At 40.4% G+C, this 72,089-nt stretch overlaps 6 protein-coding genes across 6 annotated transcripts; 1 reads left to right on the top strand and 5 right to left on the bottom strand.

Moving 5' to 3' along the window:
* Nucleotides 1-883: 883 nt before the first annotated feature.
* On the bottom strand, nt 884-1,849 carry LOC308371769 (odorant receptor 131-2-like; the record flags this gene model as incomplete). Its single annotated transcript, XM_080846757.1, has 1 exon — nt 884-1,849. One exon carries the CDS (start codon nt 1,847-1,849, stop codon nt 884-886), a length of 966 nt encoding a protein of 321 aa, XP_080702883.1.
* Nucleotides 1,850-11,950: 10,101 nt separating this feature from the next.
* On the bottom strand, nt 11,951-21,279 carry LOC308371767 (uncharacterized protein; the record flags this gene model as incomplete). The annotated part of the gene is made up of 3 exons (XM_080846754.1): nt 11,951-12,109; nt 15,299-16,271; nt 20,378-21,279. The coding sequence occupies 3 exons, from the start codon at nt 21,277-21,279 to the stop codon at nt 11,951-11,953; spliced, it is 2,034 nt and encodes a 677-aa protein (XP_080702880.1).
* Nucleotides 21,280-24,803: 3,524 nt separating this feature from the next.
* On the bottom strand, nt 24,804-32,687 carry LOC308371766 (uncharacterized protein; the record flags this gene model as incomplete). The annotated part of the gene is made up of 2 exons (XM_080846753.1): nt 24,804-25,762; nt 31,793-32,687. The coding sequence occupies 2 exons, from the start codon at nt 32,685-32,687 to the stop codon at nt 24,804-24,806; spliced, it is 1,854 nt and encodes a 617-aa protein (XP_080702879.1).
* Nucleotides 32,688-36,105: 3,418 nt separating this feature from the next.
* or90a1 (odorant receptor, family 90, subfamily A, member 1) lies at nt 36,106-37,077 on the bottom strand (the record flags this gene model as incomplete). Its single annotated transcript, XM_080846752.1, has 1 exon — nt 36,106-37,077. The coding sequence occupies one exon, from the start codon at nt 37,075-37,077 to the stop codon at nt 36,106-36,108; it is 972 nt and encodes a 323-aa protein (XP_080702878.1).
* Nucleotides 37,078-41,884: 4,807 nt separating this feature from the next.
* matn4 (matrilin 4) lies at nt 41,885-60,025 on the bottom strand (the record flags this gene model as incomplete). The annotated part of the gene is made up of 20 exons (XM_080846751.1): nt 59,786-60,025; nt 56,019-56,140; nt 55,132-55,698; nt 54,796-54,918; nt 54,225-54,347; nt 51,172-51,294; nt 50,660-50,782; nt 50,023-50,145; nt 49,382-49,504; nt 48,781-48,903; nt 48,166-48,288; nt 47,574-47,696; nt 46,486-46,608; nt 45,866-45,988; nt 45,312-45,434; nt 44,849-44,971; nt 43,750-43,872; nt 42,842-43,255; nt 42,490-42,642; nt 41,885-42,063 (listed from the first exon to the last, which is right to left on the bottom strand). The coding sequence occupies exons 2-20, from the start codon at nt 56,089-56,091 to the stop codon at nt 41,885-41,887; spliced, it is 3,108 nt and encodes a 1,035-aa protein (XP_080702877.1). The 5' UTR covers nt 56,092-56,140; nt 59,786-60,025.
* rbpjl (recombination signal binding protein for immunoglobulin kappa J region-like) lies at nt 58,308-71,413 on the top strand (the record flags this gene model as incomplete). Its single annotated transcript, XM_080846750.1, has 12 exons — nt 58,308-58,353; nt 59,721-59,835; nt 62,517-62,663; nt 63,373-63,443; nt 63,566-63,681; nt 63,934-64,108; nt 64,662-64,799; nt 64,923-65,035; nt 66,695-66,835; nt 68,683-68,838; nt 69,782-69,885; nt 71,137-71,413. The coding sequence occupies 12 exons, from the start codon at nt 58,308-58,310 to the stop codon at nt 71,411-71,413; spliced, it is 1,599 nt and encodes a 532-aa protein (XP_080702876.1).
* Between the last annotated feature and the right edge of the window lie 676 nt (nt 71,414-72,089).

Below are 72,089 nucleotides of genomic sequence, written 5' to 3'. Positions count from 1 at the left end.
CGCTTTGGACAAAAGCGTCTGCTAAATGACTAAATGTAAATATGTACCTATGTTTGAATTTAAGTCTCCATTAATATACAAATCTCATTCATATGTTATATCCCAGTAATGAAGCCACGCAAATCTACAAAATACTAGATGGGTATTCTTAGACATATGGCTCTGTACTAGCCTTCTGTCTGCTCTAAGGTGGATCTAATGTCTATGTTCTCTGACTGATTTGTTTCTTTAAATGGACCATTTCCCCACTTGCTGCTGCCGAACTAGAGGGCTCAAATATTGTTTCGACTCAAGTCTATGTGTTGCAAATAATGGTGGCATCAACTGCTGCACTGGTTAATGAACCAGCGAAACCATGTGATCATTCTCTGCCCTTCTAATGAAATGAGATGTAAGATATCAGTGATTGTAAGTTTAATAGTTGTAAGAATCAACAACACTAATCATATTAATAATTATATAAACAATAATCAGAAGCAACTTGCAAATCTTTTTGTGAACCAACACTATAGGGTCACTGCAACACAGACCACAGAAGAATCATTCCTGCATTGCTCTACATTATGTGTGTTCTTATTCACCTTAATTTTCATGTGAGTAGTTGCAAGACCAAGAATACACACAGCTGTCACTTCATCAAACTTTATGTGCCAATCTCCACCAATATTGGCTATGATCAAACTAGGCATTCATATAAGCCACATGTTTCTTGGAGCGTATTCACATCAAAACACATTTTAACATCATCCAAAAAAGCTGCAATATCTAAACATAAATATAGCCTTCTTCATGTTCATGTGGATAGTCTCAGGATAATTTTAAATACGCATTTTGTTACAGATATCTCTCTAGAGACTGTTTCATGATATAATTCAAAGCCAATTTAATCCTTTAAAGAACAAACCCTCATCTTGCTAGAATGCTTCAGCTTCCCCCTCTTCACTCTGCCTTTAAAAGGGATGACTTTGCAGGAGTAGTACTGCGACATGTGTTTGGCAAATTTCTGATCCCTAATACTATAAATAAGAGGACTGAGCAACCTTGGAATAATGTTTGTAATTAGGTAACCTGTGAATGTTATTTTTGAGCGATAGATTGGGAAAAAAGTGATTAAAACAATATCAAGAAAAGGAGTGAGATAGGACAACATACAGAGAAGCAGCTGAGCTCCGTGTAATAAAACGGTGTTCTGTGCCTTTTTGGCTGAAGCAGTGTCCCCTTTCGCTGCTTTGGCAGTTCGTACTATCATAAAGTAGGTATAGATCAGCGTCAGCCACACAAATGACATATAAAGGGCTTGAACCGCTTTTGCCTTTTCTTCATGGTATCGAGTGTTGTATAAGATGAGGTAATAACAAAAGATTACTGATGAGAAAAAGCCTATAGGCTGAGTGGCAATGACAATGATAACATCAGCTAGTGCAGGTACAAAGCCGACTCCCCAGGTGAGAGCAATGATACCGTAAGTCCTGCGTACTGTGCAGATCTGAGCATGATGGAGAGGTTTGCAGATGGCAATATAACGCTCCAGAGCCATACCTGCCAAGATTATTGGTGTGTTCATGTGTACGGTTGAACCAATCACAACCAAAATGCAACACATGGAGGCATTAAAAATTGGATAGGCATAAGACAAAACATAATGTATCACAGAAACATAAATCATGATCATATCGTTCACTACTAGATTCATGTACAGAATATATCTTGAGTCACTGTGAAAAACAGAGTTCCTGCAGAAAGTCAAAACTATGATCCCGTTGATGCAGTTGATGACAATACCCAGGAAAACAATGATAAGGTTTTTCACTAAAGCCTCCTGAAAGTCATCTCTGTTGGTGAGATTCATCACCGGGTGCCTCTCCTGTAGTACAGAAAATAACAACAACACCAGTTCCTGGAAAATACTTTAGAAATACCATATGAACAAGACACGTATTTGCATTTCTTGGACTTGGAATAATAATATACAGAGGTAGGCTTACCTTGTCAAACAAGGAAAAACTGGGCTTCTTTCTGGTAGATTAATTCAGACCGTGTGTGTGTGTGTGTGTGTGAGCGCCCTGTGGTTGGATGAAGACAACAGAACTAATGTGGGCGCTGCCATAACATTTGTATGCTTCAAGAACAGCGCCATGGGAAAATATGTCTATTGAGAATATCAAATCACCAAGTTCATTTGTTTGATACTTAGTGCTGAACATCTCAATTTCCCTTGAGAGGCAATACCAATAACGTTGTATGAATAGCATCCTCTATGACATCAACATCTAGGGTTAATATTAATTCTAGTTGATTCATGACTCATCTCCTAGATTTACTGAGCAGAAGGTAACACATTTTATGGCTTGGAGCCGCATGAAATTGCCCTAATCCATCCCATTTGTTATCTATTTCTGTAGTCTGAGACCACATTTACACATAGCCGGGTATTTACAGAAACTAATATTTCTGCCCCTCTGTTTTCAAAAATAACGTCGTACACACAAGGTCGTTTTCAAAAAAGTTTCGGTTGTCATGAACCCGCATATATATGGAATCAGATCAATGCCATAAATATTTTGTAATCTGTAATATAGATTTTGTATCTGTGAAACCATCTACACTTTCAAAACCTATCTACAGATACGGATTTAAAATACGAAATGTATCTACACTTTCAAAAACTATCTTCACTTTCAAAATCTATTTACAGATACGGATTTCAAATACGAAATGTATCTACACTTACAAAAACTATCTTCACTTTCAAAATCTATCTGCAGATATGGATTTCAGTTACGGATTTCAGTTACGCATTACGGAGACGGATACGGATTTGAAGTACGAGTTACGGATTTCTGTTACGAATTACAAAATCTTTTTGGCACTGTCTTTATTTCCTTTCTAAAGAGCCAATCAGCGCTTTTGGCAGATTTTCTAAAGCGCCAATCAACACATTGTATCCTGTACTGACTAGCCAATCAGCGGCGCTAGCTTGCTGGTAACTGGGAAAGTTGAGTGAAACGGTGTATGCAGCAGTCATGGATCAGAGACCGAGAAATGGCACAAGTAAGAAGTCCTATATTGGGAGTTGTTAATAAAGTCATTGTAAAACGCACAATCATAGTCAGTGGTTTTCACTCCACACTTCGTTACACCTGTCGTTGTATGGAAGATATTAGGATCTGCTTTGGTAGCTAACGAAAGCTACCGTTAGCATTTTCATGACCGATCTCCTATTCACATTTAATTAAGTTAACAATGAACAGTATTCATATGACCCATTATCACGATGAGAACATTTAGCAGACAGACTGCTATTGTCTTGTTCTCCAGACACATGCAAAGTGATGGTGGGGGTATACCATTAAGTGCATATGCATCCTCAACAGCTGGATAATGACCAGCCTGATTTCAAAACCACCTTGTAATGTCATTTTCGTTTCTTTTCATGGCACTTTGGGGTAGGCTATTTGTAACCCTTTTCTGAAGTCCTTGAAAACGTTTTATTGTGTATTTTGTGTGGAAGCGAGTTTTCTAGCGTCTCAGTGGAAGAGATATATGAGACCAATTTCTTAGTTACAATGCGTTCTGCAGCCAAGCGATCTCTGAATCGCCAGAGCCTAAGATTAACTAAATAGTACAGGTGTTCATCAGCCCTTTGGGCCAGACATAAGGCATGCTTGTTTAACTTCCCCCACGGTGTTCGTACACCGAATTGTATTCAAACCGTGCGGGGGAGACCCCAGATCTCTCCCTAGGCAGAGCGGTGGCAGATTTAGATTATAACTATTGAATAATGAGCGGGCCAGCAGCAGTTGCCAGCAAGCTAGCGCTGATTGGCTAGTCAGTAGAGGATACAATGTGTTGATTGGCGCTTTAGAAAATCTGGCAAAAGCGCTGATTGGCTATTTAGAAAGGCAGTAAGGACAGTGCCAAAAAGATTTTGTAATTCGTAACAGAAATCCGTATCCCTATCCGTAATGCGTAACTGAAATCCGTATCTGCAAATAGATTTTGAAAGTGAAGATAGTTTTTGAAAGTGTAAATAGTTTTTGAAAGTGTAGATACATTTCGTATTTGAAATCTGTATCTGTAAATACATTTTGAAAGTGAAGATAGGTTTTGAAAGTGTAGATGGTTTCACAGATACTAAATCTATGTTACATATACAAAATCTATATTACAGATTACAAAATATTTATGGCATTGATCTGATTCCATACATATATGCCCCCAAGAGCAATCATAACTATGCCAAATCTGTAGGTTTGCATAAGTAGGCTAATCCATTACATTGGCTATGAGTCCTAGATATTTAAGTATATCCTTTACGTTTATCTGGGCTACTACAACAGATAGACAAGATGGAATGTAAAGGGGGTGGCCAGGGGAATCTTGAGCCTCTGTGCAAGGTTGCCATCGATAAAGTTACCAGCCGCACCGGAGTCCACCCGAGCCTGGCAAGAATGCTTGTTCTCCCCCAGGAGATGGTGATGAGAATGTACACCGCTTGATCAAGAGACTCGGAAGATAGGGATGCGCCCGTCACAACCATCCCCTGGTTGGACGGACCTGGTAGCTCCAAGGGCTTTCCTCATGTGGTCTCTGGAAGTACCCCTGAACCCGACGGTGCTCCCTCATCGGATTGTCCACCCTAGTGAGGTCAACCCGTCCTTCAGGGAGTCCGAAAGGTCATGGTGAAAAGCCTAGACTAGAGCCTTCTCATTCCACCCACTCTCTGCTGCGGAACGTAATGGCATAGGCAGTGACACTTCTCTTGTCCTCTTTGAGAGAAATTAGCTGTTTTGCTACATTTGGCCCGGCAGCAGCCTGGTCGAAGATCTGCAGCATCTCTGCCCGAAAAAAACCCAAAACTGGACAGTCAACAGTTGCATATCCTGCTGGTGAGCCAAATTCTCCTGCTGGTGAACCAGGGCCGGTTTGTGTTGATCTAGGCGATACTGGGTGAGCACCATCTTCTCCATCATCTTCTCCAACCTCTCTGAAGAGGCAACATCTGCTGAAGTAAACAAGCGGTGCTGTGCTGCAAAATTAACCCTACCTGCTACAAATCGCATGACACAGTTGTTGCGTGAGAGGGCAGCCTTCACCTACCTTCCTACATGAGCCCCTGACAGCCCCTGACAGCCCCTGGGCCCCGGCTGTGTTGGTGATAGTTAAGCATGTGACTCTGGCCTTACATTTCCATCACAGTATTGTCATGCAGGCTGTTGTATTGGTGTTAAATAGTATTCCACTCTGTGCTGTAAGATGGGAGATTGTGGCCAGTTTTTTTTTTTTAAATGCAGTATTTCTCTGAAGCCTTCTCCATTTACTGCAGCTAAGTTCTCATATCTTTGACAAAGAAGTTGGTGATTTGCAGTGTTGGTGGAGTCCAACAAAAGACTTCATTACCCACAATTCCCTTATCACTCTGACTTTCTTATCTGACATTTCACAGAGACAGTATTGGCTGAAAACAAGGTGTTAAAATCGTGACGCACCTTTTCCCTTATAAGCTGCGTTAAACATACATTCTATCTCTTTGCTACACCTCTCTCTACTCTGGCGTTGGCCAGCTCACATCTCTCTACCTCCTGGCGTCGGCCAAGGAGCGTCTCAGTCCTTCCACCGTCACCTGGTGAAGGCCTACTCTCTTTGTTCTCAACGGAAGAGAACAGACAAAGACTCTAAGAACAGACAAAGACTCTAAGACTTGTCGTTAGCCAAACACTGCCCGCTAACTGAGACCAAGTAAGATTAGCAAAGCAGCTAACAATAAGACCTGCTAACTATCTCTGCAACGGGAACAACGAAGCACAAGAGACCTCGCGTTTCTGCAAACATTCCGAGCGATCAAATCCTCCGATCTAAACTGCAGTGTAATACCGACGATATCACAGCAAGGACAACTTTCTCCATCTCCGGACAGCATCATCCCTCTGCCTCCTCAGCGTCGGATACGCCAGCACAACACTTTTCCAAAGGACTGGTAAAAACATCGACTGGGCAGCTAGCTATCATTTAGCTAATCACAACCTGGCTAAGCATAGGACTGTTTACATATGCCATTGTTCATGTATTGTATCTGTTTTGTTTACCGAACATAACTGTTATATACTTTCATTGTTAGTTGGTAGTTGGCTTCGCCACACCATCTAAGGGTTAACGTTATGATTGCTTCTCATATACATCGGGACCTGCATGCGTTACTAACGATTTCCCTCTTCTAACATGGCATCTTAAATCACATACGATTACAAATACATTGGCCTTCATATAGCCACACACGCGAAGCTCACAAACTCGAACTTCCCGGTGCATACATAGGCTCGTACTCTTTCACCACACATTTATGTTCACGAACGTGCACGCGGAACTGCGGTGGTCAGACAAAGGGACACACACGCACACATATTTTCAGGCGCACTCCTAACAGCGCAACTCAGAGCATACACGCTCGCAAACACACACACACACTCTCTCCCTTACACATACATATACTTCTTCAATTAATTAGTTAGATACATTTAGCTAGATTACATATTGTCTGTTATTTCTTTATCATTGTGTAATAAATACTTTGATTTATATACGCTGGTTTATTTAATGCTACACAAGAATGGACGTTGTCAACCTCTTCTATTCAGAACTCCAATGACCTTCAACCATACTATTAATAAGGTAACTTTGTTTGTAGTTATTAAATTAATTATTAATCAGAGTTCCAAATTGATAGTATAATATATTTTATGAGACTGATATATTTAATGAGACTGATTTGTGGATTATCAACTTAATTGATCTGCCTTTGTGTTGAATGGTTGATCCCTGTCCAATCGGGTGAGATTACCAACATATTGTTGCTGTTGCAAGGACAGCACCAGTGTGTCTTGGTGGCCCTCGTTAAGACAATATCACAATTCATACACAATTGCACCCACATTCACCCGGCGCCTGCTCACTGGGTAAGATACCTACATAATCTGGTACTCCCAAATGAGAATGGTACCCATTACACCTACAGCAGACGTCTTTTCTCTGTTACAGTTGGGTGTTTTGGTGAAATCGCTAATTCTCCGCTGAAGACAGGATTTGGATGAGTGTTTGTTGCATTTCAGGATAGACTTGCATATTTTGCAAGTGACAGCAGAGGGCAGGGTTCATCTTTAGTAAAGTATATTTCCACACACTGGATGCACTGCTGCCGGTTTGCTGCAGTGATCCAACAGGCTCCCCTCCTGTTGTCTTCTCTGAGGCGTCCATGTTGCTTGAGTCAGTATGTGTTGTTATTAATCAGCATGGGAACACTAAATATTATCTAATATTTATCTGACATTTATGGTTGAATAAGGTGCTGCATTCTTATTTATTATGATTATGTTTAGTACTTGGTTTACCTGAGCTGTACGGAGGTGCACAAAGATGCCCATTTCTTGAGACAGGTGACTGCAGCACCTGCTCTGTTAGGCCTTTTAGAATGGATCTTGTGTCTCTAGTCAGGAACGTAGCCATACAGTTTTTCATACCAGCAAGCAATTTATAACTTGGAAAACACATGCACCTCCACACTGTAAAACCTAACAGTGTATTTTACTAATTATATTAAGTTAACAGCAATTAAAAACCGCAGAAAGTTGAAATGACTTAAATGGTGAACGTTTATTTAACTCGTTAGAGATTGGTTGTGAGAATAACTCAAACAAATAGAGTTTACATGTTTGTTTCATTCATGTTTGAGTAGGATGTAATTAAATGCAATGAGTGAAGTCACGGCTTCAGCCTACGCAAACGTCAGCCATGGGTCAACCAATCAAATGGCCTATTCTCCCAAAGCTTTCGACATCGAAAAATATTCCAACATGGCGGCCGTCTAGAAAAACGCTAGACTTTAAAGGTACCGGATGTAACAATTGTACCTTAAAATAACAGCTTGAAAAAAATTGTGCCGCTACAATGACTTTTAATAGGGCGATTTCCGCCTCCTTCACTGCCTTCGGGGGTCTGTACTCAAATTACTACGCTATGTAACTTTCTTGGCGATGCCCGCCGCTCGTGCGGAAGTAGTTCGACCTGCTTTCTGGCAGTGATTACGCAATGACATATAGATCCCCGGCCTCCACGCCCTTTATAATCGAAGCTTGCGTAGTCTGATCATCATTCATCACCATGTCTTTGACGTTAGCTATTGTGATCTGTCCTATGTCGATAAAACAACGAAAATGTATGTATTGTGATGTAAATCCCTGCCGATGTAATTTATGAAAGAATAGGCTGTATCTTCAGACTCATCAGTTTCAGTGTCATCCCTGTCTCACGGAGATGTGTAAAGTAAGTAGTCGTAGTAATTTACAACCATGGGAACCTAACTTGGCTAGCTTATAATAAATTACACGTTCCAATGTCATTACACTTTCTAATGTAAATTCTGAATTTGTAGCTTTTTGGTGTTACAATATTGTAATAGATCGCACGTAGGCGACTCCACATTCAAACACTTAGAAAACATTGTAGGCTCAAAACACGATCGGTATTTCTTCTAAACTAAATGTTGTCATTCTTTTGGTTGAATTAGCATTCATCTCCGATATCACAATGAATAAAACTATGCAGTCACTCACTGACTCCACTCACCGGTATACAAGTGAATGCAGCGCGACTTCGAACATGCACCTATCGTTAATGTGTTTTTACGACACTGGAGTAAACGTTAATACTAGTAAAAACCTTTAGGGGGAGCTCCAAGGGAATCCTGCATATTATGCCTTTAACGTCTGTCGTTCGTTATTTTAAGTCTAGATTTTATTTATGAGACGAGAAAGTACTATTGTTTAGTCAATACATCCAGTTAGTAATACAAAAAAATTCGCAGGAGGTGAGTTGTAAGATGTGTGTCACAGCTCAGTGGATAGCCAGCATGTTGGCGTAGCAATTGGTTGTTCAACTGTCAATCTTAAACATTTTGCTCAATGGACTGCCCTGATTGGAGCCTAGTCTTTCGGCGAAGAAGAGACCCTCCCTACCTCTGCAACTCAACGGACATACTCGTGGAAGCCAGAGAGACTTTCCTGCAAAGGTGAGCTTCACAATTATGTCCCTTTCTCGCAGCAAAAAACCCCCCAAAAAACAAACTTCCATTCTGTTCTTAACATAAGCAACCCTGTCATTTCTGACTAGTGGAGGTAGTTGCATACTTGTGTATTTAGTCCAGCTAATTATTGATTCAACACGTGTTGCTAACAACCAAAGGCTAGCTCGCTACCAACTAGTGCTTGAGGTAGCAGCTACTGGCAATATAGACTATCGTATTCTCACGTTTCAAAATGAATTGTGGGCATATTTTATTCCACAGAAAGTTAGTCTCAATAATAATGTAATAAGTGGAAATGTAAAGTATATGAGTTTTCTACTGTACTACTTATGTGTATTTAGTCCAGCTAATTATTGATTCAACACTAGGGATGCAAATGATTAATCGACTTTAGATTAATTGTCGATTAAGAGGTTGCTCGATCAAAATGTATTAATCACGATTAATCGCTAGAGGGCGCTAGCGCGAGAGACCGGTTGAAAACAAAATGAAGCGAGCGAAAAGAAGTGCGGTGTGGGACCACTTCAACATTGTTAATTCAGGCAAAGAAGTCAAATGTTCTCTGTTTAATGCGGTATTGAAATACAATAGTTCCACTAGCTCACTCAGTTATCATTTGAACACCGTGCATGCTGCTGTCCTGCATGGCACCACCAGTTCACCTGATCAACCTAAAATCACAACTACACTGTATTATACCTTCTCTCGCTTACTGCCGCTTGGTTAGCTATTAGTTCGTTAGCGGGCTAGCTCACTGAGACTTCATAGAGTTAGCTACCTAGCTCGTTAGCGGGCTAGCTCACCTTGCTATGAATATGAATATCTCTGTCTACTCCCGTGCTAACGTGTGCCCGCGAGTTTGGCTCATGAGAGTAAGTAAGTAAGAGTTGAGTTGGCTATTTAGCTTGATAGCGGACTAGCTCACTCAGGCTTAATGATATTATATACCTAGCTCGTTAGCGGGCTAGCTTACCTTTGCCTGATGGCTTGCCATTAAGAATGTAACTACTCTATCCCTCACTACCGTGAGCGCGAGTTAAACTTCAGAGAGTTGTGTTGGCTAGTTAGCTTGTAATAGCCTAGATGCAGTTTCTTCATAATCTATAGGCTCAATAATATTCTGTTTGGCTCTCTATTTAATTTCTTCTATTCTTTTTTTTTTATGTCTGTTTCAAATGCAAGAACTGAGCCAGTCCATCATTTATTTCTTTGTTTTAAATTAAAGAATGTATTTTGTTATACCATAAAAAAAACTTTTCTGCTTTCTTTTCCTAATGCATAATTACTTGAGGAATGTATAATAGAATAGAATAGAATAGAATTATCAGAATGTAATGTAATATAATAACTCAACTATTTAGCTGATATTTGTAAAGGCCCTATTGAAACACTGAAACTCAGGTGAAAAACGCCGCTTATCAATTAATCGAAAGTCGGTCGATAAGATTATCAACTAATGATTAATGAATTAATCGATAATTTGCATCCCTATTCAACACGTGTTCCTATCAACCAAAGGCTAGCTCGCTACCAACTAGTGCTTGAGGTAGCAGCTACTGGCAATATAGAGTTGATATCACTATCATATTCTCACGTTTCAAAATTATTTGTGGGCATATTTTATTCCACAGAAAGTTAGTCCCACTAATAATTTAATAATTGGAAATGTAAAGTATGTGAGTTTTCTACTGTACTTATGTGTATTTAGTCCAGCTAATTATTAATTATTGTGTCAACACGTGTTGCTAACAACTAACCGCTAGCTCACCACCAACACGTAAGTGAAAAGCTGAAATTGTATTCTAATTTGTGTGAATTTGTGTTGCTTTTACACAGCTGTACAAAGAATTTCACCGCATCACCAACCAGAACCTACCATTCTCATTTTTTGCGGCATTGGATAGACACACACCACAGCTTCTACACCTGTTCAAGCAGAAGCGGTCTGGCAGTTTTGGCAACAAAATGGCTGATCTCATGTCTGACTACAGTAGGCAGGTAAACATCATACATCATACTGTATGTATCAATACCTCTAATACAGAAATGTTTTAACCCATTGCCCCGTGATGGAGGATACAGAGTGCTGTCAGTAGGAAAAATTATGAGAAAATTTGGCACAACATTAACTAAGTATCATAATGGCAGCTAAAGCCACCCTATGGGGTAGCCAACCTCAACTTTCACTTTCACTGCCCTTATAGGTTCGCTTTAGTTACCGTGCTGATATTCAGTCAATGTTGTGCCAAATGTTCTTGTTATTTTTCCCATACTGACGGCACTCTGTGTCCTCAATCAACAGGGCTATGGGTTAAAAACTACCCACATTTTTCATTAATTGTACTAGGAACATTTATGCATTAAACTACGTTGTCCATGGACATCTGCATTTAATGGTCTTTCCCTTCATGGAATAATTTTCTTTTGTAATTTTTCATTTGTCCAATATATGTCCAACAGGATAAGAATGACATTCAGGCTGCAAGAACAACAGTCCTATTTGGTTTGCCGCTCTACCTGAAAGAAGATTCTTCCCAGATATTCAGAAGTTGCAAGGTTTGACCTATATCCTTCACCTCTGATTAACAAAGGCCTTGCTATCCTCTTATCAGTCTCTCACCTGTACTTTCTCCCACAGCCACATAACACTCCCACACATACAGTATTTCATAAATTCATACACACATAAACACTTATACAGACACTTCCTCCTCTCACACAAATTAATTCTCTGTCATACACGGATTCACATTTATTAGATATTTCTTTTTACATGCCAATGTATTACAGTTTATTTAATAACTCCTGGTAATCATGTACAATATCGGTTTATAACATTTTCAGGAAGAAGACTTTGATGACAGCCAAAGAGGATCAGTTGCGCTGTTGGCAGTCACAGACGAGGATACACCAGCTCTGGTTCCTTTCCACACTCAACAGGTTGCGATTATCCTTGAGGATAAGGTTGTTCAAACCCATAGGTCTTGGACTGATGCCCTTGTCAATTTGTTTGCCCTTATCTATGCTCTCCATCTGCAGTACCCAGCAAATTTAAAGGGATACTAGAACTAATTAGAACTCAGTGATTAGACGTCAGCTGTCTGTTGAATGAGTGTTTTGGAGCAACTCCCTCAAGCTCTTCTTTATACAGGTCTGCTTTACCTGCATTCAAAATCAGAGTTTGAGGTCAAAAACTGGTTTGGCCTCTCAGCACTAATCTAGGCTTGCCTCATCTGTCCTCAATTTCTAGCTTTACACTTGGAGCTAAATTTAGAATCACCGTAGAATACAGTTTTGCAGCTTCTTAATGTTACCTTAATGCAATGTTAGAGTGCTTTGTTTAGCATGCAAATTACCTGTGGCTGCAGTAGTTCATTACGTGTTCAAGGTATGAACCTTACTTTATAAATAACCTTATAACCTTACTTTACAAAATGTTTATCATTTTATATTACAGTTGGACGTGAGATGAAGAACATGTATTTGCATATTTATGTGTGACGTATGTGTACGTTAAAGAGAGGTTCATTCCTTATTGCTAAAACATACTATTTTATCTCATTGCAAATTTCCAGGATCTATTTTTAAATGGGCCATGCATTCATAATTAAGGCAGCACTGTATATGTGACTGGTTTACGACAATTAGAGTTAACTTTAATGTAAACTTAAATTTAAATGTAAAATGAAATGTCAATGTGTTTTATGTTGATGTATGGCCTTTTCAAAATAAATGGATTTTATTGACCTCTGTCTACTTGTAAATATTTGTAATGAGTTACAGTAAATTAAATAGTGTAAGGCAATCAGTTTTCTCAAATGGATTGAGTAGTAAATTCACTGTATTAAGACTAGTCACTACTCAAATAGAAAAGTAGTGTTCACATACTTAATTTATGTTGATATGAAGTAATTCTTACTTGTCAATAAAACTTAAAAGAAATGAGTAGTAATAAGTATTTCACTTAAGTTGAAGATTGGTGAATGTAGCAAGTTTAGTTAACTTGACTCCTTTAAGTTAGCACAACACAAAATACATGTAATGACAACTCAGTTAAATTAGTTATCTACACTTACATTAAATGAGTTACCAAACTCAAATGAATTAAGGCAATCGGTTTACAAAGATCATTTGAGTTAAGTTAACTTCCCAGGTTTTACAGTGCATATTGCACAGTAGGAACGATTCATTACTGGATTAATTGTCATACTGCCAGGATCTATAAAACATGAACAAAGCAGGAATGCACTCGGCTGTTCATCGATCAAAATACGTCAACCAAGGGTCAACCTTAGATTGCACTTTTAATTGTCCAAAACCCAGTGTGCAGTGTTTGGTGATCTGTTTAAAGATTGTTAATGAAATTGATTGAATTAAATGGATGCCTTTACTCTGTAGAGCTAAATAATATTTTTATGATAATTATTTTATATATACGTGTGTATATATAATTGTATTCAGAGAACTTTGCTTTTCTCTGATTCTAAGTGGAGTAGCTTGAATATTCTGTCACATTCTTAGTGAGGTGGCCTCCTTCCCATCTGATTACCTCTGTTGTACACTTGTCTGCTCGTCACAGAAGGGTCATACTCGTGTAAGAAGGACTGGATCACCAATTGTGCTAATGTTTGTTAGGCACAATAACACAGAAATGCACTGTGTGGTCAAAACAGCTTGTGGGGAATGCTAGAGAACATGAGCAGTGTTGAGCGGTAAAATGTCAATGGAAAGCAGGGCGTGAGATGCAACCTGACACCACAAAATCTGACAAGACCTTTTCATCGTTCAGTATCTCATTCCACACATTCAATGAGCCATTCTGATGGCGTGTCAAATCAATGCTCACTACACATATTTACTAATAGCCAATTCTGATAATATATGTTTATGTATTTGTTTTCTTGGCCTTTGACTTATTATGGAACACTCTATTAACCTGACTCCAAAATAGGTTGACTCTAGGTAAAAGCAGAGGATCCAAAAGCTCTATAAATGCTTGTGCTCTGGTGAGGACACACCAGCTTTGCTGTGGGAGTTTGGGGAGAGCTCAGAAAACAGCCCAAACCTCAGTTTCTACAATAACACAGTCAACTATCCAAATGTGCGAGTTCCACAGCAAAGCCAGTCTCTGTAGAGAAAGCTTGCGTGGCCTTGCAGAAAGGCATGAATTAATACTCCAGGAACACTTGTAAACATAAATATTTATGTCTTGTCGCTTGGCTCTTAACTTGACAGAATTGACAGAAAACAGTTTATCAATATAAGATTATACAATAGTAGAAAGATAGAGCCTCGTCTGCCAAAGAGGTCAATATATTGCACTACAGGGTTGTTCATGTTTGACATGTTATCATGAGATAATATTTCAAGCAGAAAGGCAAATTAGTTCTTAATATCACCCAAGACCATCTTCTATACCTCACTGTACACAGCTCTCTAACAATTGTTCACTCCCATGTCACACAGTAGAATAGGGACAGCCAGTCCTGTGTGGGAACAGTTGCATACCTCTGTCACAGTGTATGAGAGGATGCACACTGTTTTCATCCTGGCAATGAGTGATGCTGAGGATTTGTTTTGACAGTTATAATCTAACTGTAATCTGTGTCCATATATATTCATTCAGAGAGAAATAGACCAATTTGAAACCCAGTCAGTTTCAAACCCCCGAACCAAAGTTATGCATTCGTGTAGCTATTTGAAGAGTTCCAAATAGGAGCTACGAAATATGACACATAATGATTTGCATGTACACACAACAAGCTGTAATAATACATATAATAAGTCACACGTATATAATATTTCAGTTTTGTCATTGTCAGTGAGACAATGGACAAAACCAGAAAGACATGAAATTGATACGTATTTTCTATTTTCATGACAAAAATATACAAATCACAAGTAGCTTATATTTCATGTACCTTAAATAAATCATCATGCTCAGTTTTCAAACAAAGATTATCAAATACATTACAGTAACAAGGCTGTTACAAAGAAGTTACATAGATTACATCTGGATGTTTTGCCCTTTATTTGCATGTGATGACTTTATTTAGTCACTTATACCCTCACTTAAATGGTGGGTTCATCAGCCATCACGGTGATAAATACTGTTTTTCTGTACAGCTTAGGTTCCCCCGCACAATCTAAAGTACCATCTGTGTGTTTTAACACCTGACAGGTTCACCCCACTTTAACATTTGTTTTCATGGAGGGCCTGACTTTTTTTGTCCTGCGTGGCAGGTAGTATAGCCAGTACTTGCGAAACTTCTCATCCCTGAAGCCGTAAATCATGGGACTGAGGAAGCGTGGGATGATGTAGACCAGCAGGAAGTTGATGTAGCGGATCTCCAGATGGTACATGGGGAAGAGTCTGATAAGAGGGGCCTGCATGGAGGGAACTACAAATGCCAGCATGCACAGCAGCAGCTGAACGCCATGCAACAGCACTGTGTTCCGTGCCTTTTTAACAGATATGTAGTTGGTGGAGGCAGCCTGGGCAGTCAGCATGATCTTAAAGTAGGTAAAGACCAGTGTGAGGAAAACAAAGGAGAAATAGGTGGTGTCCACAATGGCGTTTTTCACATATATTGAGTAGCCACCAAACAGAATGGACTGGTCGCAGAAGATGGAGGTGTAGAAGAAGGCGATCGGCTCTTGGGCCAGCGTTATGAAGAGGTCTGTGAAGGGCACGGCGGCCGACAGAGCTAAAATGGCCAACATAAGCCAGACAGTGCGTCTCAGGGTGCAGATGTGTCCGTAGTGCATCGGGAAACAAATGGAGATGTAGCGCTCGATGGCCATCCCGGCCAGGATGAGCGGCGTGGCACGCGTGGTGGTCACGGCGGTGATGATGAGCACGCTGCACACAGAGGCGTGGATGCGCGAGAAGGCGTAGCTCACCACGTAGAGCGCCGTCACCAGAGTCAGCTGCACCGCGTCATTGATCACCATGTAAATGAACATGATGTAGCGCGGGTCCTCGTAGAAGAAGTGGTGGCGCAGGAAGGTGGCCACCATGCTGCCGTTGAAGATACTCAGGGCCAGCCACACCAGCATGGACACAATGTTTTTAGTCAACCCCGCGGTGAAGCTGTCTTTGGGGTAGAAGTTCTGGGTGGGAGCGGTTAAATTAGCAGACAGGGAGCCCAAGGTGGAATTCATGTTTGCACAGGAGGCTTCCAGGTTAAGCTTCCTTAAAGGCGGTAATTGTGAGAGTTTTCATTCAGCAGAATTATACACATGGAACATATACACGTATCATGCGTGTGTGCCGGTGAAAATTAATAACATTTCATCAATTGACACAGAAGTATGTTTGAATAAATCAAGTTATAATTGTTCAGTCTAGTTGTCCATGATGTCACATAGTTTTGCTATTTAAGACTTTCAAAACAACTTTCCCTTGGATGATGGCATTGCAAATACATGAGTTATAACAACATACTTTTCATGATTCTCTTTAACTACAGATAAGTAGATTTTTTTGTATAAATTGCGGAAAACAAAGCAGTATACATGCGTAGCACTGGTTGAGACATTACATGAATGACATAGCCCTGCTTACCTCAGCCAGTGAACCCTGACTGGGCTTCAGGAGTTGCTACCTACTCTTTTAAAGGTTGTGTGACTGAGATCAACAGGTGCCCTGAGACCTGAACTCTCAAACCAAAACATCAGTTAGGTCTCAGCTGAATTGGTTGTATACCATTAAGGAACTTCTTCAGTGCGTTTATGTTTCTATTCAGTAATGTAGTTCTTATCAAGACACAAACCACATAAAGCTGTTTATCTACAACTATATACAACTAGATTATATATGTACAGTTTATAGCAGTGGTTCTTAACCTTATTAGAGGTACTGAAACCTGCAAGCTTCATCAGTGCGTTCACCGAACCCTTTGTAATTGAAAAAAATTCTTTAAAACATAGGTATATATTTTACTAGTGCACAAAATTAACCATGCATCAGTTGCACACAAAATCACTGTGTTCAAAAAACAAAACCAACAAAACATGAATTTCACACAAAAACATAACTCAATGAATATCAACTGCAAATCAATGTGACTTTTGCTGTTGCCTTTCAGATACAAGTCCAGAAATGCACATTTTTATTAAGCAACAAAATATTTGTAATCTATCACGGCGGAGAAATATTGTGTGTTGCCAAATTGTCGGCAGCCAATTTTTCAACTGCCGACAAAAACGGCCCAACATTGATAGTGTGAACCGGGCTATAGCCTACTGTGTGTGTTTTGACCCCTGCCGACCCCCTGAAAGTGACTCAACGAACCCAGGTTAAGAACCACTGGTTTATAGTAATAATTATTCAATATCAATAGGATGTAGAAGGCCAGAAGCATGCTCAGATGCTCAGCATACATTATTAGAATTAGCCTATATGTTCTGTGTGAGTCTTAATTGCAAATTCAGAATGCAACCTAGCTAATACAGAGAGATGAGCTGTCTCTATCTCTATTGCTAGAAGCCGGTTGGGAGTGGGTCCACCAGATGGCGATGTGGAGCAGTGCACGACAGGATCAATAATTCCATTTCCAGTGTAACCACGACTAATGTGTTTTTCTTCATAACATTTTTTTTTGCATATTTATGACATATGACAACAGAAGCGCTGTCCGATACATTCCAAATATTTCTGTACCCATTGAGTAAACTCAAGTCACACTTCCTTTGGTGAGCATGGTACAGGCCCCTAAGCACTTGTTTAATACTCTTTCAATAATGAGCTGTCTGGCACAATGAGTTTAGTACTTTGACATTAGTGCAAAAATTAGAGATCAGCCGTTTGGTACTACACCAGCCAGCGGATTTCAACATCATTAAGTATGGAAAGGACACAAACCTAGAGTGGTTCCTTCAATCTCGAGTGGTTCAAGAGAAAAACACTGCTAGTGTCACTGCTAAAAATAATTAACACTACACTAATGACCACTGCTAAATCAGAGAGAAACTTTTCAACATTGATATTTACATGCAATACCATGGGGAGATGAAATGCACTTGCTATGCTATCATTTAAAAAATAATTAATTCATGGATTGGTGGACTTTGACAGAGAAGTTATTGACATGTTTACCTAGGTGAAAGATCGTAATGCATCTTTTCCTTTCAAGCAGTGAACTTCTCTGGTGAGTCTACAAGGCGTGTTACATAGGATGTGGGTGGCTCTGAAATGTTGCTTTGGATGTGTTATTACCGTTACAGACCGCAATGATTGTATACTGCTTGAAAACTCCTGTGCAATGTTACATTAAAGAGGACCTATTATGCTCTTCCAGTACTTTACTTTCCGTACTGTCACATATACGTACATTATTGCCACCACTGAAATGTTTTTCTGTCCCTAAATCCCACCACGCTGGTATCAAGTGTGGTGCCCTGGTATCATGTAAAATGTATTTAACATTTATGTAACGTTTACTTATTTCCTATCTGTGTCTTATAAACCCCCCTCCCCCCCTTTTTCTTTCCTTCCTACTGTGAGGCGCATTGTGTTACCTTCGTGTATGAAATGCGGCGTACAAATAAAGTTTGGTCTGAATGGCCTGAAATGTCTCATTGGAATTCCAGACGCCATCTCGTAACACAATCCTTATTGCCCGCCTAGCTGAATAATCAGAGCACGCTGGGCTTATACGCTGGAGCTCTAACAGGGTGTTTCACACAGAGGGTGAATAGAGATGTACAGTATGAGAAAAAGCTTGTGGAAAACTGAAGTACGTAAATCTATTCTAGTAGACCCCAAAAATAAAATGATGAACATTGAAAATGAGCATAATAGGTCCTCTTTAATGTGTGCATTTGTGATTAAATTGATGAGCTGTGTTTGTGTTTGGAGGTTTGTGTGTAGTTTCATTGATGAGTGGGAGTTGTCTGCAAGTGTTCTGTGCCAGATACGCCACTGTGTGCGATCAATACTCTTCTTTTGGACTGAGGCTGGAACTGTTTTATCATTGAACTCTGAGTATATGCTTATTTTGAAGTTGACCTTGATGTTTTGGGTTTATTGATTAATAAATCAATAATGATCTTTTCGGTAACGGGCAACAGGTTTTTTCCCCTGCTAAAGTAATAAGGCTATCAGTCCCTACTAACCTCTTTACTTTTCCATTATATTTTACATAAATAATGTCCTCAATATCTCATGTAGCTTGCTTTTGAGCAGCTTTATAAGGCCCACACGTTAAATAATGTGAAGTCCACGGCAATGATTACACTTTGGGGGTTTCAACTGTGCTGGGATTTTATCAATTCAACATGACATGATTAATCATTTCACAATGGCAAATTTAACAGTTTAAATATTTGTGGAACATGCAATGAGGCCTGTTGGACTTGAATCACCAATACACCAATAGTACAAACAGTGTGTTAACCTTAGCACTCTACCTATTTGACTCTAGCCAGCCATTCATTTCACATGTAGTTCACTAGTGTGTAAATAGGGAAACAAACCATAAGCTGTAAATAATGTCAGCCAATCAGAGCTTCAGGAACATGGAAGGAAAGGGTTTAATTTGAGGGGATCTTGAGCACAAACATCAACAACCTATCAATGAATTTTATATATCAAGATCAGTCGCGCTGCATAAATCCTGGATATACTTGTTATAAATGCACAACAAGTGTTTCAAATGCACAAACATACTTTGTAACACCTGTTTGTGATATTGGTAATACACTGTTAGATAGGTTTCTTCCTATGCATCTTCCTATGTATATATGTATGTATCTTTCTAATGTATGTTAAAACATCAGTTTATACAACTTTATACAACTACAAAACTTTACTTTATACAACTACAAAAATATGCATATATTTAGATCAGAAAATTATCTTACTACAAAATATGGAATGATGGAAATAAATACAAATTACAAATAATAAGGGAAAGGAAGAATAATCTTAATATACTTAGACAATTTCATAAGCAGTAACATTAACATTGTGTTATCTTTGTTTACATTTCTCATAGGTTAACATTTGAGCATTTTCCACAAAATATGTCATTTGATAATGAATATAATATGCTGCAAATGCAGACTGCACATATCTCAGTTTGGCTGGATCTTTTGATGATGGCAGATACACAGACACACACAAAAAGACTATTTTAAGTCTTCACCGTTACAATCAATCACAAATATCGAATTTCTTACTCCAAATAATAATATTGATTATAAATGTAACCAATCTCACTCGCACAAAATATAAATAAGAAAAGCTTCTATGCCATTTTGTCTTCCTCTCCCTCATGCTGAACTTCCGAAATGCACTGCTTGCACACAAAGTACCTTTTCAAATACTTCCGGAACTTTTTGTCTCTGACCCCATATATGATGGGGCTCAGAAAGCGTGGGAAAATGTAGACAATCAGGTAGTTGGCGTAGCGGATCTCCAGGATCTTGCTGGGGAAGATCCTCACCATGAGCTGGTCCACACTGGGTGAGATGTAGGACAGCATGCACATGAGCAGCTGGGCGCCGTGCAGAAGGATGGTGTTGCGGGCGCGCTGTGCAGACTTGATGTCGGAGGACATCGCCCGCGCCGCAAATAGAACACGTAGGTAAGTGTAGACTAGTGTGAAGAAGACCAGCGAGAAGTAGAGTGCGTCGAAAGCCTGCCGCTTGTACAGCAGCACGGGGTCCTTGAAAATGTTCGGCCGGATACAGAACACGGCGGTGTGGAAGAAGCTCATGGGCTCCGTCGCCAGGGTGACGAAGAGGTCGGTGATGGCGGGGACCACGCAGACCAGCCAGATGAGGCCGATGAGGACGTAGGTGCGGTGGACAGTGCAGATCTGTGCGTGGCGCAGAGGGTCGCAGATGGCGATGTAGCGCTCGATGGCCATGCCGGCCAGGTTGACGGGCGTGTTGCGGGTGGTGAATACAGCCACCAGGATGAAGAAGCAGCAGAATGAGACGTTGATGGTGTAGAAGATGTAGCTCAGCACAAACAGGGTGATGGTGACCGTGAGCTGGACGGCGTCGTTGATGACCATGTGGATGAACAGGATATAGCGCGGGTCCTCGTAGAACACCTGGTTCCTCAGGAAGGTGGCCACCAGGCTGCCATTGATGTAGTTGAGGATAATCAACAGGAGCACCACAATGAAGTTTTTCACAAAGGCTGTTGTGAATGTGTCTCTCACAAGAAATTGTGGTGTAGTGGAGTTCATTATTGTCACTATCAGAGAAAGCAGAGTAAACAAAAGTGCAAGACATGTTTTGCCAGTTAAAGTAGAAACATTTTTGTGATACAAATAAGCAGAACAAAGCATGAATTCCGGACTTAAGGTTGCACACACGTTGTTCAAATATCAACATGTTCCCATTTCTACACCCAAGTCTGATAGTGTTTACTTTACTGTTGATACATAAACTTTAAGATATTCATACAGCTGAACAAACAGTTTAAACAGATTAAATGTACAATGTCTTTCAAGGATTCATCCAAAACACATACATATCCCTATAACATTTTGAACCATTTAAAATGGAACTTCAAGATATAATTATCATCAATTTAAATAAATTACCATGGCAGAAAACATATTTCTATTTTGTATGTCTTAAAGTAACTGACACTGATATGATTTATATGCATTGCAGGGGTCATCTGATATAATATGTACATTACACACAGATACAACTGACATGTATATTAGACAGTGATACATATGATTGAATCACATAGGTTGCACCAAAGTGTATGTGTGTATTATTGTGTTCAGTTCAAAACACACAAACTCACCTCAGGTCAGCTGGCTCACAACAGAATGAGGAAGAGGCTGTGTGCCTTTAAAATGTTTTGCCACCTACTAAATTTAGTCAGCAAACAGCTACATGGGGCTGAAAAACATGATATCCCAAGAGAAAAAAAAACACTTGCTATTAATACATTGTCATTTAGCCACACAATCCAGCTAGTACACATAATATGGGCACATAAAATCAGGAAATGCAGTTTACATAATATGTGTTTGATATGGTTGATTTGACTTACATAAATGCTTAACAGCCTTTACCTTTCCGTCATTAGAATACAGCAGCAGTATTCAATTATTGTTGGTTCTAAAGCAAACATCCAGGTCTTGATGATGAATTCATAATCTTGTATCTGTCACTATGTGTAAACTATATGGCTGTATAACATTACCGATATAGAATTAATTAATGAAATGAAATGCAGCTTCATACTGCAGCGATCTCACAAAGTCAGGCATGTCTTTGGCTTTCTTGCCATTTATTAAACACAACACAAGCATTTAGATACTGATACAGAATGGCAACTGGAGTGGGCCTACATACCCAGACACATCAGACTGACTTGGGGTGGTCAAAGATGCTTAAATCTAGACGGGGGGGGGGGGGGGGGGGGGGGGGCATACAAGCCACCGTATATGGGCTTGTATGCAAAAAATAAGCTATTACAAATGGCAATTAAAACAAAACCAGCAAACCTATCAATTATCTGAGTACAAACACACTGCAAAGCATTAGGATGGACCTTTTGGCACTGCAATTAAATCAATATTGTTAAAATCGTGGCAGTTGAAATGCTAAAAGTATCTATACCCCCCCCACACACACACACACACACAATTTTACAGATAACCTATTTGCTATGGAAGTGCAAATAAATAGCATAGAGCTTTTATAAAATACAAGTGTTTACTAACTTCATATTTTCCTTTGAAAACAAACCAGTGATGCGGCCACAGATGTTGTAGGATATGTCCTTCCTACTGTGAGGCGCATTGTGTTACCTTCGTGTATGAAATGCGCCGTACAAATAAAGTTTGGTCTGAATGGCCTGAAATGTCTCATTGGAATTCCAGACGCCATCTCGTAACACAATCCTTATTGCCCGCCTAGCTGAATAATCAGAGCACGCTGGGCTTATACGCAGGAGCTCTAACAGGGTGTTTCACACAGAGGGTGAATAGAGATGTACAGTATGAGAAAAAGCTTATGGAAAACTGAAGTACGTAAATCTATTCTAGTAGACCCCAAAAATAAAATTATGAACATTGAAAATGAGCATAATAGGTCCTCTTTAATGTGTGCATTTGTGATTAAATTGATGAGCTGTGTTTGTGTTTGGAGGTTTGTGTGTAGTTTCATTGATGAGTGGGAGTTGTCTGCAAGTGTTCTGTGCCAGATACGCCACTGTGTGCGATCAATACTCTTCTTTTGGACTGAGGCTGGAACTGTTTTATCATTGAACTCTGAGTATATGGTTATTTTGAAGTTGACCTTGATGTTTTGGGTTTATTGATTAATAAATCAATAATGATCTTTTCGGTAACGGGCAACGGGTTTTTTCCCCTGCTAAAGTAATAAGGCTATCAGTCCCTACTAACCTCTTTACTTTTCCATTATATTTTACATAAATAATGTCCTCAATATCTCATGTAGCTTGCTTTTGAGCAGCTTTATAAGGCCCACACGTTAAATAATGTGAAGTCCACGGCAATGATTACACTTTGGGGGTTTCAACTGTGCTGGGATTTTATCAATTCAACATGACATGATTAATCATTTCACAATGGCAAATTTAACAGTTTAAATATTTGTGGAACATGTAATGAGGCCTGTTGGACTTGAATCACCAATACACCAATAGTACAAACAGTGTGTTAACCTTAGCACTCTACCTATTTGACTCTAGCCAGCCATTCATTTCACATGTAGTTCACTAGTGTGTAAATAGGAATACAAACCATAAGCTGTAAATAATGTCAGCCAATCAGAGCTTCAGGAACATGGAAGGAAAGGGTTTAATTTGAGGGGATCTTGAGCACAAACATCAACAACCTATCAATGAATTTTATATTGAATCAGGGACTCTACCTGTGAGTGGATTCTATACACAAAATGTATTCTTTTTTGATGTGTAGTATTTCAAGATCAGTCGCGCTGCATAAATCCTTATGAGCAACTTCCAACATTTTGGGAAAAATGATCCAATGTTGCTCCTGTAGTCAGTAACGTAATTGCGGGATAATATTTTGCAGAGACTGGTTGTGAAAACATTTTTATTTGTATGTGTTTATTTTTTAATGGATAAACTTGTTATAAATGCACAACAAGTGTTTCAAATGCACAAACATACTTTGTAACACCTGTTTGTGATATTGGTAATACACTGTTAGATAGGTTTCTTCCTATGCATCTTCCTATGTATACAGTATATGTATGTATCTTTCTAATGTATGTTAAAACATCAGTTTATACAACTTTATACAACTACAAAACTTTACTTTATACAACTACAAAAATATGCATATATTTAGATCAGAAAATTATCTTACTACAAAATATGGAATGATGGAAATAAATACAAATTACAAATAATAAGGGAAAGGAAGAATAATCTTAATATACTTAGACAATTTCATAAGCAGTAACATTAACATTGTGTTATCTTTGTTTACATTTCTCATAGGTTAACATTTGAGCATTTTCCACAAAATATGTCATTTGATAATAAATATAATATGCTGCAAATGCAGACTGCACATATCTCAGTTTGGCTGGATCTTTTGATGATGGCAGATACACAGACACACACAAAAAGACTATTTAAAGTCTTCACCGTTACAATGAATCACAAATATCGAATTTCTTACTCCAAATAATAATATTGATTATAAATGTAACCAATCTCACTCGCACAAAATATAAAAAAGAAAAGCTTCTATGCCATTTTGTCTTCCTCTCCCTCATGCTGAACTTCCGAACTGCACTGCTTGCACACAAAGTACCTTTTCAAATACTTCCGGAACTTTTTGTCTCTGACCCCATATATGATGGGGCTCAGAATGCGTGGGAAACTGTAGACAATCAGGTAGTTGGCGTAGCGGATCTCCAGGATCTTGCTGGGGAAGATCCTCACCATGAGCTGGTCCACACTGGGTGAGATGTAGGACAGCATGCACATGAGCAGCTGGGCGCCGTGCAGAAGGATGGTGTTGCGGGCGCGCTGTGCAGACTTGATGTCGGAGGACATCGCCCGCGCCGCAAATAGAACGCGTAGGTAAGTGTAGACTAGTGTGAAGAAGACCAGCGAGAAGTAGAGTGCGTCGAAAGCCTGCCGCTTGTACTGCAGCACGGGGTCCTTGAAAATGTTCGGCCGGATACACAACACGGTGGTGTGGAAGAAGCTCATGGGCTCCGTCGCCAGGGTGACGAAGAGGTCGGTGATGGCGGGGACCACGCAGACCAGCCAGATGAGGCCGATGAGGACGTAGGTGCGTTGGACAGTGCAGATCTGTGCGTGGCGCAGAGGGTAGCAGATGGCGATGTAGCGCTCGATGGCCATGCCGGCCAGGTTGACGGGCGTGTTGCGGGTGGTGAATACAGCCACCAGGATGAAGAAGCAGCAGAATGAGACGTTGATGGTGTAGAAGATGTAGCTCAGCACAAACAGGGTGATGGTGACCGTGAGCTGGACGGCGTCGTTGATGACCATGTGGATGAACAGGATATAGCGCGGGTCCTCGTAGAACACCTGGTTCCTCAGGAAGGTGGCCACCAGGCTGCCATTGATGTAGTTGAGGATAATCAACAGGAGCACCACAATTAAGTTTTTCACAAAGGCTGTTGTGAATGTGTCTCTCACAAGAAATTGTGGTGTAGTGGAGTTCATTATTGTCACTATCAGAGAAAGCAGAGAAAACAAAAGTGCAAGACATGTTTTGCCAGTTAAAGTAGAAACATTTTTGTGATACAAATAAGCAGAACAAAGCATGAATTCCGGACTTAAGGTTGCACACACGTTGTTCAAATATCAACATGTTCCCATTTCTACACCCAAGTCTGATAGTGTTTACTTTACTGTTGATACATAAACTTTAAGATATTCATACAGCTGAACAAACAGTTTAAACAGATTAAATGTACAATGTCTTTCAAGGATTCATCCAAAACACATACATATCCCTATAACATTTTGAACCATTTAAAATGGAACTTCAAGATATAATTATCATCCATTTAAATAAATTACCATGGCAGAAAACATATTTCTATTTTGTATGTCTTAAAGTAACTGACACTGATATGATTTATATGCATTGCAGGGGTCATCTGATATAATATGTACATTACACACAGATACAACTGACATGTATATTAGACACTGATACATATGATTGAAACACATAGGTTGCACCAAAGTGTATGTGTGTATTATTGTGTTCAGTTCAAAACACACAAACTCACCTCAGGTCAGCTGGCTCACAACAGAATGAGGAAGAGGCTGTGTGCCTTTATAATGTTTTGCCACCTACTAAATTTAGTCGGCAAACAGCTACATGGGGCTGAAAAACATGATATCCCAAGAGAAAAAAAACACTTGCTATTAATACATTGTCATTTAGCCACACAATTCAGCTAGTACACATAATATGGGCACATAAAATCAGGAAATGCAGTTTACATAATATGTGTTTGATATGGTTGATTTGACTTACATAAATGCTTAACAGCCTTTACTTTTCCGTCATTAGAATACAGCAGCAGTATTCAATTATTGTTGGTTCTAAAGCAAACATCCAGGTCTTGATGATGAATTCATAATCTTTTATCTGTCACTGTGTAAACTATATGGCTGTATAACATTACCGATATAGAATTAATTAATGAAATGAAATGCAGCTTCATACTGCAGCGATCTCACAAAGTCAGGCATGTCTTTGGCTTTCTTGCCATTTATTCAGTGGTGGTCCGTCAGGGCCTTCAAGGCCTTCTCTGCTGGCCTAAACATAATCAGAAAGTAAATGTAATAAAATAAATTTAATTTCAATATTTTCTTTTCATAAATATGTATTTAATTATTCCCCATAGTCCATTATCTTCATTGCATAGCTTCCAGCGTTGTTTATTTATGTTAGAGCTTTCATCCAATCATATTTCAGCTATCATGTGTTGCCACGCTCAAAGAAATCTTCCCCGAGAACAGAAATCTTCCCTGAGGCCTTCAGAATTCACATTGAAGGCCCGTGTAAATCTGATTGGTTATCACAACTGGCTGTTTCAGTTCATTTAAGTTGAATGAACTGAAACAGACAGTTGTGACAACCAATCAGATTTAGAGTTGGCGATACTGGGCCTTCTAGAAGGCCCGGAAGATTTCTTTCCTCGCGGTGAACGTGACACGTAAACGTCCTTTGATTGGATACTGAGGCAGACCGGTGCAGTGCTTCAGTGCTCAGTTTAGCTGGCTAATGCGAAAACGACGTACATCGTTTCAATGCTTATTATGCTAGTTGTTTCAATTGGTAAGACTAAATATAATTACATTAACCAACTCAAATAAACTAGTTTACACCAACTTGATAATTCCAGTTTTTGATACAATTACAACGCCATTTTCAAGACGGAACTTTCAAGAAAAACTGGATATCGTGAGGATGGGAAGTTTAATGAAACTGCTTTGCAGGTGGGACAATGCGATGTTTAGTGGACAAACTTGTTAAAGCTCACATAGGCTACTTTCGGTGGACTTAATAAAACTTTGTAAACTAATCCCTGAAAATCGCCTTTTATTTTTAAGTTGTGACAGTAATATCCAAGCATTAATATAACTGAGCGTTTACTACTCTTAATGTATTGTTAATACGGGTGTATTGATTTTAAATGCTCCGGAAATATGAATAAAGTCTGTTGTACTCGACTATGTTAAGGTGATGCAATGCTCACTTATACTGCCTTTCTGTATAAATATAATGGTTCGAGAGCCATGGCGTCATAATGATGGTATTAGGAGGTGGATTCACTCAGTTTAACATCGTGTAGGACATCGCTGAAGGCCTAGTCGTGAAATGCACGGACCGCCACTGCATTTATTAAACACAACACAAGCATTTAGATACTGATACAGAATGGCAACTGGAGTGGGCCTACATACCCAGACACATCAGACTGACTTGGGGTGGTCAAAGATGCTTACAGTTTTTCACTATTGTTAAGAAGTAAAAAGCGAAAATTCGGCACAATCTGCACAACCTTTACATCATGTATCAATCGCTCGCCCCAAGTGGGAAATACTTAAGATTCTCTTATCAACATTAGAGTCCGATTTTCCTTGTGAACACACTGATGTCAATTACACATCACGTTGTTGTCAAAACAGTGTACACAAAGTTCTGTTGTTGCACACAATTTTCAAGTAAAATCTCAAAGCATCAACCTGCAAGACACAAATAGTCAAATCTCTAAACTTTCAGGTCTTTTAACCAATTTGCAGTGAGGACTGCACCATAAAAGTGTCTTGAGCCTCTGTTTTGTTTGATAAACTATTGAAAACTTTGAAAAGATCGACAACCAGAGAAGGAGAAGGGTAATAGTGAGAGGAGGACAAGGAGGAGGACAAGGAGGAGGAAAAGGTGAAGAAGGAGGAGGATCAGGAGAAAGAAGAAGGAGAATGGTCATCTCTAATGAGATTTGGGCCGCTGTGGTAGACCATGTTTTCATGGTTTTTCATTAGAACCTTCAGGATGGAGAACAAGTACGAAATCTACTTGCCTTGTGTACTGTAATACTGCATATCAATAGAATATACGTAGTGTGCTCACAGTATTTGTATTTTGCAGGACTGAAAGAGAACCACACTGTGGAGGAAGAAAACACACTTTCAATATTTTTTTAAAGCAAAGTAGCATTTTCCAGGAGATATAAAGGGTTTTGCATTTTCAGTTAGTTGTTTTGGGATTTGTGTTTAGAGTTTTGAGAACAAGGCATGCTTTCAAAAAATGTGTGTAAGAAATTGAGAAAAACTACACAATTTTATGTCAATACAATCTAGTGTTTGGTGGAACAGGAGACTGGAATTGTAAATATGGTTTGTGAGAACAATGGTATTGCTGTTTTATGTTTGACTATGAAAAATGTAGGCCTACACTGATACATTTCACAAAAGGAAAAAGGGCTCAATGAGTCATTGTCATTCATATGGTGTGTTTCGATGATTGTGTTTTTTGCACTTCTGTGTGCTGTAAATGCTTGGTAGTGTGCATCTCAATGCTTAGTTGTGTGTACTAAATGAATGTATGTGTTTGTGTTTTGAAAATATGGCTGTGTGTACCAAATGAAAACACAAGTTCCATTTTGTGAACAGTTAAGAGATTTGATAGCAAAGAGTCATCTTGCAAAGGGAGTGTCAGGTTAAGCATTTTGTGTGTGAGGTTTTAAATTTTCTGTGTGCAGTTTTGAGAAAGACGTTACTGTTTTGAAAAACGGGTTTTAGCAACAGTGAAAAACTGTAAACACAATGACTCCATATCCCTAACTAGAAATACATGTAGACGGGGGGGGGGGCAATGTGGCGCAAGCAGTAGCCCCCACCGTATATGGGCTTGTATGCAAAAAATAAGCTATTACAAATGGCAATTAAAACAAAACCAGCAAACCTATCAATTATCTGAGTACAAACACACTGCAAAGCATTAGGATGGACCTTTTAGCACTGCAATTAAATCAATATTGTTAAAATCGTGGCAGTTGAAATGCTAAAAGTATCTATACCCCCCCCACACACACACACACACACACAATTTTACAGATAACCTATTTGCTATGGAAGTGCAAATGAATAGCATAGAGCTTTTATAAAATACAAGTGTTTACTAACTTCATATTTTCCTTTGAAAACAAACCAGTGATGCGGCCACAGATGTTGTAAGGGAATCATACAATTATTCTCACCTTGTCTCCTCACAGATAACATTTAATTGATCAAATTTGCTCTTTGGTTTGGGGAGCATTTGACCTCTGTCACATAACCATGACTGAATTTCAACACTTTATCTTTCATAATATTCTCTATTAACAATTAACTATTTGACATAGGGCTGTGGATCTGCACATATAACAGTATTTCAGCATATCTTAATAACACTGAAATACGTTTTTTTTTTTTTTAAACACTCACCTGCAATAGGCCACATTTATGCACTCACAATGACATTAGATGTGTATGTATCTTGTGGCATTTAATTTAATCTGAAGCATGTGGGGATTTAGGTGCTGACTCACTACATTAATTGTGGGTTATTTGTTGAGACCAAAATATATGGATTTTATAGAGAGGCTATTTTGATATTCAGAGAGGCTATTTGATATTGATGTTCAGCCCCTGTGTCCTGTAAAGCGCCTTGAGACAATTACCTTTTTTTGGTGCTATATAAATAAAATTGAATTGAATTGAATATTTCCATTGAAGTCTGAAATACTGAGGTAACTTTTAAACTCCAAAGCACACGTGAAGTTCACGCTTATTGATGTAGCTACTGGACAGACAGGTCATTTGTCTGTGTTTGCCCTTTCAACAGAGATGTTTGGTGTTGAAAGGCTCATTTTGTGCTATGTTGACATTTCTCCACAGGATGTAAGATTCTGAATACCTCCAGAGGTCACCTACAATGCATGCATAACCTCCGTGTCAAAGTGTCTGTCATGCCTTGGAGTATGTGGCCTTGTACTAAGACTATGGTCTGTGCTTACACATTTTCTGAAAACTAATGATTTTACTCTTTGATTATTTTGGGGGCAGTGAAATAACTCATGAGTGACCCAGTCAATGAAAATCCAGACAAAAAATACAGTTCAGTGTGACCATTCCTGAGGGTAAATGACCATTCCTGAGGGTGATCCAGATATTCCTGTTGTTACAGTTGATGATTTTTAAGGGTGTCGCATCACTGAAATATACATATAACAATATTGGGAAATTGATAGCCAATTTTTGCAAAAGTAAGGACATTTTCTGTTTTGTAAATGAGGCTTTGCTGTGGCATTCCTGAAATTAAAGATTATTATGTATGGCAAGTAGATAATTGGCAGAATCTCACACTTAAAGGTTTATCTGTACACTTTCACATTTAACAAAGATGAAATAGCTCTTAAGCAGAATAGAACCAAAGATGCCTGTATGGAGACTAGTACAACTAGTAGAAAAGGCAACAGAAGTTACATTTACATGTCATTGCAAATTAAATCAACCAAAATAATAGGCATTCTGTTAAAATAAAAGACCGAATTGAAGTGAAATAAGTGATGAAAAGAAATGAGCACTTTTTCACAATAGTCACACTTTGCAGATAATCAATCAATTGGCAATTTAGGACAGGTATTCCCATAGGTGGTCACATTCACAATACAAAGCAAACCAGGAGGTTTTGTTGAATTGTTACAGTACTGCAGTACTTGATACAGTAACACTCTTGACATGAGCAAAAGGGAAACAGAGACATGTATGATTTGCAAACTGTTTTTATTATGGCATGACTATGTCTCAAAAGACTGTGTATCTTTGTTAATATAATATTTATTTTTCTTGAGGACATATGTACTGTATGTGATTAACTAATAACCATTGTTAATAAGGATACTACAGGATATGTTTTGAGGCCTTCTGTGAGATCGTTTTTTAAATTACACTATGTCTTTGTACAGACTTTCAGTCAATGGCTATTCATATGGACATTTTAAAATCACAATCGTGCAGTTTGAACTTGAAATACAATGTGACTTGACAGGTTTGAGAAAGAGAGTTTTTGTTGTTTCATTTCAGTCCATAAAACCAGGTAAGATAAAGCATCACAGACTTCTAAAAGAGAGGCCTTATTCGGGGAAAAGTTTTTAAAGAGGTCATATTTTGTGGAGCTTTGCCCATATTACACCTACAGCATAGGTAGTATTTTTTTAAGTACTTGCAAAATGTCTGATCTCTCAGTCCATAGACTATTGGACTTACTAACCGCGGCAGAATGTGAACAATGAGATAGCTTGTGAAAAGCATCTCAGGCGCAAACATGGGGAAAATATACACGAAGAAGCTGGCTAGCAGAGGGTCGATATACGTGAACATGCACATGAAAAGCTGCACCCCATGGAGGAGAATAGTGCTCCGAGCCTTTTTGGCATCGGATTTGGCAGCCTTGGCCGCGAACATGATCCTGAAGTAAGTGAAGACCAGCGTGAGCCAGACAAACGACAAATACAACATGTGCGAGACGTTCTTCTTCTCCACCATGTACGGGTGGCGGAACATGGAGTCCCGCTGGCAAAAGATTCTGGAGTGGAAGAAGTCCACTGGTTCCGTGGCCACGAGTATGAAGAGGTCTGGCAGGATAGGGAGTGCGCCAAACATCCAGATGAGGCCGATGAGGGCGTACGTGCGCCGCGCTGTGCAGATCTGTGCGTGGCGCAGGGGGTTGCAGATTGCAATATACCGTTCGATGGCCATGCTGGCCAGGTTCAGAGGTGTATTGAGGGTGGTGAAGATGGCGATCATTAGCATAAAGCAGCAGAAGGAGACATTGATTGTGAAGAGCACGTAGCTGATGACGTGCAGAAGGACGGCGATGGTCAGCTGAATCATGTCGTTCAGCACCATGTGAATGTAGAGGATGTAGCGCGGGTTCTCTGTGAAAATTCTGTTCCTGAAGAATGTATGAACCAGCGTGCCATTGATGTAGTTGATGGAGATACACAGTGCCACCACAAGCACGTTTTTGGTCGCTACCGTTGCAAAAGTGTCCCTTAATCGGACAGTGGTTCCATTGCTTGAAAAGTTCATTTCTTTTGTATGCGTCCCTGTTCACATAAAGAGTATTACATTAAAAATAAAGTCAGTGGACACAAAATTAAGTTACTATGCATCTAAATAATATATTAAATTGTATGCAATTGTTCAATTCTGTTCCATTGAGTCATGGTGTAAAATCAGAACATTTTGTTTGTAAAAATTCAAACTAGTCCAAACATATTACATAAAGTCTTAATCCCTTATTTCTCTGATCAGAATGATAGGTAAAATTGTGACTGAAGGTCTTTATATAGAATAGTTTAATCCAAGTAACTGACATCATATCCCCACATGCATACACAGACCTGTCTCATACACCAACACACATACACACGTGTGTGCGTGTGTGTGTCCCTTACGTGGTAACTTCAATCTCCTCAATCAAAGGGTTGGTTTGCCAGGCACATGCTAGTACAGTTTTTTAAGATAGGATGAAGCTTAAAATCAAAAGTATTACACAATTATCAAAACCTTCACTCAAGGAGCAGAACATCGGCCCAGATTTGCACCACTTTAAGCACATGCAACCTTCATTTTTTGCGAAACAATAGACACAGTGATTTGTAAAACACTAAACACACTTGTATACATTAGACACAGAAGTATATCAATATTTCAATTCCAAAGCACTGACTGTCAAAATTCCACACCTATGAGCCAATGGTTATACACAGCCATCAAGTGGGCAAACACATGATTGTTTAATTGTAGACGCACCATACAGATTTTAGCACTATAGAAATGCAGCCGGTGAGTTTGTCTTCAACCAAAATGGAATGGGTAGAAGAAGAAGAGTGAGGGTAAGAGGGGGAATCCACGGAAGAGGAGAAGGAGGAAGAGGCGGAGGCCGAAGTCAAGGTGGAGGAAGAGGAAGAGGAAGATCAGAAGCAGGAGGAAAATGTGCTCAAAGAAGAAGAGGACCACATTTATGAAATAAACTTGAAAGGAGGAAGGGGGCCCATAGTTTTGGCCAATAATGCTATAAGGCTCAGAGAAATTCAAGCCAACTTTATCGGTGACCATACATGTAATGTCCATTAGGTCTCTCAGTCAACACTGGGTATATGGAGAGAAATAAATAATATTTCCATCAGTCTGCAGCATTGGTCTTGTGTAGTGTTTGGTGAATTTATTGTATATTTGCACTTTCTCTGTGTACTTCACTTACACTACTCTATGTTGTTTAGGTTTGCAAAGGCAGTTAGTAACTGGTACAAACAGAATACAGTCATATGCAACGTGTGTGTTTCATATGGTAACAGAATATGGTTTTGATAAATTAGTGTATAGTTTTGACAAGAGTGTTTCATTTTGCAAAGGATCTGAGGTGTTTTGCTAATTGGGTGTGTCGTTGTGCTAATTGTGTGTAGAGTTTTGAAAATACCAATGCATCACTGGTATTTTGACTTAATGTATGCCATTACTGAGTATTTACTGTGGTCACTTGAGATGTAATGCCTTGTGGTGATTTTTGGATATTAATACAGTGTTACTAGCCTGGATACCAGCCCAAACCCAGCCCACAACATTTTTGGTCAGGGAGATTTGGTCTGGCTCTGGGCTAATTGGGAGAGAGTTTCATCGGTCGGATAAAACCGGACCAATCAAATTGTCAGGGCGGGCTTTATACGTTGATGGACGATACCAACGCTTGAGTTGAATTAACCGGTAGATTCGAACTCCGACCAAGATGGCCGCGTCTCGGGTGCTTAGTGGGGAATATTTTATGTGAATTAAGCTATCTACACGACTTTTTAATGTCTACATTGACTCGGTTAGTTGTGCATGTGCAACACGAATGTTGCAGAGTATTGTTTGTCTTAACTAAAGCTCTCTAGACCATTATTGTTAGATCATTGCTAACGCGTACACAAAAAACCCATTGAAACCAACTGTAGCTTGTAGCCTTAATGCTAATTAATTAACGTGAGCAGGCATATCTCAACAGACATTGACAGCGCATTCATTTTGAAAGAGGAACAGAGAAACGCAATCAAGGCATTTGTCGATTGAAAAGATGTTTTTGCCGTCCTTCCTACGGGATCAGGTAAAAGTTTAATCTATCAGATGGTAATAGGCTACTACGTTGCTCTGATTGGTTCTAGGTATCCAATTCAGCGAATAGGCATTTTCTTTCCTGGTTCGTTGAAACACGCCCCATAATCACAGCCCAAAGGTTCGGTATCAGACTCATATTCTGACTAGAATCATGAGTATGACATCGTCAGGTTACAGTGTTACTATTGCAGGCCTTCAAATCATAAGTATGCTTACAATAAGTGGCATCACACCAGCTTCTTTCCATAAAAAGTATCTAGGTGGCTGGAGGCCACAAGTATGAGCTGTTATGGGCAAGCATTTCTCACACCACCTTGATGAAGCGCTCTGGAACCAAGATGAGAATTTGATTGTGAAATGTTTCACCCATCAGCTGTCAAAAAGTAATTCTGGCAGCATGATGAGTTTACACATTGATTTTATCTGAAATTTAATATTATTTAAATGAAAAATAATTTCTCATACCTCAATAGACCTCAGCTCTTTTCTGTCTGGCTACATTTACCCTACTTAGCTTGACCACTGTGGCATAGTTTTTTTTTTTTTAACTCTTCAAGACCATTAATTATTCACAGCTGGCCAACATACTTGTTTGGTTCAACATTCCTTGTTAGTCTGAGACAAGAGCAATATATTATACCACTTGGGGCCATTAACTGATCGTTACCCAGGCTAAAGGGACTCTTTGACATTTCGGCCTCCTCTGAGTCTTGTCAGGAGAGAAAGCAAACAAACTGAAGGTGAAGGTAAAATAAAAGACCGAATTGAAGTGAAATAAGTGATGAAAAGAAATGAGCACTTTTTCACAATAGTTACACTTTGCAGATAATCAATCAATTGGCAATTTAGGACAGGTATTCCCATAGATGGTCACATCCACAATACAAAGCAGACCAGGAGGTTTTGTTGAATTGTTACAGTACTGGAATACTTGATACAGTAACACTCTTGACATGAGCAAAAGGGAAACAGAGACATGTATGATTTGTAAACTGTTTTTATTATGGCATGACTATGACTATGTCTCAAAAGACTTTGTATCTTTGTTAATACAATATTTATTTTTCCTTTGAGGGCATGTACTGTATGTGATTACCTAATAACCATTGGATACTACAGGATATGTTTTGAGGCCTTCTGTGAGATCGTTTTTTATATTACCCTTAACTTAATTATGTCTTTGTACAGACTTTCAGTCAATGGCTATTCATATGGACATTTTAAAATCACAATCGTGCAGTTTGAACTTGAAATACATTGTGACTTGACAGGTTTGAGAAAGAGGGTTTTTGTTAAATCTGCTGTTACATTTCAGTCCATCAAACCAGGTAAAAGAAAGCATCACAGACTTCTAAAAGAGAGGCCTTATTCGGGGGAAAGTTTTTAAAGAGGTCATATTTTGTTGAGCTTTGCCCATATTACACCTACAGCATAGGTAGTAATTTTTTAAGTACTTGCAAAATGTCTGATCTCTCAGTCCATAGACTATTGGACTTACTAACCGCGGCAGAATGTGAACAATGAGATATCTTGTGAAACGCATCTCAAGCGCAAACATGGGGAAAATATACACGAAGAAGCTGGCTAGCAGAGGGTCGATATACGTGAACATGCACATGAAAAGCTGCACCCCATGGAGGAGTATAGTGCTCCGAGCCTTTTTGGCATCGGATTTTGCAGCATTGGCCGCGAACATGATCCTGAAGTAAGTGAAAACCAGCGTGAGCCAGACAAACGACAAATACAACATGTGCGAGACGTTCTTCTTCTCCACCATGTACGGGTGGCGGAACACGGAGTCCCGGCTGCAGAAGATTCTGGAGTGGAAGAAGTCCACCGGCTCCGTGGCCACCAGTATGAAGAGGTCTGGCAGGATAGGGAGTGCGCCAAACATCCAGATGAGGCCGATGAGGGCGTACGTGCGCCGCGCTGTGCAGATCTGTGCGTGGCGCAGGGGGTTGCAGATTGCAATATACCGCTCGATGGCCATGCTGGCCAGGTTCAAAGGTGTATTGAGGGTGGTGAAGATGGCGATCATTAGCATAAAGCAGCAGAAGGAGACATTGATTGTGAAGAGCACGTAGCTGATGACGTGCAGAAGGACGGCGATGGTCAGCTGAATCATGTCGTTCAGCACCATGTGAATGTAGAGGATGTAGCGCGGGTTCTCTGTGAAAATTCTGTTCCTGAAGAAGGTATGAACCAGCGTGCCATTGATGTAGTTGATGGAGATACACAGTGCCACCACAAGCACGTTTTTGGTTGCTGCCGATGCAAAAGTGTCCCTTAATCGGACAGTGGTTCCATTGCTTGAAAAGTTCATTTCTTTTGTATGCGTCCCTGTTCACATAAAGAGTATTACATTAAAAATAAAGTCAGTGGACACAAAATTAAGTTACTATGCATCTAAATAATATATTAAATTGTATGCAATTGTTCAATGCTGTTCCATTGAGTCATGGTGTAAAATCAAAACATTTTGGTTGTAAAAATTCAAACTAGTCCAAACATATTACACAAAGTCTTAATCCCTAATTTCTCTGATCAGAATGATAGGTAAGATTGTGACTGAAGGTCTTTATATAGTATATTTTAATCCAAGTAACGTCGTATCCCCACATGCATACACAGACCTGTCCCATACACTAACACACACACACGTGTGTGCGTGTGTGTGTCCCCTACGTGGTAACAGCAATCTCCTCAATCAAAGGGTTGGTTTGCCAGACACATGCTATTACAGATTTTTACGATTGGATAAAGATTAAAATCAGAATGATCAAAACCTTCACTCAAGGAGCAGAACATCGGCCCAGATTTGCACCACTTTAAGCACATGTCAACCTTCGTTTTTTGCTAAACAATACACACAGTGATTTGTAAAACACTAAACCAACTTGTATACATTAGACACAGAAGTATATAAATATTTCACTTCCTTGCAATTCCAAAGCACTGACTGTCAAAATTCCACACCTATGAGCCAATGGTTAAACACAGCCAGCAACTGGGCAAACACATGATTGCTTAATTGTAGACGCACCATACAGATTTTTAGCACTATAGAAATGCAGCTGGTGAGTTTATCTGTCTTCAACCAAAATGGAATGAGTCAGAAAAAGAACAGTGAGGGTAAGAGGGGGAATCCACGGAAGAGGAGAAGGAGGAAGAGGCGGAGGCCATGCCAGAGGCCGAAGTCAAGGTGGAGGAAGAGGAAGACCTGAAGCAGGAGGAAAACGTGCTCAAAAAAGAAGGACCACATTTATCAAATAAAAGGAGGAGGAAGGGGGCCCATATTCACACAAGAACAAGAGAGAGATCATGAACATAGTTTGGCCAATAATGCTATAAGGCTCAGAGAAATTCAAGACAGCTTTATCGGTGACCATACATATAATGTCCATTAGGTCTCTCAGTCAACAATGGCACACATCCTAAAAAGACATCAGGTTCAAATGAAACAACTTTATCTGTACTGTATTTAAAAAAAAATCTGATATTTTTTTCTCTTTTTTATTGTAACCTGTACTGGATACACAATGTTACGTTTGTCTGATATTTGCTGAGCTTACAGTGTTATGCACAATACTGTAATAGCATGAAAATTGGGACATGTTTTGTTGTGATTCTCCATGTTGACATGTTGACTGATTTGGGTATATGGAGAGAAATAAATAATATTTTCATCAGTCTGCAGCATTGGTCTTGTGTAGTGTTTGTTGAATGTATTGTATATTTGCATTTTCTCTGTGTACTTCACTTACACTACTCTAATCACTGAGAGGTAGAATTGCTTTTAGGTTTGCTAAGGCAGTTAGTAACTGGTACAAACAGAATTCAGTCATGTGCAACGTGTGTGTTTCATATGGTAACAGAATATGGTTTTGATAAATTAGTGTATAGTTTTTACAAGAGTGTTTAATTTTGCAAAGGATCTTAGGCGTTTTGCTAATTGGGTGTGTGGTTGTGCTAATTGTTTGTAGAGTTTTCAGGGGTAAAAAACACATTAAAATCGTGCTTAAACAATAGAGAAAAACTATAAATATTATGAAAAATATGTGGCCAATGCATCACTGATATTTTGACTTCATGTATGCCATCACTGAGTATTTACTGTGGTCAATTGAGATGTAATGCCTTGTGGTGATTTTTGCACTGAATACTGGATATTAATACACTGTTACTATTGCAGGCCTTCAAATCATAAGTATGCTTAAAATAAGTGGCATCACACCAGCTTCTTTCCATAAAAAGTATCTAGGTGGCTAGAGGCCACAAGTATGAGCTGTTATGGGCAAGCATTTCTCACACCACTGTTAACAACACCTTGATGAAGCGCTTTGGAACCAAGATGAGAATTTGATTGTGAAATGTTTCACCCATCAGCTGTCAAAAAGTAATACTGACAGCATGATGAGTTTACACATTGATTTTATCTGAAATTTAATGTAATTTAAATGAAAAATAATTTCTCATATCTCATATCTTTTCTATCTGGCTACATTTACCCTACTTAGCTTGACCACTGTGGCATAGTTACAAAAAAACCTCTTCAAGGCCATTAATTATTCACAGCTGGCCAACATACTTGTTTGGTTCAACATTCCTAGTTAGTCTGAGACAAGAGCAATCTATTATACCACTTGGGGCCATTAACAGATCTTTACCCAGGCTAAAGGGACTCTTTGACATTTCAGCCTCCTCTGAGTCTTGTCAGGAGAGAAAGCAAACAAACTGAAGGTGAGTGGGAACCCATCCCCTTAGCATTCATTAAGAGATGCTGGCAAAGGTCAGCTCTGGCGTGACGATTGTTTTTTTAAAAAAAAATTCTGCATCCCAGGGACTTATTAAGACCTCTGAGGAAAGAGACAGCAAAGTTCATTAGGTGGAAAACAAGTGGAAGCCCTAAATGAACCGTTGCTACACAAACATCATCTCTTTGGAGTTCTCCCCAGGGTACAACACAACCATACAAACACATCAAAGTGTTATTAATTGGTAAACACTCTTGTAAGACTCAGGTGACTGTTGTAAAAAAAATAAAATCACACCTCAGATGATGAAATACATTTATTGTGAGATTTTCAATGTCAATGTAAATGTTCAAATATGAAAGTCATTATCATGTGCCATACTTATTGTGTACAATCAAACAAGACAGGCATTATAATTAAAAGTTTTTATTTCATCTTTTGTAAGAATATAGAGAATCCTCAGACTTACAAAAATGGTTATTAGAAAATATACAAAAGTACAAGTAACCAAATACAGGAATAATTATTTGTTTTGCGTCATACTGGGGCCATTTCATACAAGGATAACGAGAACAAGAAGAAAATAATGCTTCTTTGTTCATAACTGTGGCAATGCCTCAAAAAATGTAGGCAGGCCAGTTATCTCATTTTACAAAGTGTTCTTTATTTAATAAAAGAAAGTGGTCTGTTGGGGCACCCTGGCATGCTACTAACCCACACTGGTGGTCTTCATCTTTCTCTCCTCACACTCTCAACAGTCACTTATTTCACACTATATTTCACATTCTATTCTAGCAATCCTCACAGTTAAGGTGGTTTATTTATTTTTTTCCTACTTCCTCCATTTCCAAGGGCTTATGAGGATACAATGACTCCTACAGTTTCATGTCTATAAGGGGAGTCTGTTTGACTGTGTGTTACTTATGCTGCCCCTTGTGGCATAAGCATTCTCATTTCTTTAAGGCCTTTACAGGTTATTGTTTTTATAAGAAACAATAAAAGCATGTTTGTTTACAGATTGATACAGTACTGATTTGACAATCAGGCTTTTCAGTGTTTGTTATCTCATTGATGTGAGGTTGATGAAAATGAAACGCTTGCGGATAGTGAATTTAAATGACTGGGGAAACATTGTGGAGTGGTACAATACAAACACTTCTTTGTCTCCTCACAAAATGAACAATTTCACATAAATAAACCTTTTTTTTTAACCATAAACTGTATTTGATCAAGTATAAATAGATGACATAAATGCCATGAAATATGGGCATAAATGTTCTGGGGATTAAAAAAATTATGTTAAAAGGCCATGCTGCATTGAATGTGCCTCTCATCTTAGTGTCCTGTTTAGTGTGCATGAAACATGCACTGGTGTCTGGGATATGGTTCTGGAAGAGTAGACCATAAGAGCATTTTTCACTTCTCACTGTGAAGTTCCCTTCACAGGCAACCACAACCCACTTCCTGAACGGCTGAAAGGAACATACAAAGAAGAAAGTGACAGCGGTATCACAGAAAAAGAGCTTGGTGCTGAAACACAGGAGTCAGAACTAATGTTGGGATCAACCTGATTCCATCTGTCATTCAGTTTGACTCCGTAGTGCTGTGGGTATATCTGTGATAATTGTGGAACTCCAGCTCCTTCTTTATATTTTCCTGATTGTCTGGGGGTAGACAAGGGCTTCTTATTTTCTGGTCAGAAGCTGGTTCTCCAGGTCTTCCAATCGGGCATTCATCGTAGACAGTGCAGTCTGGTTAAGAAACTACACCATTCATGGGTACATTTTTCTATTGTGAAAGCAAGTCATATCTGTTATGCATCAAAACTTGTTAGTACCAGAAAGGCTTCATAAGGGAAGACAGGAGGAGCTTCTGACACAAGGCCTGCATTGTACTCACTCACTCACTAACTCAAGACACTGTCAATTGCAAGAAAAACAAACAAACTGGCCTGGCAAAGCCAAACACTGCTTAATTGTCCACTCAGAAACATTCTCCTCACACACATCTGTTTCTAGACTCTGATACTTGGACAAGGAGCCCTTCTCCACTTTGATGAATGAGGGGCACTGAAAGGTGTGTCATGCGTGACTTTACAAAGACTCATTGAACCTCCCGCTCAGGGGAGAGGATAGCTTCCTGTGAAGAGCCCAAGCAACACAGTCACTCTATTTCTCGGAGTGGACTTGCCACGAGAGCCCAAAAGAAGTCGGCTCCAAAGAACTCCGATCTAAACTAATCGTCTTGACAGGGCAGTATGAAAAAAACATATTTTTTTTTACTTACCTGAAATTGAATGTCCCTCTGTCCAGATAAATCAGTTCAAAGTTATTTGTAGTTCCGTTAGTACTTACGGCTTTTTGGATGTACTGTATGTCAATGCCAGTTGGGCTTGGTTGTGTAATGACTTTGTGTAATGATGATTTTATATAGATGTTGATAAAGGATATGTTTCTGGTTTAGCTGGTCCAGGGCTGCCATGGTGGCCTGCTGGAACTCAACAAGGCTTTCACAAGCGCATGGGTCCTTAACTTCAATCTCTCCTTGGCTCTCTTCTGCAAAAGACAGATAAGGTCAGACATAATAACACTAGTGGTTAACTTTCATGTAAAATGTATACAAATAAATACCAAATGAAATTACATCTGAAAATCCCTAGAACCTTTACTTTTTAAACATTTGCCTTTCAGTTTTTTTTTCCTGTGTGCATCTTCTTTCTCACAACTCCTACACACTAGGTGGTGCTAAAGAATAATAAATGCAATTTGATTATACAGAGACATTGGGAGAGCTAACCCATGCCAGATGTTTCTATTGAAACAAATGACAATGCTTTGCAAACATTTAGACATTTAGGTAATAGGAATAGTCAAGCAGCTCATATGAAAATTAGGACTTTGGGGAAGTAAGATCTATAGCATTTATAATGAAAAGGAAAATAAAACTTGTTTCTGAAAACTGACATATCACAGGTGATTTACCTGCACAGACATTGAGTTTAAGATTCTCTGCAATCTGATTGATGGCAGTGAAGTCAGAAGAGTAGAAGAAGTGCTTGTCTACTGGGTCTGAGGCAATCTCACGGAGCTCATCCTCTACAGCTTTACCAACACCCACAGCATACATGGTAATACCTGAGGGAAAACAAAACATTTCAATATTAATTTCAGTATGATGTAAGAAACTTTAATTCAATGCATACCAACACACTAAAAAGTCTATTCAAACTGCGGTCTAGCCATCTGAGCACGTCAGGTCCATCTCTAATGAAAAAGTAGGGTACATGCTCTTTGGGATCTTATGTATAAAGATACCTCCACACTGATCACCTACCAGCTTCCTGGGCTTTCTTGGCCCACTCTGTGATGTCATCCTGAGAGCGTCCATCAGTGAAGACCAGGCCGATGCGAGGGACGTTCCTCTTGGGGTCGCGTGCCCCCTCTGCCTCCGAGAAGCTGTTCTCCACCATGTGCTTGAGGGCCAGGCCAGTCATGGTTCCCTTCTCCATGTACTGCACGTTCATGACGGCAGTCTTGATCTCGTCCGCCGTCTGGTACATGTTCAGGGGGAACTCTGTGCGCACGCGGCTGGAGTACTGCACCAGGCCGATGCGCGTGCCATGCACCGACACGTCCAGGGAGTCCACCACCTGGTTGACAAACTGCTTCACCAGCTCGAAGTTTTGTGGCCGCACACTCTTAGACCCGTCGATCAGGAGCACCAAGTCAATATTGGCCGACCTGCAGGCTGAATGGAAAGTCGTACTGAACCTGAAGTCAAGTCTTTTTATTGTCAGATACACAGAACAACAGAGTTGGACTGGGCACTGAAATTCTTAGGAAAGGACACCATACCACACTACCATACATAACAAGACACAACATATAAACAAATAAGTACTCTTACATGATATAACATAACATAACTTAACAATAAGTACTGAACATTAGATAAAAATATGAAAGACAGAGTAGTAGACCTACTAGATAAACAATAAATATACTAAACATAAATACACATACTAAACAGATACTAAACAGATAAACATACCTACATGATATTTTTAGCTTACTTTTAACTGACATGTGGTCCTCTGTTTGTCATTATGTACATTGTTCTGTTTATACGTACATTCTTCACTGGGTCTATACTCACATTAGGGAGACAATAGATTTTGAAATATATAAAGAAAATGACTAATCGTGACTATTTCACCGATTGCCAAGTGTGTAGAGACTTACTTCCACAGGTCTTGCCATCCTCCTGCAGAAGCTGACCTTCAGGGCAGATGCAGTGGTAGGATCCTGGCGTGCTGACACATTGGTAATCACAGCCATGCTCCAGTGTGTTACACAGGTTGTCAGCTGATGGCAAAGAGAGAAGGAGCACATGTTGAGAGAGTTGTAGATTGTCAAGCTGTTTAGGAGCCTACTCAGTCCAATGCAAAATCAGGATACCTAACACAGAAATCTTATAAAAGCTTAAAACTTACACTTGTCTTAGCATTTTATTGTAAAACAGTCAGTAAAATCTCATGAAACAATTTAGATATACTGTGCACATCTCATGCCATTATTTAGACAATATATATATGAGATTCAAGTATAGCAAATTAATCTCAACCGAAAAGAAGGTTTAAACAAGTGTAACTCTAACTCAAATGGAACAAAATGTCATCAGGTTCCTGAAAGCAACAAAAAACTCTCCATTGATGTAGTGATAAATGAATGAACGCTTCACTTGTTATTCTTGGCGGGAAGAGCTGTCCAGTGAGATGGTCTGGAAAGACCATCACACCAGAAGACCTCAGATGAGTCCACCAAGGTTTTGTTGATTTTTAACATTCAGGATATTCAATTACAAAGAGACCATTTGGTTAGGAGAGTATTGACTGTTATTCTAGTCTGAGTGAAGATTTTTGGAAGCACTTTTAGATAACGGACTAGAGGGTTCAAAACACTTGGATTGACTTCTGCTTCTTATGGGGGATACTTGAGATAGACCACGAAAATAGTCCATCCCATTAGGACTCAACAGTACCAGAATATGTAGTACACGTGACGTCATACACCGATGACAGATATGTGGGTATGCAATAGATTTTAAGTTAAATCAACTTAAAATTTTAATGTTCATTGAACTTAATGCTTGAAGTGTAGTAACTTTGCAAAGCAGTTGATATTGCAATAGATTTTAAGTTAAATGTACTCAAAAGCTTTCATTTCACATTACTTGGTGTTTTTAAGGCAACCACTTTCCTCAAATGTTTGAAGTAAACTCAACTTATTGGGGCTTGTGGGGACAGTGACATCTGGACTTCACCCAGAAGCTTATACTTACGCAGACAGGTCTTGCCATCCTCCTGCAGGGTATATCCTTCATTGCAGCGGCAGAAATAGCCATTGAGCACACTGACACACTCATGCTGGCAACTGTGATTTCCAAATGAGCAATAGTTGATCACTGGGGAGAGAAACACAGCTGAGAGGTTATTGATCAGAGGCATAGGGTTACAGGAACCTAGCCTTGGTACGTACTAACTCAAGGAACCCAAAGTCTGATATGCGTCTGGAATGTTTCTTTGGTTGACATAACCCTGTCAGATGTCCTTTAATGTACCAAATCAATGTCATTTAATCAGCCAGTGATCTGTTATTGAGCATCATCTGTTAGCAGTTAGCAAGTTAGCATGCTAATAAGGCTGAGCATGTGTTCTAGATATTTAGTGGCGGACACATGGAGTGTTTTAACAGAGTTTGGAAGTTAAGAGCAGGAACTTGTGTCCTTGTATCTTTTCACTAACTTGTGCAAGTCTTCTTGTCCTCATTTAGGGTGTATCCAGAGTTGCAGGCACATGTGAATTCACCAGGCGTGGGGTTGCAGATTTGCTCACAGTCATGTTTGCCCTCAGCACAAAGGTCAATCACTGGAACACAATGCAAATTGTCTAAAGTGTGTAGTGCATTATCCACAGTGTTGTGGATGAAGAAAAACATAAACATGAATGAAAGACTAGGGCTGTCAAAGAATCAGAACATCAGACCAATGTGGCAACTCCAAGCACAGCTAAAGTCCCTGTTATTTGGTGCTAACCAAAGAAAGACTTGACTTAATCAGTGAAGTCGAGGAAATGTTTAAAAATATTGATTAAACATGCATGTTTGTCAGGTAAATGAACTGTGAGATATCTGGCATGCTTAATGCTATTTGCATAGCCATCACTGTGGTTTCATGTCATGTGTTAGCTAGCTAGCAAGCTGAATGTCTTATCGTGTGTCCAAAGGTAGCCATATCTTCACAGGTGAGGATTGAGTGTGGGTCGCAGAAGCTATTATCTAGTGCCCTGCCATCACTAACTTGTGCAAGTCTTCTCGTCCTTGTTTAGGGTGTATCCAGAGTTGCAGGCACATGTGAATTCACCAGGCGTGGGGTTGCAGATTTGCTCACAGTCATGTTTGCCCTCAGCACAAAGGTCAATCACTGGAACACAATGCAAATTGTCCGATGAAAGCGAATAACATTTTTGGATAATTTTTGTGTTTGAAGTGCCAGTAAACCTAAGTATGGTATTCACACCAAGTAACTAGGTTTCAGGAGGACAGATCAATTTTTAACAGGGATAGAGGAGGTCCTATTCTTTGGTGATAATAACCCTAACTGAACCATTAAAGCTGTGTTAAATGTTAACATTTAGTAGCAAAGCCTGTATGTTTATCAAGGAAATTAAATCTCAGATATTTGGCATGCCTGATGCTAATTATGCAGTCATTGCAGTTATTGCATGTGACGTCTTAGCTAGTTAGTAAGCTGGCAAACTAAAAGCCTGAACTTTTGTCCAACGTAGCCATGTCTTCATTAGTGTATAGTGTGCATGTGTGTGTGTGTGTGTGTGTGTGTGTGTTTGTGTGCACATTACAGTAATGAAGAGTTGCTAGTGGCAAACATCATTTATTCTCTAGTGCCCTGCCATCACTAACTTGTGCAAGTCTTCTCGTCCTCATTTAGGGTGTATCCAGAGTTGCAGGCACATGTGAATTCACCAGGCGTGGGGTTGCAGATTTGCTGGCAGTCATGTTTGCCCTCAGCACAAAGATCAATCACTGGAACACAATGCAATTGTCTAGAGTGTATAGTGAATGAAATATCTGCATTCTTCTGAAATCTAAGGTGTCAACACTCCTAAGAATCGTCATTAAAAATTTGTGCCTGAAATTGAGAATTGCCTTGTGACTAAATCCAAAATGATTGATGAACACCCACTAACAAGGTTTCAGATTGATATGCCAATTTGTAGTGAGTGACCCTGTTATTTCTGAACCATTGAAGCTTTGAGACATTTAAAATATCAGTAGAACCTGTACATGTTTGTTGAAGGATTGTGGAGATTGCTTAATGCCAATTACACAGCCATTACTGCTATTCAATGTCATGCATTATATAGTTAGTTAGCTAGCAAGCAACATGAAATATTTTTCTAAGGTAGCCACCAGGGACGTGCACAGGAATGTTGAAGGGCAGTTGCTCTGCCCTGGGAAAAAGGGGCAACACATTCATTTTTGTCACCGCCGCTGCCACGCCCCCCGTCCCGATCGCAAATGTTGCCAATATCATTTTAAACTCTCACTAATCGCCGCTGCCACGCCCCAGTCCCCTGATCGCAAATTTTGCCAATATCATTTTAAACTCTTACTAACCGCCGCTGCCACGCCCCCGTCATCTGATCGCAAATTTTGCCAATATCATTTTAAACTCTCAATAACCGCCGCTGCCACGCCCCCGTCATCTGATCGCAAATTTTGCCAATATAATTTTAAACTCTCACTAACCGGTGCTGCCACGCCCCCGTCCCCTGATCGCAAATATATATTTTTTCTTCGGAGGGGCAACTTCAGTCGAGGAGGGCAAACGGGCAGTTGCAGGAGCAACCTCAGCCCCCTCCTGTTTACGTCCCTGCTAGCCACTGTTTTTACAGGTGGACAATATTGGTCTATGTTGCGAGACTGTTATGGAGTAAAATTGGTGATGAATAATATGAATTGTTTTCTTTTGGCTCATCATCACTAACTTGTGCAAGTCTTCTCGTCCTCATTTAGGGTGTATCCAGAGTTGCAGGCACATGTGAATTCACCAGGCGTGGGGTTGCAGATTTGTTCACAGTCATGTTTGCCCTCAGCACAAAGGTCAATCACTGGAACACAATGCAAATTGTCCGATGAAAGTGAATTCAACTTTTGGATAATTGTTGTGCTTGAAGTGCCAGTAAACCTGAGTATGGTCTTAAGACCAAGTAACCAGGTTTCAGGGGATAGACCCGTTTTTAACAGTGAAAGAAGAGGTCCTATTCTTTGGTGATGATAACCCTAACTGAATCATTAAAGCTGTGTTTAATGTTAACATTTAGTAGCAAAGCCTGTATGTTTATCAAGGAAATTAAATTTCAGATGTGTGGCATGCCTGAGGCTAATTATGCAGCCATTACAGTTATTGCATGTGACGTCTTAGCTAGTTAGTTAGCTAGCAAGCTAAAAGCCTGAACATTTGTCCATATGTCTTCATTTGTGTATAATGTGTGTGTGTGTGTGTGTGTTCACATTATGATAAAGTACAGTTGCTGGTGGCAAACATCAGTTATTCTCTAGTGCCCTGCCATCACTAACTTGTGCAAGTCTTCTCGTCCTCATTTAGGGTGTATCCAGAGTTGCAGGCACATGTGAATTCACCAGGCGTGGGGTTGCAGATTTGCTGGCAGTCATGTTTGCCCTCAGCACAAAGATCAATCACTGGAACACAATGCAAATGTCTAGAGTGTATAGTGAATGAAATATCTGCATTCTTCTGAAATCTGAAGTTTCAACACTCCTCAGTATCGTCATTAAAAATCCGTCCTGAAATTGAGAATTGCCTTGTGACTAAATCCAAAATGATTGATGAACACCCACTAACAAGGTTTTAGATTTATATGCCAATTTGAAGTGAGTGACCCTGTTCTTTCTGAACCATTGAAGCTTTGAGGCGTTTCAAATATCAGTAGAACATGTACATGTTTGTTGAAGGAATGTGGGGATTGCTTAATGCCAATTACACAGCCATTACTGCTATTACATGTCATGCATTATCTAGTTAGTTAGATAGCAAGCAATATGAAATATCTGTCTAAGGTAGCCACTGTTTTTACTGGTCGACAATGTGGGGCTACATGTTGCGAGACAGTTATGGAGCAAAATTGGTGATGAATAATATGAATTGTTTTCTTTTGGCTCATCATCACTAACTTGTGCAAGTCTTCTCGTCCTCATTTAGGGTGTATCCAGAGTTGCAGGCACATGTGAATTCACCAGGCGTGGGGTTGCAGATTTGTTCACAGTCATGTTTGCCCTCAGCACAAAGATCAATCACTGGAACACAATGCAAATTGTCCAATAAAAGCGATTAACATTTTTGGATAATTTTTGTGTTTGAAGTGCCAGTAAACCTTAGTTTGGTCTTTACACCAAGTAACCAGGTTTCAGGAGGACAGATCAATTTTTAACAGGGATAGAGGAGATCGTATTCTTTGGTGATAATAACCCTAACTGAACCATTAAAGCTGTGTTAAATGTTAACATTTAGTAGCAAAGCCTGTATGTTTATCAAGGAAATTAAATTTCAGATATTTGGCATGCCTGATGCTTATTATGCAGTCATTACAGTTATTGCATGTGACGTCTTAGCTAGTTAGTTAGCTAGCAAGCTAAAAGACTGAACATTTGTCCAAGGTAACCATCCCGTCATTGGTGGGCAATGCATAGTGTGTGTGTGCATGCTATAGGCATAACAAAGTAGAGTTGCTGGTGGCAAACATCAGTTATTCTCTAGTGCCCTGTCATCACTAACTTGTGCAAGTCTTCTCGTCCTCATTTAGGGTGTATCCAGAGTTGCAGGCACATGTGAATTCACCAGGCGTGGGGTTGCAGATTTGTTCACAGTCATGTTTGCCCTCAGCACAAAGATCAATCACTGGAACACAATGCAAATGTCTAGAGTGTATAGTGAATGAAATATCTGCATTCTTCTGAAATGTGAAGCGTCAAAACTCCTAAGTATCGTCATTAAAAATCTGTGCCTGAAATTGAGAATTGCCTTGTGTCTAATTCCAAAATGATTGATGAACACCCACTAACAAGGTTTTAGATTGATATGCCAATTTCCAGCAAGTTAACTTGTTCTTTGGTGGTAGTGAGCATATCTTTCGAAAACATTAAAGCATTGAGACATTTCAATTATTAGTAGAACATGTACATGGTTGTCAAGGGAATGTGGGGATTGCTTGATGCCAATAACACAGCCATTACTGCTATTAAATGTCATGCATTATCTAGTTAGTTAGCTAGCTAGTAAGCAATATGAAATATTTGTCTAAGGTAGCCACTGTTTTTACTGTTCAATAATGTGGGCCTACGTGTTGCGAGACTGTTATGGAGTAAAGTTGGTGATGAATAATATGCATTGTTTTCTTTTGGCTCATCATCACTAACTTGTGCAAGTCTTCTCGTCCTCATTTAGGGTGTATCCAGAGTTGCAGGCACATGTGAATTCACCAGGCGTGGGGTTGCAGATTTGTTCACAGTCATGTTTGCCCTCAGCACAGAGGTCAATCACTGGAACACAATGCAAATGTCTAGAGTGTAAAGTTAATGAAATTTCTGCCTTTTTCCGAAATGTGAAGCGTCAACATTTCTCAGTATCGTCATTAAAAATCTGTGCCTGAAATTGAGAATTGCCTTGTGACTAATTCCAAAACGATTGATGAACACCCACTAACAAGGTTTCAGATTGATATGCCAATTTCCAGCAAGTTAACTTGTTCTTTGGTGGTAGTGAGCATATCTTTCGGAAACATTGAAGCTTTGAGACATTTCAATTATTAGTAGAACATGTACATGGTTGTCAAGGGAATGTGGGGATTGCTTGATGCCAATTACACAGCCATTACAGTTATTACATGTCATGCATTATCTAGTTAGTTAGCTAGCAAGCAATATGAAATATTTGTCTAAGGTAGCCACTGTTTTTACTGGTCAACAATGTGGGCCTATGTGTTGCGAGACTGTTATGGAGTAAAGTTGGTGATGAATAATATGCATTGTTTTCTTTTGGCTCATCATCACTAACTTGTGCAAGTCTTCTCGTCCTCATTTAGGGTGTATCCAGAGTTGCAGGAACATGTGAATTCACCAGGCGTGGGGTTGCAGATTTGCTCACAGTCATGTTTGCCCTCAGCACAAAGGTCAATCACTGGAACACAATGCAAATGTCTAGAGAATTTAGTGAATGTGAAATGTCTGGATATATTTCATATTTAGAGTGGTAATGCACATCAATATTCTTTGCTGACATTACCTTACTCAGCCTGGGAAGCTTTTGAGGTGTTTCAAATGTATTGGTAAAACAAGCATGTTTTTCACAGAAATGAAATTTGAGATGTCTAGCATGCCTGATGCCACTCACGCAGTCATTACAGTTATTGCATGCCATATGTTAGCTGGGAAGCAAACCTAAAAATGCCTGAACTTGTGCTGAATATAGTAATTTCTTCATTGGTGGACAGTATGTGACATTATGTTTCAAGAGTAAGTTGCTGGTGACAAATATCAGTTATTCTCTAGTGCCCTGTTATTACTAACTTGTGCAAGTCTTCTCGTCCTTATTTAGGGTGTATCCAGAGTTGCAGGCACATGTGAATTCACCAGGCGTGGGGTTGCAGATTTGTTCACAGTCATGTTTGCCCTCAGCACAAAGATCAATCACTGGAACACAATGCAATTGTCTGAAGTGTGAAGTGCATGGAATTATGTGGCAAAATGTGGCAATATACAACATCCTGGTCTTTACATTCAGTAATTAGGCTTCAGACTGATAGGCCCGCCTTTTAGTGGCCTAAACTAACTGAACCTATAAACCTTTTGGACATGTTAAAATACACAGTTGGCATAACATGCATTTTATCAAGGAAATTACATTTGAGATTGCATGCCTGATGCCAACTGTGAAGCCATTACAGTTATTGCATATGGTGTCTTAGCTAGTTAGTTAGGTAGCAAGCTAAAAGCCTGAACATTTGTCCATGGTAGCCATGTCTTCATTTGTGTATAGTTTGTGTGTGTGTGTGTTTGTGTGTGTGTGTGTGTGTGTGTGTGTGTGTGTGTGTGTGTGTGTGTGTGTGTGTGTGTGTGTGTGTGTGTGTGTGTGTGTGTGTGTGTGTGTGTGTGTGTGTGTGTGTGTGTGTGTGTGTGTGTGTTCACAATACGATAAGGTGGAGTTGCTGGTGGCAAACATCAGTTATTCTCTAGTGCCCTGCCATCACTAACATGTGCAAGTCTTCTCGTCCTCATTTAGGGTGTATCCAGAGTTGCAGGCACATGTGAATTCACCAGGCGTGGGGTTGCAGATTTGTTCACAGTCATGTTTGCCCTCAGCACAAAGGTCAATCACTGGAACACAATGCAAATGTCTAGAGTGTATAGTGAATGAAATGTCTGGATAATTTAGTTTGAAGTACTAAGAGAGTTCAATATGGTCCTGCTGCAACTTAAAAAGAAAGGGTTTTTCAAGTATATTTCTCTGTGAGAATTATGTTACTAAATCTAAAATGATGGTTAAACATTCTGTAACTGGGTTTCAGACGAATATTTCTATCCAAGCGAGTGGCTTTCTTCTGTAGTGATATTTATCTGACATAATCAGTGACGTTGTGTGATTTTTAAAACAATTGATGACACATGCATACATTTGTCAGGGAAATCTAGTATGCCTGATGCCACAAGGATGGTCCTTGCTGTTATTGTATGTGACGTGTTAGCTAGTTAGCTAGCAACACTCAAAACCAAAACCCACCAACTGACTGGTGCTGGAACTTCAGTTATAGGGTATGTTTGTGCTGAGGCTTTGAAAGATTTTCATATGTAGCTTGGACCTACAACATTAACATACTCCAAACTCATGAATTTTCCCCAAAAATCTTTAAGCTCTTTTGTAGGCTTATTTGGTTCACATTAAGCATCGGCTCTACACTCAATACAAGCATATCCATAAATAAATGTAGATTACAAGGACCAGTAGAATGTTACTCATATTTAACAATACCTAAAATACTTGAACCTCGCCTTGGGGAGTTAATGGCCTAAACTTCTGAAATGTCCCAACTTATCCAAATTGACAGAAACCCATGGAAAGCCATTTCACATCTTTATTTTCTGCTGCAGCTACTCCCCCCAGACCTACCAAGAAACCACCACCAGCCCCCAGCCCACCCCAAACACCTATCTCTTGTGCCGCCTTCTAATAGGGTAGAGGTAATGGTAAATAACTAGCCTGACGATGTCATACTCATAATTCTAGTCAGAATATGAGTCTGAGACCGGACCACTGGGCTGTGATTATGGGGCGTGTTTCAACGAACCAGGAAAGAAAATTCCTCTTCGCTGAATTGGATACCTAGAACCAATCAGAGCAACGTAGTAGGCTATTATTACGATAGATTAAACTTTTACCTGATCCCGTAGGAAGGACGGCAAAAACATCTTTTCAATCGACAAATGCCTTGATCGCGTTTCTCTGTTCCTCTTTCAAAATGAATGCGCTGTCAATATCTGTTGAGATATGCCTGCTCACGTTACTTAATTAGCACTCAAGGCTAGAAGCTACCATTGGTTTCAATGTTTTTTTTGTCTACGCTGTTAGCATAACCTTTCAATAATGGTCTAGAGTGCTTAAGTTAAAACCTACAATCCTAGGCAACATTGGTGTTGCGTATACACAACTAACCGAGTCAATGTAGACATAAAAAAAGTCGTGTAGATAGCTTAAATCATATCAAATATGTCCCACTAAGCTCCCGAGACGGCGCCATCTTTGTTCGATGTATACCGGTATTCTATCTATCATCAGGTCATCTGTCCATCAACGTATAAAGCCCGCCCTTACAATTTGATTGGTTTAGATTGCTTTCTCAACATTTTTGAAACGTTTAAACCCTCCCAACTAGCTCGATTCCAGACTGAATCTCCCAGACCAAAACATTTGTGGGCGGAGTTCAGGCTGGTATCCAGGCTAGTTAATAACATGAATTGTTTTCTTTTGGCTCATCATCACTAACTTGAGCAAGTCTTCTCGTCCTCATTTAGGGTGTATCCAGAGTTGCAGGCACATGTGAATTCACCAGGCGTGGGGTTGCAGATTTGCTGGCAGTCATGTTTGCCCTCAGCACAAAGGTCAATCACTGGAACACAATGCAAATTTCTAGAGTGTATAGTGAATGAAATATGTGGATAAATGGTATATTCTAGAAGCCGTGACTGTGAAATCACAGTTAATTTGGAAATAATCCAAAATGAATGAAAACCACTTTTAGTGATATGTCAATTCCTAGTAGAGCAGGAGTCCCTGTTGTTTGGCAATAGTGACCCTTTCCCATTGACATAGTGAAGCCTGTGGACAAGTTTCAACATTATTGTGCAAACATGCGCATATTTATCAAAAAAATAGTACGTGAGACATCTGGCATGCCTGATGCCATTAATGCAGCCGTTACTGTTATTGCAATTATGTTAGCTAGTTAGCAAGCTAAAAGCCTGAACATGGGTATAAGGTACCCATGAGGACACTAGTGGACAGGTTGTGTGTGTGACAAACTTGGTGATTATAGTATGAATCGTTCCGTTGTGTTGTCATCACTAACTTGTACACGTCTTCTTGTCCTTGTTTAAGGTGTATCCAGGTTTGCAGGCACATGTGAATTCACCAGGCGTGGGGTTGCAGATTTGCTCACAGTCATGTTTGCCCTCAGCACAAAGGTCAATTGCTGAAACACAATACAAACGTGTGGAGTTATAGTGCATATGGTGTTTGGGTAAACCTTCTTAATAACAATTTATCATTTTATTTTGCTTGCCCACTTTCAAGAATCATCCTTTATAAAGCTAAACATTTTTAAAAAATAGATGCTCTAGGAAAAAAGCTTTTTAGCCTCTGTGTTCTGAAATTTGCAATTTTTCATACGTTAGCATGAAATGCTAATGTAAAATAACGCAACAGCACTTGAGTTAGTCTTTTCAGTCTTCTACAATCACATATAATGCATAGGTGTAGGAGTGTGCTGTACCTCAGTTACATTTACAGTTCATATACAGTTACAGGTATATCAACGACAAATATCAAGCTGTATAAATGGAAGCACACAACGTCACTTGGCAGAGAATGCTGAATCCCATTAGACTGTCTTAAACATCTCATGATGCAATGAGACTTACGTGTACAGGTCTTGCCATCCTCGTTCAGTGTGTAACCGGGCATACACAGGCATTGGAAGGAGCCTGGTGAACTTTCACAGATGTGCTCACAGCCGTGTTCAGAGTCCACACATAGGTCGATTCCTTAATAAGTACATAAGTACATTTTATTGTCCATTGCGAGGGTTAAGGACTCTTGCTAATCCCAGCTGTAATTTCTTAGAACAGTTTGAAAGACAGTGAAGGAAGACTTACATATCTAGTTATATTACAGTTAAAGGCAACATAAGTTGTAAATAGTACGACACATTTAGGCTCTACTCTGTACAGTGGAAGGTGATGAAAATACACTCTTACCACACAGTTTGTCTTGGAACTGTAGGCCGAACTGATGGATAAGATCGAAGCTCTCAACCAGGAAGACGTGGTCTTCAAATGGTGGAGAAGCCATGGCACGCAGTGAGGTCATGTCAGCCCTTCCCACGCCCACGGTGAAAATCTCAATGCCAGACTCGCGGGCAGCCGCGGCAACCTCCGCCACGCGATCCTGAGGACGCCCATCGGTCACAATCACTGCCACATGGGGCACATTGGCCCGGGCGCCCTCCTCGGGGGAGAAAGCCACGTTCATGGCGTAGCGGATGCCCAGGCCGGTCATGGTGCCCTGTGCCAGTGGGATGATCTCGTTGATGCCCTTCACCATGTCCTTGAGGCGGGTGTGGGTCTTCAGAGAGAAGACGTTTTGCACCTGGCTGGAGTACTGCACCACTCCCACGCGTGTGGCGGTGGCCCCGATGTCCATCTCGTGGATGATGTCGATCATGAACTTGCGCATGGTCTCGAACTCATGGGGACGCACACTCCGTGAGCCGTCGATGATGAAGACCAGATCCACTGGCCCTGCCTTGCATTTCTCTTTTGAAGCTGTAAATATGAGAAGGTTCATGCATGACACATTATTCACCGAGGGAGTTAATAAGCTCAAAAGGGTAGGATGACAGTTTATGACTTGGAAACCAGACATATGAATTTTATTAGTTGTAATAAGACTTTAAGGCATTATAATACTCAAAGAAATAACTTTGTTAATGTAAGTATATCATTTATGTATCACAGTACAATTTCATTGTTATTGGATCATTTTCATATGACTCAATGATATTCAATAGCTTTAATCTGTAAATGGTTTAGGCCACCATTCCTGGTAGAAGCATTAGTGTGTGGTATGGTTGAGACTGGCTGACCTGCTTTTGGTCTCGCCTCTGACACCACTGCCAGAGTTATGAGCACAGTCGCGCAGACCAACAGGACTCTCATGTTCAGGCCGTTGGGTGCTTGGATGCTCTTGCGCTGGATTCAGATAACCCTGCATGAGAGAAGACAGCTCCAGGTCACAGTGTGCACTTAAAGCAACGTCGCATTCCTTGCCTGGCCCTTCCATAAAAAAACACCGTCGAACAGATGGCTTAGCCTGCACAGAAGCCATTCCTAACAAACGCCCACAGAAGGGGAATAATCTGCCCATGAATCACTCACATGACTGCAGGCAACGAGTTCAAACACTACGTGAGGTAATTGCTGGAAAATAACAATGTCTGGGAAGTGTTTCCAAAAAGACCTCTTGTCAGATCTAACAGTCATAACAAAAGGCTGTTCTCTCCCCCTGGTCAGAGAACAGGGACTGTGACAGTTTATCCACCTCTCTCTCTCTGTCTCTCTCTCTGTCTCTCTCTCTCTCTCTCTCTCTCTGTCTCTCTCTCTCTCTCTCTCTCACTCTCTCTCTCTCTCTCTCTCTCTCTCTCTCTCTCTCTCTCTCTCTCTCTATCTATGAGTAAGAGTTGGAGGACTCTCAATTGTTTTGTCACTGATTTATGTCTGTGCTTGATGCCCACTGGATGTTTCTTTAGAACTCCTCTCAAACGTCCTATTCTCATTTCAACTGTCTTCATTGGAGCTCAGTAAAATTCTTATTTTACAAATATAAACCATGGTTTTGTATTAAGAGTAATATTTACATTTTACATACAAGTACATATATACAGTATATACAACCACACACCTGTCATTATGCATAACACATTTGTCATAACCTAATAAAAATGTGCTAAAATGGTATGGAACTGAGTATGCAGTCTATACTGTCATGTAAAAAAAAAAAGAGAGAATGTGTGTGAGCGAAAAAAGGAAGGTAGTCAGAGTGAAAGAGATGCACAGACCGCCCCTCAGAGCAGTGGCCCCCTCGATGCCATGGCCCCTACAGGCCTCTGTGGATAACTTGGGGCCTGTCTCAGGAAGCAACTGCTGTAACCAGAGCCTGGCTTGATGCCCGTCCACCCTCCACAAAGAAGCCCAGTGTGCTCCAGTGCAGCACCAGTTCAGCTCTGAGGTTCCCCTCACCGGGGGTCACCATATTATATACCCTCTATAATTAAACACTGAGAAAAACGCATGCGGGGCCATTTACAATGTTTACTCAATGCTTTCAGTGAAAGGCCCACTGCTAAGCTCGACGTCTAGCCAAAGGAATTGTCTGTTAAGTGAAGGTTTAAACCCAAGTTGGTTAAGGTGGAGGAGAATCTGAAATATGACTCAGGCAAATTTCGGACAGAGTCAGCAAGACTGTGTTACCAAAACCACTGGGATTTTACCCAGAATATTTCCCTGATATTTCATACTAGTAATTAAGCCTATTTCTTACAACATACAAAGCTGAAAGTAACACATTTTGGTACCCACTTTCAAGGCTCACGTTAACAGTGAATACACGTGGGTGGTGTGTGGTGGCCTGTGCCTGCGTGAAAAAAGCTTTATTTTCACCAGAGGCACCAACACCATAAGCAGCGTGTGATCTGTTTTCATCCATTGCAAACTTTTGGAAACTAAAAAGCACATGCTGCTGACAAGTTAAAAATAATAGCCCCAAATGTCAGAGCTCCCCCTTTGGGAATACAGATGCTAATGCAACTTCCATGCATCCATCAAATGTAGCATTGGAGGAGGCCTGGGGAAGGTTTAAACCATCAGTTCCATCATTCCTGGCCAAGGGGACTTTTCAGGAAGTGCAGCTTACTGTTGTTATTGCTGCTAAGTTAATACATAATACAGGTGTAAGTCTTGTTTACTTCTGAAAAAGGAAGATGCCCTTTAACATGTAGCTGTAAGTTACTCTCACAGCCAGGCAATGGTACGTGGGTGGCCAGTTATTGTTACAGTGGCTCTGTGTCTTCAGGAGTGTTTGCTGTGAGTACAGACAGGTGAGAACTCAACAGGTGACAATCTCTGAAAACAAACATAGGAGGTTGGGGGGGGTGAGCACACCAGTCACAGGGCAGTAGACACACCACTGTAGCCATAAGAGATTTTTGTTGTAGAGTAGGGCTGGGTGTTTGCCCTTTTCTCACAGCTTAATTCTACACAAACTCCACATGTCAGGAATGGGTTCATCCGCAGACAGATGAGTGACCTGTTGGGGATCATCCAAGTGTACTTTTCTGATACGTAAAAGTATTGAGATTGATTTTTCTGCCAGTGTGATGCAGGACCACAGGGGTCCAGATGCTACGAAGGAGAGTAGAAAAGGTGAGTGGCTCTGCGTGCACTACTGGCTGAACAGACTGGGACTGAAAGTAAGAGGAGAGTTTGTATATTTGGTCGTTGAGTGACAGCACCTGTGAATACCAGGGGGGGACCATTAACAGTACTGGCTTGTGGCAAGACGGGGGAGGTATAGAGAGCACTCTTACAACCTAGAACTATCCCTGAGGTAAACTGTTTAAACATTATTAAATAAGCTCAACCCCAAGGATCTCCATGGGGTAAGTCATCGTGTAAACATTCAAATAGTTTGACATGGAGCATGGCGTTAAAATGGAGGAGATGATAGATGATATGAATTGACACAAAATGAGAGAGAGGGGGGGGGGGGGGGGGGGGGGTAGATAGATATGTCTCTAGTTCAAATTTGAATGACAGCTTTGCCACATTCTAACATAAGGACACATCAGCTTCTTGTTACTAATGGATTGAAAGCAGATGTGTGCTTTGCTACCGTTAGCATTTTTTCCCCACACAACTCCAGGCTACCACTGTGCACCCACACATTTTCGTTCATCCTAAAAAAGAATTCTCAGCAGCACAGAGCTCTCAGACTGCAAACAATAATAATAAGAACAAACTTAATAAAGAACGCAAAAGTGCAAGGAATTGCATCCTTGTTTTCACGCCATGCGCTAAATGCTGCAAAATGACTATTGTTTGTTAATGGGTTAAAAAAGATAATGAATTAAGCTCAAATCCCTACATTAAGCCTGCACTATTCTTGATGTATTTGTATATAACCTTTCCTCTACAAGCAAACAACTCTTGTTCAGATAGTTGTTCATTATAGTATTGTAGACCATTAGGACAAATGCCATTTTACTAATGCGCAACCTTAAAAAAGTAAGGTTAACTCCGCCAGTCATCTCTAAAAGACGTGAAAGGACATTCTGATCAAAGTATTTTTGATATATTTAACACAATTCTACAGATATATTGATATCACATGTGTTGTGAATGACTCATAATTTTTGTATTGTATTGGTCAATGTGTGAGCCCCACAATTAGCAATCCTATCAGTGTATGAACAGAGAAATTAAGCTTTTGTCGTTTTAGTAACATTATTGTCAAAGAGAATATTAGCTTCGTGCGCTTTTAAGCTTGACTCGGACTGCTGTGTTATTTAAATTGACTCGGACTGTGTTATTTAAATTGAGACGTGTTAATTCTGTCCAGCATCAAATTATCCAATAAAACCTCCGCTGGCTGAGGTAAAATAATACACAGTTGCACGTCTGCATGTATCCCACTTGTGCACGATAAAAAAAACTACATTTATCAACAGGTACAAATATTGGTCCTTGTGTTTTTTAAAGCTTAAAAATACTTTCCTCTGCCACTTTCTCAGGGCCTCAGCATTTGGAAACAATAGATGCCCCGCACCTGTATACACCTGGGAGTTCGCTAACTCACCTGGGCACGCTGCTGGGGAGAACAGAACTGCGCTCCTCTGAATGGGACAGGTAACAAGACGTCTTCCACGCACAAAACTCCGCTGATTTTAGAACGAGAGAGTCCAGTGAGAGTCAGTGGTATCCAGCTCTCCCCAAATGTATCAACTGAATGCTCACACTCAAATCGGCAGTGGTGCTAAGACTGAACCCCTGAAAGTCGTTCTTCAGAGAGCGGTTTTAACTTAGTTGTTGTTCCGAAGTGAACAGGACGACTAAGAGTTTGGACAGGTATTTAATCCAAGTAGCATGTTTAAAAATCTAGACCCCACCCCCAGTGAAACGGGAGCGCAGGACGACTTTGACTTTTTTGGGGAGGTGACGGTACAGAGGACCGACAAGATGCAATCTCAACACACAGAGCATAGACTTTTACTCCTAAACGTATTCACATTTAAGTTTACATTAAGATGTCTTTGTATTTTGAGGAACATCTTAAATTTGTATTCCAATAAAAATATAAACATTTTAAAAAAGTAATCCCTAGTCCGGTGTCACGGAATACCAGATCAACCAAAATTGGAACACCATAAACCAGAAAAAAGGAGCAAATGCATTTTAGATGCTGTCTTTCTTTAAAACAGTTGTAAAGTTTTAGACCGTTGACATACCATAGTGGTATAGCTTCTTTGCCCTAAGGTGCTCCCGGTGTGAAATGCCATCAGGTCTGCTCTCTTGACCCCCTGACCCCTCGAGGGAAATCCCAAATGAAACCTCTCACTTGGCTGTGTTTGGGCAGACAGCTCAAGCATAGTGTGAATCCATCCCCATGACTGAGCCTTCACTTTTGAATTCTCTCTACACAAGCCAAACATTTTCACATCATCAAGACCATTGCTAGTAAAGTATGGAAAAGCTTTTACACAGATGGTTTATGTTCATTCTAGTCTTGTCAAATGGCATGATGTGCATATCACCTGAACGCCCTGACAGTGGGAAGAAAATGAAGTTACGCAACCTAATTTCATTGTGCCGGTTAATTAAGAATCGTCAGTACCCTGAGTCTTGGGTCTGTTCACCCTCCCAACAACATAGAACTTAGTTCACCTCTATTGTGAAGGCATCTTTTGTAATATACTCTGAGCAGCAGCATGGTGCAGCCTTTCAGTGCCCAGTCCTCCACAACAGCTATGCGGGCCCTTAGGGAAACACACATCACTGCAGTGCCAAGAACAATTAATACTCCTCCATGCTCAAAATGGCACCCTGCTGCCTAGTATATCTCCTTCTATCCACTCTTTGTTCTTGATTGCTTGTCCTTTTTGACATGCAGAACATTACGGACCGTATTCCAAGCCTAAAAATGCTGATGATAAATCGAAACAGACTGTTTAACTCAGTTTGAAGCCCATTTTCAAGGGAGGCAAATGTTTTTTTTTAAAGGAAAGAAAGGAACTCTTTAAAAACGCCATTGTCATTCCCAAGGGGGGCTTACAAAGTCTTTGCTAAGAATTTGTTTTCCCAGACATCTCAATTAATTAATCTATTAATTTGCATTACACGGTACTCTGACATTTCAGACATCATTATCAATACTCTACATTTGTATGGGGAAATTTCACAGTGATTGTTGTGAAATTTCGTACATTGCCAGGAAAAGGTCAAATTCCTTTTCACCGATTCTGGGATCTAACCATTAACCCCTCTTTTGCTGAACCCTGCCCAAGTATGGATGTCCATTGTTTCCTCTACTTTTAAACAGTTTGGCCTGAAGTCATGATTGTGATTGCTTTTATCATGCACCTTTTGACATTGTCGACACATCACTGTAATTAGATGTAGAGGCTGTTGTAAAACTTGTTGAGAATTGCTGCCTTTCACATCTTTAGCCAGCTGCAGGGTCAACCAACTGAAGTGAACCCTCTGAAATGGGCCTTTAATCCTGGAGCATTGCCTGGTTGTGGGGGAGTGGTCTTGCTGGCCTTTGCTGGCCGGTGCCTTTGGCACTGCATCCTCCTTGACTTCATGATATTGTTGAGCTTACTTCCTGAGCATGTGTGTGTAGTGTATTCTCAGAAAGGCTACTATGGTCTTCATTGTGCACACAGTGAAAAAGCGCATGGAACTGCACTCGAGAGTGGTTTTTGGGAAGAGGAAGAAATGACTATGTGTGTTTACAATGCTGCATCATTCCCGAGAGCTGTGCTTGGCGTAATGGAATGTGTTTGTAAGGAAGAGAGCCAAATGTAAGCCATTTGAGGCTGCCAGGCTTCCTGGTTGCTTCTCTGTCACCGTCTGGTCGGGACCATGTTGCTTTACCCATTACGCCTAGATGGACAGGCTGGGCCAGAGAGGGAATCGGGTACGAACTGTTCTTACCCCACAGACTGAGCCCATCGCATAACCATGGAAAACATTTATTGTACGCTCCACTCTGTGCCTGAGAGGAAGACAGAATTTCATTGTGACTTTAAAAGATTCTACATCATTCTCTGCTGCTATATCGCATAAGTCTGCATGTTTACAAATGTATTAAAACAACGGAAAAGAGTACATGAATGGTACAATAATCCTTAAAATGAAAGTCGGAGCTACTACATGTCCCAATGAAGCATGAAAGACCTGCTCTGCTTAGTGTATTCTATCAGCTATAAAGTGTCTTGAATCGCAGGGTAGTTTATGATGTGTTAAAGCATTTTCCAGCAGCTGCCATTAGTTCAAATGTGCTGTGCTCTGGTGGTTTAATGTTGCAGTGTTCCTCTTCGGGTGGATCAGAGTTTCTCTTCACTGCCCAGGATCACCCGCGATTCAGTGAGACAGTACCTGCAGTTTCACCCAGACCAGACTGTACGGATTCTACATGCCAAGGTGGCACAGAAGTCTTATGGTAACGAGAAACGGTACGCTGTGTGTGTGTGTGTGTGTGTGTGTGTGTGTGATCTTCTCATGGATATTTTTTTTTACAACTCAGGCAAACTATTACTTGTTGGTACACCAACTAATCCTCACTCCCAAACCAGGTCACGCCACTAATGTAACCTGGGTTATGTGGACATGCACAGTCTTGCGCTGGACTAAAACTAGCAACCTCAGGCATGGGAGGTGATCATGCTCTGAGGCTAGCTCTGTCGCTAGAATATCTCTTAAGGTGTCGGTGGGTGAGATTTACTCACTGCACAGCACTTTACCTTCTGGCTATCATTTCATGACAGACTAGCGATATGACTACTCTCTTGTTTATGCTAATATTGAGCTAGCTAGACAGCCTACTGCTTGATGCACTTTAACAATGGGCAACATACAGGGAACAACGGTCAGCTTGGAATGCCCACCAGCGACAAACAGTCAGTTACAGAACCATGGGCAATGAGTGAATTGCTTAATATCTATACGCAGCTGTCAAACCCAGAGAATATGGCGGTGAAGCCCCTCTGTATAAACTATATTACCCACCTCACTTCACTAGGCCCGCCATCAGGTTAAAGTTCAGTGTTGAAGGCCGAAAAATCATCACTGTCCACCCACATGCTTCAAGGCTTCCAACTGTGGTCATAGAGAGTGCAAAACAAGGCACGTCTTGTGGTAAATAAACTACGTGTGTGTCCACAGATTCTTCTGCCCCCCGCCATGTGTTTACCTCAGCGGATCGGGCTGGAAACTCAAACAAGAGCAACTGAAAGGTCAGCACCTCTGCCACTCAAAGCGGGGAAAAGTAGACAGTCATCAGTCCTTCTATATTTACCACCCTTCCTATTCCTATGACAGAAAGAACATTATTCAGAGTTGTTCATGTCTTGTGCAGCTACCGGACTAGCAGAGGCCAGCTGTCGACTCTGTGGCTACATGAGCTTGGACTGCACAGAAGGCACACAGGCAGACACCTTCAAGCTAAGCTTCGAGGAGCAGTCTGATACCAGGGTGAGAGACGTGACGCGAGAGTAGATCAAGGTTAAAGGGGATGCCTTTTTATGGGCCAAAAGCACATCAACAGCATTTGAAAGTAAATGTCAAGACTGGACGATATATTTACCCAGTCTAGATTAAACTGCATTTTTATTTGAGGGCACTATTGACAGAGTCAACAGGAACATGGGAGACATGGTTTTTCATGGTTGTTCACACACACACACTTTCTCTCTGTCTTTTTCTCTGGTCGTCCCTCTGTGGCAGATGTTTGCCTGTGCTAAGACCTTGTACATATCGGACACGGACAAAAGGAAACACTTCCGCCTGATCCTCAAGCTCTTCTTCAGCAACGGCCAGGAAGTGGGCTCCTTTTACAGCAAGCTGATAAAAGTCATCTCCAAGCCGTCCCAGAAGAGACAGTCCATGAAGAATGCTGACTGTGAGAAATGAGATGTGTCTCTGTGTGTGTGTGTGTGTGTGTGTGTGTGTGTGTGTGTGTGTGTGTGTGTGTGTGTGTGTGTGTGTGTGTGTGTGTGTGTGTGTCTACGTGTCTATGTGTCTGTGTGTGTGTGTGTGGCAGGGAGAGGGAAGGGATCACAGTCAGAGGTCAAGCTTGCAACTGCCGACATTTCACCTTCTGACCTTGGAACACAGTCGAGAGGCAAACTCTCTGTTGACTTCGGCTGTCCAGAGGTAAAAAGGAGAGGTGCCATAAGTGTTTGACAGCTGCGATCACAAGTGAGGTGACGTCAAATTTCACACACTACTGCTGAAGATGGAACAATGTGTTTTATCTGTGAAAGGAGGCAGATGTACATTTGTCATGCTACGTCTTCCTTTTGAGTGTGTGTGAGAGCGAATGGGTTTACATGTGGCAGAGCACATTTGCACACAGTATTAATAAAAATCACCTTTTCATCTCTCTCTCGCTCTCTCTCTCTCTCTCTCTCTCTATCTCTCTCTCCCTGCCATTCTCCTTCTGTCTGCTTCAGTGTGCATTTCCTCAGGATCTCGTGTTTCCCTGTTTAACCGTTTGCGGTCCCAGACAGTTAGCACGCGATACCTGGCTGTGGAGGATGGAGCTTTTGTGGCCAGTGCCAGGCAGTGGACCGCCTTCGCTATCACTTTAGGTGGGAACAATCACATAACAGATCTTCACACGGTTCCCATTCATGACTGCAAATCTGTTTAATAGTCAGTTTGATGATGAAGGTAACAATAACCACTGTAGGACTGTTTGTATCTGTCTGCAGTGGGAGACCAGCCTTCGGCCCATGGGGACTACTCAGTGTGTGAGGGTTATATCTGCTACGGCTGTGTGGTCCAGCTAGTGTGCACTGACACTGGAGTGGCCCTACCTCCAATGGTACTGTGAACTGCCAAGAAACACAGAGCAGCAACCTTCTCATTCCCTGTGTGAAAAAAAAATGCTGAAACTCCCCTCTGTACTATTCTACACTCTTCGTATTTCTACATTTCTAAAACTATGAGGGCTGTTGTAAAAGTAAGGTTGTCAGCGACTAGGATATTACATAACACCCAGCAAAGCTTTTGCAAAGGTCCTGTACAGATTCTGTTCAATATACAGAGACTTAATTGCGTCTTAATTTAATATTGACTCAGTTGCACAGTATATCATGCTTTATTAGAAAAATAATGACTTTTATTATTAATTTCTGGGCTGTATCACTTATGTCTTATGGCTTGCAGCTATATAGATTTCCACCCAACTGGTACCTTTGGGGAGATCTCTTTGTCTTCCCCCACCTGGTTATGTGCTGATTTAACATTTAATCTTAAACCCACAGTTGTGCTCTATTAAAACACTGGATGATTTAGGTAATGTGCACCCTCATCATGTTGCTTTAGGTGAAGCAAATTTCTAATGGGTTTGTTTCCAGGGTGGGAGTGTTATTTTTGTATGTAAAGTTCCACGTAGTCTTGGCCAGGTTTTCTCTGGTTGCATTACGATTCAAAGTCATGTGGACTGCAACAGAGGAACAGAAGGCAGTCAGGCTGTGGTGTCTGTGAGTGGGTCCACGAATCTGTGAGTTAGGTACCTCTCAAGGCCAAACCTGTGTCTTGTGGTCTGTGTGCAACCATCCTTAATTTAAAAAGTGTACACTCAGGAAACTGGAAAAAGTAAGTCAGTATGGTCTCAGGGCCATCCGAAGTGTAGCAGATGGCTTGAAATGTCTGAAGTGGTATGCATGTGTGGTATGCATGCGTGGATACTGCAGATGTTCTATGTGGTGCGCCAAGTGCAACAAACCTTTTTGTGTAGACAGAACACCCTCTGTGCCATGAAACGCATAGATTAATGAAGTATAAAAGTTCAAGAAGCCTCTGCTTACGTGGATTGAATGCATTCTGGAATTGGCCCTCTAATGGAAGGTATGGACCAAAATCTTTTTTGTGCTCATCATACATACAGTGATATAGCCTTTAGACATAATTCATTTAGAACTTTAACAAAACCATGACATCTACGGAAGTTGAAGAAGCATGTGCTTTCATGGACGGACTGCTTTCTGTATTGAACCAAAGTTATTTCGTGCATAAAATGCGTTCAATAAAATAGCAAAGTGAGAAGTGCATTTAGCCCTCGGCCCACAAAATGAAAAGCATTCAGTCAATTCAGTGTTGAATCATCTGTTTTGTTTTCAGTCCACGAAAGAATGTGCTCTCTTTAGTGTTTTGAAGACAGAATGCTAACGCCTTTGTGTTTTTCATGGACAAAAGGCTTTACATTGTTACACGGTTTTGACATAAATGAATGCGTTTCATAGCACAGAATGCGTTATGCCTATGCAAAAAGGTCTGTTACACTCTCCATAGTTCTTATTAATCATTATAACTTGAACAGACTTATTTCAGTTATGTGGTGATCCAGTTCTGATATGAATGAAATTAATTAAGTGTGACCTGTATAGAATACACTATTTTAGTATTGAATGGCCCATCACTAAACTACTGTGAAACATGAATGACTGCAACCTCCTACAGCCTTTTATGTTTTTTGAAGGTAATTCGGAAAGTCAATAAGCAGCATGCCATACTGGATGTGGACGAGCCAGTGTCTCAGCTGCATAAATGTGCTTTCCAGTTCAAGGACAACAGCCAGGTGTACTTGTGTCTCTCCAATGAGAAAATTATCCAGTTCCAGGTAAATGTTACGAGCCATTCACAAGCCAATGCTTCACAAGAAAGACTGAATGCAAAAGAACATATCTTACCACCATACTCATACTTTGAGAGAGTAGAACTCAACTTCTTTCAACTAGTTAACATATGTGTAGCCAGGGCAGTAACCAGGGTTTAAAACGAGTGAGGTGGTGGCGGTGGGGTTAAAAATATTCAATATTCAACTACATAAAGCTATTTTACTTGTGATTAAGATCCTTTGTGTGTGTGTGTGTGAGGAGGAGGGGGGGGGGGATTTGGTTCTTGGCTTCCCTAAGAAACAGACTTATAGTGCATTTTGGTCTCTCCCTCTGTTCTACTTGTTTTCTGTGGGTTTGGACATTGCTGAATTGGACCTTGTGTTGATAGTTTACTGTGAGGTAGCTGAGCAGAATGAATGAATCTATTATAATTATGCAACAATACACAGGCATGATAGTTATCATATTAATGAGCATGACTGCTTGAATATTAGGTAATAAGGGCATTATTTAGTATTAAAATGTAGTCTTAGAGTATAAAGCATAAACAATAATAAGGTGAGCCAACATATTAAGCTAACTAGGCTATAAAACTATAAAAATAAACTTGATTGAGACACTAATGCAGAACAACGTTACAAAATTAAATTGGACCTTGGCTACTTTCATTTGCAAATTTAGTTTGAAATGTTTCATATTGAACACTGGTTCTTGATACTGTGCAGGTTTACCAGTGATGTTGTGTGAAATGCTGCTATGTATGACATAGCCTACCCTTCATCATGACCAGTGTTCCATATTGAACATCTTTCATACTGTAGACTGCAGATAGCCTACTCCTGATGTGGTACTAGGAAACAATTTTGGAACATGTTTTATAATGTCATGTCAATCATTGCTTTCATCTTACCGGATGCTGTATGCTGCCATTTTACGAGCAATCCACCTGCTGCCTACTTGCCTTCCAAATTTGAACTGTATTGGGAGGGAGGGGCTGGTTACCTGCGCCCTCTCTCAACTCTCACACATATCAGACACTAAATAAGAAATTGTACATGCAGACACTCGGAGGAGATATCATCATTGTATTTTTTATTCAGTTGAATATAGCTTTAAAGTCGTTTTTTTCTTTTTATCTGTAAAATGTACAGACATTCGGACCTCTATGACCTCATACATGTTTATGGCATGTGTCTAGCTTAATAAACCATTATAGCTTGTTCTACAGGCCCTATTCCATGCCGTGGAAAAAACCTCAGCTAAAAGCCCAGCTTTCCATAAACTGCTGAAATGAGTAACTACAGAGAAGGGCCAGCAGAAGAACCCCCTATTAGCCCTACTGAGACGTGTCACAGAAAAATTTGTGGAATTTATGGACCCGTGTCAAATATCAATTTTGAGTGAGAAACAGAATATCCGACGGTGTCTGAAGAAAAGAAGATGCTGCACTTGTAGTTGCTTTTGAGTGATGATCCCCATCCGTTTCTACTTCTCTCTCTATATATATATATCCTCCCGGGAACCAAGAAACATGTACTGAATAGCTCAAAAGAGTGAGAGGGTATGCATGACAAACAAATGTCAACTACAGAGGACACAAGTCTATGGGTTTGTTCTCAGGAGGATATGTGTGTGTGTGTGTGTGTGTGTGTGTGTGTGTGTGTGTGTGTGTGTGTGTGTGTGTGTGTGTGTGTGTGTGTGTGTGTGTGTGTATGTGTGTGTGTGTGTGTGTGTGTGTGTGTGTGTGTGTGTGTGTGTGTGTGTGTGTGTGTGTATATACTGTATATATATTTACAATAATAATGAACAAATAAATATCTGTCTGCCTTTTCCTCTGTCTCGTGTACAGGCCTCTCCATGTCCACAAGAGCCGAGTAGAGAATTATTAAACGATGGGTCGTGTTGGACCATCATTGGAACAGAGACGGTGGAGTACACCTTCAGCGAGAGTCTGACCTGTAGTCAAGGCTCTATCAGCCCTGTTCCTGTCATCACAGCTCTGGAGGTGAGAACAGGGAACACTAGATTAGGGGCCTACATGAAGTAAGTAAGTAAGTAAGTAAGACTTTATTTATATAGCACATTTCGTACAAGAGTTGCAATTCAAAGTGCTTTACATAAAATCAATAAAAGCAAGCAGCAGGAGCAATAAAATAATGGTCAACATCGTATCAGAACCTGATGTTCCGATAGGCTTAAAATATTAAAATCATAATAAAAGTAATAAAACCCTTCTGCCTGGTATTTAGCTCAGTCGAAACCATAGTACTGCTGATGAAAACAAGTATATGTTCCATTCAAGGCCTGTAATAATAAGGTGATATACTGTAGATGTCCTTCAACAAGGAGTGCACATTGACAGTGCAACATGAGTTTAGTTGTGCAAAATACCTTTGTAGGAAATATTAAACTGAACACATTTATAAACTAAAAGATACTCGACATTTTGAAATCCCACCATTTTCTAACCAGAAGTCAGTTGCCGACCATTCAATTGTAAACTTCTTTTGTGGTGGATGAGCTTTAGTAGCCATTGTGTTGTGCCCCTCTTTACCGCAAAAAGGCCACCTTGTCAAACTCTGCTCTGTCATTTTCACCATTTTCACAAGAACATGCAATTTAACACATTTTGTAAAATGTCATGTTTGTAGCCGTATTATTGTGGGCTTGATGTGTAAATCAGGAGTGCACTTCAACACTTCAAAGTCCATTTTTGAAATGCAGTGGAGACATGAAAGAGTTCATGAAGTAATTTGGCCATTTATGCACTATTACAGAGAAAGGTGCCGTTGATGGATGTTCACCAAAATTATATCTTTTTTCTTACAAATGTGATCTTCCATACAATCACTGAATGTGTGTTCAGTCATTTTTGCATGAAATTGAAAAGGTCTGTGTCTGTTGTTTTTGGTTGTTCAGTCCTGTGTGGTCTCTGTTTAAATCTCTAGCTGAATGGGGGGGGCCATGTGGCCATGTTGGAATTGCACGGTGAAAACTTTGGCTCTCACCTGAAGGTTTGGTTTGGAGACGTTGAGGCAGAGACGATGTTCAGGTACGATCTTTATATACGGTATCCTTCAACACTGTATACTTCATTATTTATTATTTAGCACAATGCATATGAATATATACGTATTAGAGTTGTGCATATCACAGTTGGAATTAGTTGTATATAACAATGTGTTCTCACGTGAGAAAACTATGTGGATTTGGCACAGCACATGTGGCTACAGACATGTGCTATTAAATAACATCAGTTATTCTCAGAGAACATTACACCGAGAACATTACATTTATTTACAAGGATGTAACTGAAAACTTGTTGCAACAAGTTGCTTTAGCTGTATGTTATTGCGCTAAATGGACCAAGTGTGCGTATTTTATCGCTTAGCCCAGGGGAATTTTTCTGAGTGTCTGACTGAGTCTTGTCTGTGTACACTTACAAGCGGTCTGTTGCAAATTTTATCACTTCCGCCCCCTCCCCTTGTAAACTGCAGGAACCTTTGAGAAATTACCATGTGGGATATGAGTGGTACTTTTTCAAAGTGCTCCACATACCTGGAATAACTATCTTACTGAAACAAGAGGTGGAGGACAGCACTCTCTTCTAGCCTCACCACATATCCTTGGCCATGCAGTTGAAGCAGAACAGGGACTAGCCACATTTGGTGAAAGAGTACCTAGTGAAAGTGGTCTGTAGGGAGCTCTTCAAATCTTTTCACAGGTCATATAACCTTTGCCAGGCGCACATGAGAGAGTGTCAGTGAGGAGGCCCAGTGAGAGGACACCTTCTGGGCACCGTTCTGACAGTACTCCCATATTAGCATCTTTGAACACCCCAGCTATACATAGTTTGGATATTTGACATGAAAATGTGGTGACATCAGGGGAGCCCTTAAGTACGATGGAAGCAGGACAGTATACAAGAGCAAGACTGTATCCTCTTTATTTCTGTAGTTCTGCTACCTCATTCCAATGATTTGTCGGAATTTATTTTCTGAAACTGACTTTATCCCATGCATAGCTGATTTGGTCAAAGGCAGGTGCTTAGGGTCTGTTGAGTGACACCTAATAGTGTGTCTGTATTAAACTGAGAGCGCTTGTAAAGGATGTGGGCATGACACCCCCCAGATGGTTTGACCTGTCAATCTCAGCCTACTACTTTGACTGTTTCATTTCCACTTTCTATTATTTTCCAGACAATTCGAAACCAAGTCTAAAACTAAGAGCTCCAAACTGTTTCATAACCATATTGCCACATCTTTTAATCTGTCCCTGTCTGCTTTTTCTGTGTAACACACAGGGCCCCTAAGTCCATGTTGTGCGTGGTTCCCGATGTGTCCGTGTTCAGTGGAGAGTGGAGGACGCTGAGGCACCCTATCACCGTGCCCCTGTCCCTGCTCAGGCTGGATGGCCTCATCTACCGCAGCACCTTCTCCTTCACCTACACCCCAGAGCACACCACTCCGGTCCAGCCGCGCAGGGCTGGCACAGAGCACACCGCAGACTCAGACTCCCTCATCGACACCATCCACCAGGAGTTCACCCGCACCAACTTCCATCTGTTCATGCAGACCTAACACCAGGGACATCTGATCATGTACCTTTGAGTGTGTGTGACACTTTGAAGGCAAAAGGTTTGGGCAACACAGATTAAAAGAGAGAGGAACCAACCAAACTACTGTAGTGCCAAGGTGTACCCCGTCCCACACAGATCAACAATGCTGAGAGGAAAGGAGATATCCGAAGACATCAGGAAGAAGGTACTGACAGTCCATCAGTCTTGGGAAAGCTATAAGACCATCTTCAAAAGATTCCAGCTACATCTATCCACTGTAAGACAAAAAATTTACAAATGGAGGGCATTCAACATGACCGCGTCTCTGCCTAGAAGTGAACGCCCATCAAGACTATCACCAAAAAGCACCAGAAGAATAATAGATCAGGTAAAAGCCAACCCACACATCCTACCCACACATCCCCAACTCTTTAGAGGTGATGTGTGGGTTGGCGTTTACCTGATTTATTCTTCTTCTGGTGCTTTTTGGTGAGTCTTGATGGGCGTCCACTTCTAGGCAGAGTGTTGAATGCCCTCCATTTGTACATTATTTGTCCTACAGTGGACGGATGGAGCTGGAATCTTTTGGAGATGGTCTTATAGCTTTCCCAAGACTGATAGGCTGTCAGTACCTTCTTCCTTAGGTCCTTTGATATCTCCTTTCCTCTCTGCATTGTTGATCTGTGTGGGTGCACCTT

This window comes from Sprattus sprattus, assembly GCF_963457725.1.
Source record: "Sprattus sprattus genome assembly, chromosome: 10".
NCBI lineage: Eukaryota > Metazoa > Chordata > Actinopteri > Clupeiformes > Clupeidae > Sprattus > Sprattus sprattus.
The sequence above is the reverse complement of the archived record's forward strand: the minus strand, read 5'-3'. Positions and strand labels throughout refer to the sequence as shown.